This window comes from Misgurnus anguillicaudatus, chromosome 22 (assembly GCF_027580225.2).
Source record: "Misgurnus anguillicaudatus chromosome 22, ASM2758022v2, whole genome shotgun sequence".
In the NCBI taxonomy this organism is placed as follows: Eukaryota; Metazoa; Chordata; class Actinopteri; order Cypriniformes; family Cobitidae; genus Misgurnus; species Misgurnus anguillicaudatus.
In genome coordinates, this window is record NC_073358.2 from 31973177 (window position 1) to 32043506 (window position 70330).

Here is a 70330-nt window from a genome sequence, read left to right on the forward strand (position 1 = left end):
TTTTAAGGTAAGTAGTTGCAATCAATTTATTTAAGCTACATTTAAACAAAAAAGATTAGTAACGTAAAATAAAATATAAAACTTTTGTTTAAATGTAGCTTAAATAAATTGATTGCAACCACTTACCTTAAAAAAATTGATTAAATTCAATGAATAAATTTTTTCAGTGCACAGACATTCCAGCAATACACGGAAAATGCATCCTGGATTTTCCGGGATCGTTTATTTTTTTGTTAATTCACACTGCCAATGATTTGCCAGCATCTGCAAGGTCCCGGAAAGACACGTGACCTGTTTAAAGTCATGCACTATCTTCTACGCAGCGTCTGAAGATTGCATATATTATTTATTTTTTCTCTCTGCACTCACGTGTATTTTTGTTAATGATAAGACTATAAAGGAGCGTATGACGCGCCGTTCTATGCTGTGAATGATCTCAGCTTTAGTGGATATTTGACGAGCTTCCTGATCTCTGCTTTAATCCAGTTTTCAGACATTTCTCATAGTGATTGTTATTATGCATTTAAAACCCCCGTTTTGAGGAGCTGAACGATATATCTTGTTGGGATGACGCGTGGGCATTTTTGTTAATTATAAGCTAAAATGAGCACGTGACGTGATACTCTTTTATGCTGCTAAATGATCTCTGCTTCAGCGCGGTAAGTGACGAGTTTACCTGATATCTGCGTCTGACATTTCTCGTTATGAATGTTGTAAATCCCTCATTTTAACAAGATGACCCAACTTCATGTTGCCATGACACACGCGTCCTCATTACGGCACGCGCGTCATTGTTTATCCGTCTCATTTATCATTTCCTGATAACTGATTCAATCTAATTCGCGAGATTTCTCGTGAATGTTGATCTGCATGTAAATCTCTCGTTTTAAAGAGCGTAACCATAACTTTTGTTGTGATGACGCTAGGGGTGGAACGGTACACAGAAGTCCCGGTTCGGTTCGTACCTCGGTTCAGGCTTCACGGTTCGATTCACTTTCGGTACAATGGAGGAAAAAAGCAAAACAAAAATGAAAAAGGCATTTTTTTTTAGTACTTAAGATAATCTTAAAAACATAGGTGTCCTTATCAGTGTTATTTTGAGATGTCATGAATATGAACTGAAATGCATTTAACATACTATCTCGTATTTCAAAAATGTATACCACTTTAAGTAATCTTGTACTCATCTTTCATACAAATATGGGTTCAAATGTATTACAAGTGTTACCTAAATACATTTTTAAATTACATTTTTGGCCTTATTTCATATGAATGTACTAAAGAACAAAAAATAGGCTTGTAGGATGAATTAATAGGTGTGTACGACTTCAAGAGGCGCTGCAAGAAACGACAAGTGGATGACGTCAGAGTAACGCGAGAGCGATTTGAAATCAGCCTCCGCAAGATTTCTCGCGGTACTCTGACGCTGATGGCGCTGCGTAAAGTTTAGCACACTTAAAAAACTGAAAGCAGCTGAACTCGACAGAACTGCCCTGCGTATGCCTGTTGTATATAGCAGGACAATTTATCTCCTACTTCTCAGCGTGAGAAATACAAAGTGTGGCGTTTGAACTGACTGTGTCAAGGTGAATGCGTGAGACTTGAGAGCCCTGATTAGATGTATTTCCACTCACATACCTAACAACTGCTGAACAACGCCGACGCACAGTCCTCGTCTTTTCCACCACACTCTCGCCTGTATTATTGTAACTGACTGGAAAACTGAAGTTTTGCCAAACTTGCAATCTTAAAGAGGCCGGCGGATCCTCACCACCATTTGCCATACTCGCTGTCGCTGCTATCTCACTCACTGGACCGTCAACCTGACAAAAAACTGCAGAGTGCCAGAGAATGTAGACGGGCTTTGATAGAGCGCATACATAGGCGGAGCTCGGCTGCATCGGCGCCAATCAGAGCTTCAGAGCTAAAGCGGGGCAACAGATTAGCTGTCCATAAAGAACCCGCGGATCTAACAGTAGTTCCGCATTACATTAATTATTTTGCACGCAAGTTTTTTTTATTTTCATACCGTGTATTCTCCGTTTAAATTCATGCACCGAACCGTGACCCCCGTACCGATTCGGTTCGGAACGAATACATGTATTGTTCCACCCCTAGATGACGCGCGTCCTCACTACGACACGCCCATTACGGCATTGTTTCGGCTTCTTGTTCACACAGGGGGTTTTCCGTGTATCTTACTAGGTCCTCTTTACGGAAATGATCCAAGAAGATTCACCCAGAAGCTTGTCTGGCAATTTTATGGGTATTTTCTGGGACCAAAGGTCTGTGTGAATGGGGTTTATGATTCACGGAAACCCCTCATGCAGTGTGAATGAACAAAAGATCAAACGAAAAATCCATGGTGCATTTTCCGTGTATTTTCCGAAATGTCTGTGTGAAAAGGGCTCATGAGACTTTAGTCTGGATTTCACAGACAGGGACAAATATAAATAGTATAATTTCAACACGGCAAGTCATGTTATAGTCATGAAAAATTTTATTCATTTATTTGTGTCCATGGCACGAAATTCAGCTTTTTTCATGCCTTGAGCTGATTTCGTGACTGATCTCACGGAAAACTGTTTATAACAATTTGTGCAAGTGACACGAAAAAGACATTCATCTTTTTCGTGTCACTTGCACAAATTTTTATAAACAGTTTTTTGTGTCCGTGGCATGAATTTCTTTTTTCGTTTCATTTTATGTATTGTTTTCTTATTTTGTTCTTCCTATTTTTAAATCATTGTCGCTTGGGATTGTGGTTAGATTTGGGGTTTGGGTTAGGATGTACTTTATGTATTGGTTTCTACATGTTTTTCTTCCGCTTTTAAAACTATTTAGCCTGCAGTTGGGGTTTGGATGTCAAAAAATGTAACAGAAAGTGATTCTAACCCCAAGCGACAATGGTAAGAAAATAGGAAAAAACTATGAAAAAACAATACATAAAATGAAAAGAAAAGGACATTCGTGCTCAAGGGATGAAAAAAAATGAATCGTGCCATGGACACGAACAAATTATTACAAACAAATTTTTTGTGACTATAACATAACTTTCTGTGAGATCAGTCTGTATAATTTCATGTTTATCCCCCCATAAAAATTTGCACAATAATTTTAACCAAATAATTGTTCCAATACAACTGGACATATAACTAAACTAAGTGTGAGACATCAGTAAAAGCTTAAATCTAAATAAGTAATTCAAATAACTAAAAAAGAAGAGAAAGAAGCTTTGTTTGGGATAGATTGGGGCAAAGATGATTTTCCATGTGGTAGCAGCAAAAGCACTGGGGGCGTGGCTTCTGTTGTCAAGGACGACAGCATCAACACACATCGTGGTGACAACACACACACTCACAGAGAGAGGCAACGAATCCGCCTGCATGTCTCACTCGGTCAGTGGATCAATTCCTCTTCCAGCAGATCCAGCTAGACAGCACCCGAATCCAAAGTGACTCAAGATCGGATCAGTGCCTGTCATTCCCAGAGAGAACCGCAGCAACTGGATGAAGTACAGAAGGAGCTTTAAGAACGGGAGGAGGGACGCCGGTTAACAGATTAAAGCCCCCCTCTCTCTTTCTCTCTCTCTCTCTCTCTCTCTCTCTCTCTCTCTCTCTCTTTCTCTCAACTCTAGGCACCGCATGCTGTAATCACATTGCTTCTGTGTAATTTTCTCCTCTAAATTACTTGTTCTTCCTTTCGACACTGCTGTGGTTTTGGGAAAAAGGCAGAGCATTCAGAAGGACTTTTGTGTCTCTTGTGTATTCTCTTTCTCTATCAGTCTCTCTGTCTTTCAATGTAAGTGGAAGGTGGGTTTGGGGGGAGTGATTTAGGGAGTGGGGATAAACGTTGTGGCCAGCTGGAGAGATGGGAAAATCCAACAGCAAACTAAAGCCGGAGGTAGTGGAAGAGCTGTGCAGAAAGACCTACTGTGAGTATTGCAGTTGCTTTTTAGCTGGTTAATTGCATGTTAAGTATCACTGTATTTCTTCTTTCACTGTGTTGAAACTGAATCAGACATGTTACTGTATATACATATATTTCATAAAGTCAGCATTATAGTTACAGCTCAATGGATAGTGCACTGTTCAGTGTGTGTGTGTGTGTGTGTGTGTGTGTGTGTGCGTGTGTGTGCGTGTGTGTGCGTGTGTGTGCGTGTGTGTGTGTGTGTGTGTGTGTGTGTGTGTGTGTGTGTGTGTGTGTGTGTGTGTGTGTGTGTGTGTGTGTGTGAGTGTGTGCATGTCTCAACAAACAATGTGCTACATGCATGTCATCAAGAGCTTTGTTGTTTGTTTTTCTGGTTCCATCTCATTAAATCGATTGGAACCAATCAGCATTTTTTGTCTGGCTTTATTGATTGTTCTTCATTGCAAATCATATAATCGTTTGTTTTGACTAGCTTGTTTCTCCAAGTGCCTACTTGAACACCTGCCAGCTGTTTATGTTGAGTAAACAAGGTGCAAGTTTAACTGCTAATTGTGTTGCAACAGACCTTCCCTAAGGTGTATAACAGATATTTTGATTATCATTAACACATCAATAGGCTTTGAATAAATTAGATTACTGAAATGAGAAATGGTTTTAAAACCTTGCTAATTTGAATCAGGTATGAAATACTGTAGGTGGAGTTCATTTAAGAGGGGAAATTGTATTTGTTTTGTTTTGTATTAGCACTGGTATCTATAGATGATAGATTATTCAATTATTGTAGCAAAGCTATTATTCGGTGTATATTTGTATTTGCTTGTGCACATAAAGATATAAATAACACTTTTGACATATAGCGTTCCTGAAACTCACCTGGTATAGCATTCCATTAGCAATGCAAAAGTTATAGTTTTGATTCCCAGGAAACACACACAGTTCTGTTTTGAATTAATGCATAATTTACATTTTATTTTTCAAAGCCGCTGTGCAAGTTCTCTATGGTTTGCCTGTTACAAATGTGAACCGTGGTTACAATTCAACCAAGTTCTCCACTAAACATAAATGAAATCTAAGCACACCCACAGCGGCAGTCGACCGTTCAGGTTTAATGAGCATCTTCGGAGGTTGGGCTTTGTGCGCAACGGGGGGTAAAGCAGGCCTGTCAGGAAATAATTTCAAGCTTCTTCTGGGTTAGCTCAAAGAATGTTGTACATGTAAGAGGCCTTCACAGACAATGGTTGCTGTCAAGCTGATGCAAGCCAAACATCAAAGGCGCGTGCCGGTCAGTATCCAGTTTTTTTTTTTATTTGACTATGGTCCCAAAAGCGACCTGCAGAATATGTGTTTTTTATGGGCTACTTCAGAGAGTATTTTTTATTTTATTTAAATGTGACATTTCACAAGACTTTTTTAAGATGTCAAATAAATCATTGGTGTCCCCAGAGTACGTATGTAAAGTTTTAGCTCAAAATACCCCATAGATAGTTTATTACAACACGTTAAAACTGCCACTCTGCAGGCGCGAGCAACAATGTGCCGCCCCGGGTGTGCCCTTCAACATGCAAACGAGCCGATCTCTGCACCAAATGGCAGTGCTGCGGCTGGACAGCGCAGATTAACTCCTTCCCCGCCAGCGTTTTTTAAAAAAGTTGCCAGCCAGCGCCAGCATTTTTCATTATTTTCACAAAAGTTTAATGCCTTCCAGAAAATGTTCTTCTTTAAATATATAAACAAACAATATATCAGATGAAACAACAGACCCTCTGATTTCAAACAAAAAAAACCTGTTTCATCCTACCTTCATTGTAATCTTCTCTCAAACATAGGGTAGGTTTCTTCAAAATCACCCAATTTTAAGCAAAAAGCTGAGATAATTCCATTTTTGCGAAAGACTTTTGATAGAGATCAGATGCAGAGCTATCTTTAAAACGTCTCGGTTACGGATGTAACCCTCGTTCCCTGAAGGAGGGAACGGAGACGTCACGTCGTGACCGACGAATTGGGAGCTCGCTTAGAGAGACCAATCTGCTTCGAATACTACTAAAACGCCAATGAACTTGGCATTGAGATATTTGCATAATGCTGGCGCCGCCCCGCCAGGTGCGTATATAAGACACACGTGCAAATAGGGAAATCAGCTTCTGTTCGCTGAGAAAGCCGGAAGGTGACCGGCCTAAACAGCAGGTGGCAGCACCTGTGGCGACGGGACGTGACGTCTCCGTTCCCTCCTTCAGGGAACGAGGGTTACATCCGTAACCGAGACGTTCCCTTTCAGTCGGTCACTACGACGTCACGTCGTGACCGACGAATTGGGAAACCCTACTAAAACGCCACTAGGGGCTGACCTCTTCCAGTGTCTGCTTAAAGCCCTCCGGTTCCATTTAAGGATAGGAGAATTAGGTTTCAAGGCAGAAGGCCGGGCACTAGATGTTCCTTTAACCCCACAGTAGTGCCAGCGACTGGGAAGCGCCCTATCTGAGCGGTATAGGGACGCTGCGGAAGCCACCGCCCCGTTAAGGGCTAATGGTGGACGAAAGTCAACCGTAGTTGAGGTATAATGACAGCCGTGGCTGTGTAAGCAAAGCAGTGCTCTGCTAAGGGAAACGTGGGCTAGTAGGATTAACCCCACGGAATAATACTCACAAAGGAACCCGTTGGGACACAATGTGGGGCCCTGGCCAAACACGTAGGTTCGTAAGAATACAGCTAGTGAAAGGCTGACAGCCAATGCTCCGCAACAAAGGCTGTCAAGGCAGTGGAGAGAGCAAATCAAACCATTACGCATTTTTGCTCTGTTAGCCTTCCATACTGAAACTCAATTTGGAGCCTCAGTCGGAGGCTGCAAGCCGACTTGCGAGTCTGCCCTCCGTGTCCTCCCTGGTGAGGACAGAACACGAGAGGATACAGGCTCGATACGAACATTGTAGAATCTAATGAACGTATTAGGTGTCGCCCAACCAGCAGCTCTACAAATGTCTGTTAGCGAGGAACCACGAGCTAATGCCCAAGATGAGGCAACACTCCGAGTGGAGTGCGCTCTCAAATTAAAGGGGCAAGGAATGCCCTGCAAATTGTAAGTCAGGGCGATAGTATCAACTATCCAATGAGACATCCTCTGCTTAGTGACAGCTTTCCCTTTCTGCTGGCCACCATAACAAACAAAGAGCTGGTCTGAGGTCCTGAAGCTTTGCGTGCGGTCCACGTAGAATCGCAGTGCGCGTACGGGGCACAACAAAGCCTCGGTTGGGTTTGCCTGCTCCAAAGGCAATGCTTGCAAGCTCACCACTTGATCTCTGAAGGGAGTAGTGGGAACTTTGGGCACGTAGCCTGGTCTGGGTCTCAAGGTCACGCTCGAGACAGAAGGACCAAACTGAAGGCACGAATCGTCAACAGAGAATGCATGTAAATCCCCTATTCTCTTCACCGAGGCCAATGCTAGTAGGGTCAGAGCCTTCATGGATAGAAGCTTCAGACTCGCAGACTGCAAAGGCTCGAACGGAGGACTCTGTAGCGCTTTCAGCACCATGGACAGGTCCCAGGGAGGAATAGAAGGAGGGCGCGAGGGGTTTAGCCTGCGAGCGCCTCTCAGGAATCTAACAACCAAATCATGCTGGCCCACTGATCTGCCGTTAATAAGTGAGTGATGCGCAGATATAGCGGCGATACTTTAATAGTGGACGGTGACAGCCTACCATCTAACCTTTGTTGAAGATATAAAAGCACAATGTTAATAGGGCATTCTCTGGGGTCCTCGCGTTGCGAAGAGCACCAGGTGACGAAAAGGTTCCATTTTAACGCGTAAGCCCGTCTCGTAGACGGAGCTCGTGCCGCGTCAATGGTGTTAGATACCGCTTGGGGTAAATCACTTAAACCTTGCGCGCGCTCAACGACCAAACGTGGAGATCCCACAGGTCGGGGCGCGGGTGCCATAATGTGCCCCCTCCCTGAGAAAGAAGGTCCTTCCTCAGGGGAATCCGCCAGGGAGGGGCTGTCGCGAGGAGCATTAGTTCCGGAAACCAATTCCTGGTCGTCCAATATGGGGCGATCATTAAAAGGCTCTCCTCGTCCTGCCTGACTTTGCACAGTATCTGTGCTATTAAACTCACTGGGGGGAACGCATATTTGCGCAGGCCCCGCGGCCAGCTGTGTGCCAACGCATCCACGCCGAGGCTGTCCTCGGTTAGTGAATAAAACAGGCGACAATGGGTATTGTTCGGTGACGCAAATAGGTCTATCTGCGCTCGACCGAATTTCCTCCAAATCAGCTGGACCGTCTGGGGGTGGAGTCGCCATTCGCCGGGGCGCGCTGCTCGGGAAAGCGCGTCTGCCGCTGTATTGAGCGAGCCCGGTATGTAAATGGCACGAAGGGACCTCAGATGCTTCTGACTCCAAAGGAGGAGATGACGAGCGAGATGCGACAGGTGACGAGAGCGCAAACCGCCTTGACGGTTGATATACGCTACGGTCGCAGTGTTGTCTGAGCGCACTAGTACATCCTTCCCTCGCAGCTCCTGAGCGAAGCGTACGAGTCCCAGATATACTGCCCATAACTCGCGGCAATTGATATGCCAATGCAACTGGGGTGCTGTCCACACCCCCGAAGCCGTGAGCTCGTCGTACGTGGCTCCCCAGCCCGTGTCGGAGGCATCTGTATGCACAACAGCATGCCGGGAGACCTGTCTCATGGACACGCCGGCCCTGAGAAACGCGGGGTCTGACCACGGGGGGAATGTTAGGCGACACGCAGGTGTAATGGTTACACGATGGATGCCAGCGCGCCACGCTCTCCTCGGGACTCGATCGTGAAGCCAACGCTGAAGCGGTCTCATATGGAGCAGCCCGAGCGGTGTCACGGCCGCTGCTGCTGCCATACGCCCCAGGAGTCTCTGAAATTGTTTCAGAGGGACCGCATTCTTCCCTCGGAATGAACCGAGGCAAGTCAGAATTGATTGGACGCGCTCTTCTGTTAAACGCGCCGATAAATCGATCGAGTCCAGTTCCATACCGAGAAAAGAGATCCTCTGCGTGGGGCAAAGTTTGCTCTTTTCCCAGTTGACCCGAAGACCCAAACGGGCGAGATGTTGAAGTGTTAGATCTCTGTGTTCGCACAGCGTCCGCCGAGAATGCGCTATTATAAGCCAATCGTCGAGGTAAGCCAGAATGCGAACACCGCTCTCTCTGAGGGGCTTTAACGCCGCCTCTACCACTTTCGTGAACACACGGGGAGAGAGAGACAGCCCGAACGGTAGTACTTTGTATTGATATGCCCGCCCCTCGAACGCAAACCGGAGAAACGGTCGGTGACGAGGGAGAATGGACACATGAAAGTACGCGTCTTTCAGGTCTATCGCTGCAAACCAATCTTGGGGGCGTATTGCACTGAAAATTTGTTTCGGTGTAATCATCCTGAAAGACCTCTTCTGAAGAGATTTGTTCAGGACACGCAAATCCAAAATCGGTCGTAACCCGCCGCCTTTCTTGGGTACTATGAAATACGGGCTGTAAAAACCCGATCTCATCTCGGTAAGAGGGATCGGCTCGATCGCGTCCTTCGCCAGCAGGACTTCGACCTCTGCACGCAGTACATGTGCAACGGACGCTTTCACCGTGGTGAAACGTATGTCCGCAAATTTGGGAGTGTGCCGATTGAATTGAATTTCGTAACCGAGGCGGATCGTGCGTAAAACCCAACGAGACGGACTGGGAAGCTGAAGCCAAGCCCCCAGGGACCGTACGAGAGGAATTAACGGCACTACCGGTGTACCCGCGGCGGGGCAGCGAGGCGGGACAGGCGGGACTGCCGGTGCGTCTGCCGTGACAGCATAAGCATCTACAGTATGTGTGTGTGTGACACTGACCTGAGCCCGCTGAGGTAAACGGTCGTCCGGTCTCCTCAGCTGAGGACGCAGACTCCGAAGGGGTTGCTGGTGGTCCGGTCTCCGAAGGGGAGAGCTCGAACTCCTCAGAACACCCACTGGCGACAGAGGAGAGGGAGGAAGAGCATCTGACTGCCCGCTCACATCTCTCTCGATCCTCTGGAGACCTGGAGAAGGAATAGGAATGCACTCTTTTTGTGGTTTTGTGGGTGCCGGCTGAGAAGCCGGCGGAACAGAAACAAAACGAAACAAAAGATTTTCCACCCGGCCCTCTACCGGTGGAAGGAGCGGTGCCGTCACCGTCTCCCTTAGAGTGATCCCATCCAACTCCAGGTCGCCCGTCTCAGGGCCGCTTCGATTTCCGTTTGCCACGGGAAGCGGGTGGTGCGGGCGGGGCGGGCTGCCGACGGCTGTTCCCTCTCCGTGGTCTAGAAGACGTTCTAGCGGGGGGGGCGGAGGCAGCCGCCGGAGGGCGCCCTCGGCGAGGAGCAGACGGGGCCGCCGGCGCTGGGGGGCGAGATGCAGGTCGCTTGCGCCGGGGCATGATCTGAGCGATCGCTTCCGTCTGCTTCTGGGCGGCGGAGAACTGCTGGGCAAACGACTCCACCGACTCGCCGAACAGGCCTGCCTGGGACACGGGCGCATCCAAGAACTTGTTCTTCTCTGCATCCGACATGTCGGCCAGACAGAGCCACAGATGGCGTTCCTGGACCACCATCGTGGACATCGCACGACCGATCGCCTGTGCCGTGACCTTCGTAGCACGGAGGGCCAGATCCGTAGCGGCCCGGAGCTCCGAAAGCACAGGCGAGTCGTGTCCTCCCTCGTGCCGATCTCTCAAGGCCTTGGCCTGGTGGACCTGCAGCAACGCCATTGCGTGCAGGGCTGAAGCCGCCTCTCCACATGCATGAGAGGCAGCCCCCGTTAGACCGGAAGCCTGTCTGCAAGCACGGGAGGGGAGGGCGGGGCGATCCTTCCAGGTGGAAGCGGTGGCCGGACACAATTGCATCACAACCGCACGCTCCACGGGGGGGATTCCCGTATAGCCCTTAGCGGCTCCATCGGTGAGGGAGGTGAGGGGGGAGGGCTGAAACGGCCGTAAACGGGTAGAATACGGCGACCTCCAGGTCCTGGTCAGCTCCTCGTGCACCTCGGGGAAGAAAGGTACCGGCGGAGAGGGTTGTGAAACCCGGGCAGCTCCAAAGAACCAATCATCCAGGCGGGACGGTTCGGGCTGTGGGGGGTGAACCCACTCCAACCCGACGGTCTCCGCCGCTCGAGAGAGCACGGCCACCATCTCTGGATCGAAATCCGGCGTCACGACCCTTCCGGAAGGGGGGAGGACATCCAGATCCTCAGAGGTAGAGGGCCCACCCTCGGATGCTGCGGTCTCCGTGGACCCGGAGGGAGGCACGACAGATCCAACAGACATCGTAGAACACGACTCTGAAGTTTCCATCGGCGCATCAACCGGCTGTGGATGAGGAGGCTGAGAGGCAGAGGACGAATCCCCTGCCCGGTTCAGCACAGTGATGCGGAGATCATCCTTCGAGAGCTTCACAGCCGCACCGTGGCGGCGATCAGAGCTCGTCGGACGTGGGTTGCGTTTTTCCCGGAGGAAAGACAACCGTCTCCGCAAATCCACAAGGGACATGTTCTCGCAGTGAGAACACTTACCCCCAGCGAACGCTGCCTCAGCGTGCTCGATGCCCAAGCACGAAAGACAACGCTCGTGACCGTCCTTCGGACCCATATACTTCCCGCATCCAAGATCGCACGGACGAAAAGCCATCCTGAAAAGGACGCTAATGTCCGGATATACGAGAGAGTGGCTGCCTTTAACAAGGCACAAAGCTCTCTCGTATCACTCTTTTAGGGAAATTCACTCAGATGCTCAGTTGATGATGCGCACAGGGAAGGCAACGCACACACTAAACTCAAACAAACAAAAAAGATGCAGAGCCTGTGGAATACTGCGAGGCGTCCGCTGTGGTACTGCCAGTCCAACCAACTTCCGCAATCGATCCCAACAGAGTGAAGTAGCTTCTCAGTAGCAGATACTGCCGGCTTTCGAAGCGATAAAAAGCTGATTTCCCTATTTGCACGTGTGTCTTATATACGCACCTGGCGGGGCGGCGCCAGCATTATGCAAATATCTCAATGCCAAGTTCATTGGCGTTTTAGTAGTATTCGAAGCAGATTGGTCTCTCTAAGCGAGCTCCCAATTCGTCGGTCACGACGTGACGTCGTAGTGACCGACTGAAAGGGAACATACACAGAGTTCTTTCTCTTTCACGTGAGGCGCTACTTCCGGTATGTATAAGTTGCGGAAGTGCGCCACTTGGTGGATAAAAGCGGTATTGTGGAAAATCTCGTCATTGGCGGGGAAGCGTTTTCTCGAGATATCTCGTCAATGGCGGCGAAAGAGTTAAGGGGTGGTATTATCCCCTTCTGACATCACAGGCAGAGCTAAATTTCAATGACCTTTTTTCACATGCTTGCAAAGAATGATTTATCAAAACTAAGTTACTGGGTTGACCTTTTTCATATTTTCTAGATTGACGGAAGTCCATTTCAATCATTATTTCTTTTTATGCCGTAGGCTAGTATGGCTTTCTGTCTTTTAAAAGGTTGTCATGTTTTATACCGAAGAACTTGATAATATATATGTCAAATTAATATTACATTACAGAATTCAATGTATGTATAAGACCCACATAGGAGTGTCTACATAACATTAAAAGAGACATATCATGACAATCTGATTTTTTCCATGTTTAAGTGCTATAATTGGGTCCCGCGTGCTTCCATCAACCTAGAAAATGTAAAAAGAACAACCCAGTAACTTAGTTTTGGTACACCATTCTCTGCAAGCATGTGAAAAAAAGCTAATTAAAATGTAATCCCCCTGTGATGCCAGAAGGGAACAACACCGCCCCCTAATCTGCACCATCCAACCACCGCACCGCCACCCAGCGCAGAGATCAGCCCATCCGCACCCCAAAGGACACACCCAAAACGGCACATTTTTGCTCATACCTACAAAGTGACAATTTTAACGTGCTTTAAAAATGATCTATATGGTATTTTAAGCTAAATATTAACATACACAAGAGATGGTAGCCTGAATGTTCACCTGGATAAAATGAATGGGAAGCAGGTACCCTTTTAAAAACTACACCATTGTTCCTAAAAAGTGCATATTAGGGCCTTTTCAAAGGGTATCGTCCGAGTGACAGCTTTTGATATTTTTAGTTTTCTTTTGTTTAAAGTAACTTTATTAATGTTAATGATACTGCTAGATTATATCTTGTATTTTAAGACAAAAGAAATAAACTTTGGCTTTGTATTGATGACTTGGCCTGTATTGATGTCTTACCTACCGTAAGACACAAACAACTGGGAAAGACTCATCGAGAGATTGTATTATTTTCCATTGCTCATGGCTCTTTCTTTGATTCTTCCATGATGAGTCAGTGAATACGAAGGTCTATAATTAGCTTAAGACAAAAATAGAAGTTCTTCGCTCCCCAGTCATTACAATAAACAGTGTTCATACGCACATACATGCACCTGTACACATACTGTACACGTCTTCCATTCACTTACGACAAACTCAAATACACATGCAGTGAATCAGATACAAATCACATATTTGCATTTCAGTAACAGCTTCATGTACACACACACACACACACACACACACACATCAAGAGACAAGCTATTCAACCAATTTCTCTCTTCTGTTCTACCTTCCCTTTTCATTCATTCCTCCCTCCTTCAAATCGATTTACTTATCGTGGCAGACCAACAAATGTTTTACCTCAGAGGCATGTGTAGTGTAAAGGACATCCAATGTAGCCTTCCATTCTTTATCATCTGGCTTTCGGTGTATTTACGCTCATATGTACCACATATGCACTACAAAGGACTTAAGAAACATAAGCATGGTAAAACTAGACTTATTTGACAATAAACTTTTATGCAGACTCCTATGGACAGCAACTAGATATGATATGGAGTGTTTTTTTCATTCTAACATCATGGATTCCTACGTCCTTGCACTGTTATTGTTGCTTTTGTTATTATTGTTTTCACTGTAATTTATCAGCCATCTATCGGTCACACATCTTCATGTAATACAAATTCAAAGGTTAAAGTTAATCAAAATTAAACGTTGGAAAGCGCTGAAATGCAACATTTTACGCATGAGCCCGTGTTTCCGGTCTGCTGCATTTGTATGCTTATAAATGGAAATCAATGGAACCAAATGTCTAGTGTGACCGTGGCAATACAAATAATCTGCAGTTACCATGGCGATAAGATACTGTATATCTATTGTTCCATTCAAAGAGACCTAGTATATCTTCTTGCTTAGATGAATTTAATCTCCTCACTGGGCCTGGCTGCTCTGCACTTTGCACAATGAATTTGTAAAGTGTATCAGACAGAGATAGTCAGGTAACGTTATAATAACCTCCAGAGCCAGGTTGTAACATCCTGCCAAACACAAATACTATATCTCTTAGGCACTTGTGTTTACACTTGTATTAAGGAATATCCTTTTTAAACAATCACCAGAAACGATTGGTAAAACCAGATATAAACAGAACAATCTGTATGAATTCTTCTATAGCATTTAGGGGTGCACGCCGATGATGCTCGCTATGCTTCTCAATGAATTACGGTGAAATGCTGCTACATCTAAAAGCCAGAGGGCGCTCTCGTGCAGAAACTCAATATGCGCTGCAGACGAAGAACCATACACATGCAGTTATGACATGCAGCTCACGTTCTTTCTGTCCTGCGTTCCAGTTCCTTTTTTATGAACTTCCCTCGCTAACTTCCCTCAGTCTCGTTCACTCGGATGTACGTCATTGCTTACGTTGTACAAGTACCCACTACTGCTGAAACACTTGAAGTAGGTTCAAATGGATCGCCCTAAGCCCTTGATCACATGGAAAGTGGAGACCGCCCCCTCCAAGTGCAAAGCGCGAGTTGCTGAAGTGACGTCACAATCGTGATGCATTGTGGGATATGGAGCTGCCTGAAGTGTACATATGAAGTAGACTCGCTCCCTCTGTCAAAATCGAGGGAGCGAGGGTCTGTCCATATAAACTTCCCTCGTCCACTTGACAAAGTGGAACGCACTTCAAAATGGCAACAGGGATTCCCCTGAGGGGAAGTGTTTAGGGAAGTTCGCTAGTGCGTTTCTAAAACTGGAGTGGAACGCACCCCGGATCCCATTTTTTAAACCCTATAGCGAACAGCCGTTTGGACTACAGCCCTCACAGTTTTTTGACTAACCTCCGCCCACAGGAACACGTCAGTCGCCAGCTAAGTTAACGGCAAGCTAAGCTGCTATCGAATCACAACACACTAAACAAGCTACACAATCAGAACTCGATACGTATTTCTGAAGGAGGGGCTTCATAGAACAAGGAAGACATCAGCCCGTTTTTTGAAAAAAATACCGCGTTTTTTACACATGAAACATTAACACATGCTATATTGCGCACTGTAAAACACAATCAAAGCTTCAAAAACACAGAAAGAACGGGGCCTATAAGGATATATTTATATTGCTGTTGTTCTTCAAACCTTTTCAGGTATTTTCATGATAATAAAGAATTCAGATCGATAAGGACCTACTGATCAAAAGCCGTAGTACATGAAATAGCTGTAAATAATATCGGCTGTGCGATTCAGAATAGTTATCAGCCACGTATTAGTAGTGTATATAGGCATTCAGTGTTGTGCCTGAAAGAGTTCATTGAACAAAAGTTCATGAACTCGTTCATATTTTGGGCGACCATGAACTGAACGTACTATATTACTGCCTGATGAACTTTACTGTGAACTCGTTCATTGGTGTTTGTGAACGGCACGCTCTCTCAGTTTAGCATCGTTCAATAGGGTGCCAGATTTCTATAGAGTCTTGCAGGCGAAAACCAGGCTAAAAAGACCTTAATGTGTAGCGGAAAAAACACCCAATCTGACAACACCAGCCACCAGTTTTTTACATGGCTGCATGCATTTTCAAAACAAAAAGCAGCATGGAGGCGACGCACTGACTCTGGACTCACATAGTTTAACATTAAATAACATCACATTTGCCCAAATTGTTAACAAATAATATAGGCTGCTAACGCATATTCTGGATCTTGAAGTAGACTCTGACTAAGCTCATCCTATTTAACGTGCACATGCAGTGTGTGATACCTGCGAGTTGTCCTGCACACGACCCCGCGCAGCGCTTCTCGCATGGTGTGCGCCCCCTTGAAGCACCCGGCTAGCCTTTCAAGGTATGTGCAAGCGAATACAAAAATTAAAAGACAGTCAATGCTAATGTAAACCCTAGTTGGATAAAGATTTAAAGTTGGATATGAAATCTATGCATTTAGCTTCAGTGTTAAAACTGATAAAATAATTGCTGTATGTGGTTCTATATGGGCTATAATGGCAATAATTAAAAAATAATAATGTGAAAAAAAACCTATAAATTAGTTCATTTTTAAAACTGTGAACTAGATCAAAATTTTGAAATATGAAACATGAACTTAAAGGCAGAATAGGCAGGAATTATCTAAAAAACTTTTTTTTTACAAATTTGTTTAAACTGTCTTTATATACCAATACATAATTAAAATGTAAGTACTCTGAAAAAGACAGTATAAAACTCGAGTGTCTTTAGACCTCTCACGTTTTAAACACAGCTCATTATTTCCATTCAGGACGAAACAAATGATTAGCTTGCGCGACTATCACTCTATCTCACGACCATGGCACCACCCCTGTTGCTATGGGATCTGTCCACACATGCACACACCTAATTGATTTGAACGTGCACGAAGCACTCTAAGAAGAGCAAAAGTACGGCAGAGAAAGAGCATTCAGAACTTACAGTACCTGAATATCCAGTCAGCGAAGGCAAAAAAGGAATAAACGAAGGAATCAAACGAAGGTAAATATCACGTGGCTTTTCCTCGAGTCGACGATGCGGTAGCGGTATTGTCTCCGGAGTGTAGTTCATCACGGAAACTCTTCCATGCAAAACACTGGCTTAATAGTGAGTACTAAAAGCCATTCTATTTGTTTATATTCATAGTGATAAAGGTAGGTGTATTATTACATGTGATTGTGACATGATGTTACTGCATGCACCGCGCTCTTTCCTCTCCGCTTGTCTGAGGTAAATGCTTCTCAGCACGTCGCTCGTTCATGTGTTTTGGGGGCGTGGCTTTAGAAGAAACCCAGAAGGGAGGGGGTGGAGTGAATGGAAAAATGAGTTGTGTTTAAAACAGTGGTGAGAGGTCTACAGACACTCGATTTTTATACTCTCTTTTTCAGAGTACTTACGTTTTACTTATGTATTGATATATAAAGACAGTTTAAACTAATTTGTAAAATAGTTTTTTTAGATAATTCCTGCCTATCCTGCATTTAACTAGTTCATTTAAAAAATTTGTGAACTGAACTTTGAACTAGTTTATGTAAAAAGTGAACTTTCGCAACACTGTCGGCATTTATCGTTGTCTTCTACCTGTCACCCATTCTTCCTTCCTTACATCCACAAATAGTGTTAATCAAATCTCACAGCAGGTGGACCAGAGTAGGGAGGCAATACAACCGGCCTGATGTGGAGGGAGAGATTGATCAAGATTAAGAATGTGGGCAGCCTGGCAGGGGACGTCCACTTATTCAGCCAAACAACAATACACTACAGTTTAATGAGGTGTTTCTATTGATAGATTGAATGAGCACTTTGTTCTTTGATCCTGTTGACTTAATTGAAGTACATTAACTTCCATGTTATTAAAGTCTCATGAGAGTATTCGTCGATTATTAGAAGACTGTTAGGTGTTAGGGTTAGTAAGTTGATATGTACTTGCAAAGTTACTTGTATACGGTTTCAGCAGTAACAACATAAACAAGTGTCTGTCGTGGCCCGCACGTAACTTCCGGTAAACTCGGCTAAGAATAAATAACAACAAAGTTCTTTAAACGTAGTTTATTTATATAACAAGCAAAAAATCAACACATAATTAACATGGAAACCAAAACATTTGTTATTTTCGACAAGGCATTTGTTCAAGAGATCAGTTTAGCAACTAGTTAGACCATTAAAAAAAAAAAAACGGAAGTAAAGTTCAGATCCAGACGTGTATTGCGTCAGCGGACGTGCGTCTGATGAAACCGTCTGTAGTATGCATATTTGCTGACGTTTTGGGCTTAAGGATATGACAGAGGTCTGAACCTGGTTCACTATGAGCCAAATGCTTATAGAATATAATTCATGAGGAGCATTTACATAACGCACAGTTCTAGCAACAAACTAAATGTAATGATCTCTGTGCATAATATTCAATGTTTCTGCTCTGATTTGCTAGAATATTTTCAATTTTATTTCATTGAGGAGTGGGCTGTTATCTGTTCAGCATATCTGCTCTCCTCCCATTTTGCATGTTGTCAATAGCAATTGATGTTTCAATGTATGGGATCTTGAAGGTTAGCCCATTTTATTTCTGTGTGTTCTGTTTCTTTAGTCCCATTGGTGGGTTTGTAGCAGCTTGATAGCTGTTGCAAAAGCTGAAAAATATTTGTTTAATATTTTTGCAGGTGTCAGTAGAAGTCAGTGGAGCAGTTGTCTTGAGGGAACGTAAATGAGGGCTGCCAGCTTGCTGGGGGCGTTTGCTGTGCCGGCAAAATTCAGTGCATAAATGCCCACCACTAGTATCTGAATGAACATTGAAGAATCCAGTTTAGCTTGTTGTCCTTTAATAGGAGTCAACATGCCATTGCATTACATGTTTACTTGATGTTCCTGGGGCACTATGTTAGACAGGGAGGAGACGTAAAGAATTTAAAGTGGAATTCAATGGATTTGTCTTGGGCTACAAATATCAAGTATAAGTAAGGCTTCGCAGTGTGACAACCAACAGAGTTTGATGGTGTTGAAAATGTACAGTATGTTTCCCATCCAAGATTAGTGAGAAAGACTGATACACTCCTGACAGAGATTGAGTGGGTGACTAACTGACAGGACTGGCCTGATGAAGAGCACTTGTTGGTGTGGTGCAAGATGAAGAAACTGGGCGTTTTATATTAATATCTTAGCATATTCATGATCGATGGAATTTAAATCAGGTCGAGCATGATGCAACATAACCACACATGGTGCAAGATTTTGTAATTTTACCACAAGTGGCTTATCACAGAAGAGCTACAGTGTTGCTATTTACTTAATGAAAACAAATTCTGTTTGAAATTATACAACTCAACTAGCACTGGTTGTAAATGTATCGCCCGATTGCTGTTTACAGTTTATACATTAGGAAATAATGTTGCTTATACCAGGCTAGTTTATTGGTGGTAGTCAACAGATTTTTACAATTTATGCTTTTAATATTTCAACATCATGGCTGTCTCTGATTTATACTGTTTTCTTTGTCATTTCCTTAAACTCTAATTTCCTCTAGCCACAGCATCTGTAAATGTGGATGCATTGAAGAATTAAGGAAAGGTGCCCTGTTGGACAGATTAGATGGGGGATTGCTGGGTTCTTGTGGTGTGTGAAGATGGTTGAAGTGTTGTCTTAATTTTCTTTTTTACACAGGAGGGTTTTTTATCTTTCGGTATTAATTCTCTTTTGTTCTTTGTTGTAGCAGATGGAGATTCATGTAGTAGTTGTTTTGGGTCATCAACACTATTGTTGAGGGGGGGGGGCACACTTGTGTTATAGCCTGACCTCTGGATTCACTCTCCCCTCTCTCTTTTAATGCAGACATCTTTATATATTTAACACTTAACTCACTTTTATTTCAAGCTTACATCACTCCAAGATGGCGCCAGTGTACCCGGCCTGCTGTCTCTCTGTCTCTTGTTTGTCTCAGTTTGGTGTACCTGTGCGTCTGCCATCTGTGCTGTTCATTTTATTCATGATTTTGCATTGGTCCATTTATTGGGCACGGGGCTGTCGTCTAGTGGTTAGAGAGCTTGGTTGGAACCCAACGTTTTGAGTCTCACGGCCGACAGGTTGCAACTGTGGTGCACTTGAGCAAGGCACATTAAAGGTGCTCTAAGCGAATTCACGCGTTTTAGACCATAAAACATTTTTTGTTACATAGAGCAAACATCTCCTCACTATCTGCTTGCTGCCTGTTCGCTGATCAAACTGTAAAAAAACGCAATCTCTGTAGACAGCCCAGGCTCTACAAACTTCAATATAAACACAATGGCCAAACCTAGCACCACGAAACAAAACAAAGTGTTCCAGCCAATAAAGGGAGGGGGAGGAGTTAGCTACGCTCTGTTTGTTTGAAAACAGTTCAAACATAAACAAAAAGTGACGTCTCGCAGATTTGCTTAGAGCGCCTTTAACCCCAGATGCTGTAGGGATAGCTGTCCACTGCTTAGGGTTCAAGATGTTTTTAATTAACGTTGGTAGAAATATGGGGAGAAATAACACGTTAAAATTTTAACACATTTAACCTAATCGAGCCAGTGCTGCATAACGTTTCACATGTTTTTAGGACTTGCTAATTTAAATATTTAAGAACAAGACACGAAACAGATCTCAATGAAGCACATACACACGGTTTATAAAGCTTTGTGTGTGCTCATATCTAAAGCTTGTGCCCAGAAAGCCGGATCTCAAGGCTTTATACAGCGCGAATGGTAAAGACTGCACGCAAACGACAATTGCTACCTAGAAGCTTGAACGGACATATTTACACAAAATGATCTTAAAACACACCCTGTCCTAAAATCTGACGCTGTTTCTAATTTTTAATAAAACAACACACAAAGAAAAATATCACTCGTCATTTTTGCCCGATTAACTGTTGTAACTTTAATAATGATAAATCTATATTTAATTTATAGACGGTTTTAGCAGTAACAACATAAACAAGCGGCTGTCGCGGTCCGCATGTAACTTCCGGTAAACTCCGCTAATAATAAATAACAACAAAGTACTTTAATATTTAATTTATAGACGGTTTCAGCAGTAACAACATAAACAAGCGGCTGTCGCGGTCCACACGTAACTTCCGGTAAACTCCGCTAATAATAAATAACAACAAAGTACTTTAAACATAGTTTATTTATATAACAAGCAAAAAAACAACACATAGATTACCTAGGAAACCAAAACATTTATTTTCGACGAGGCATTTGTTCAAGAGATCAGTTTAGCAACTAGTCAGACCATTAAAAAAACGACACCGGAAGTAAAGTTCGGATCCAGACGTGTATCACGTGCGTCCGATGAAACCGTCTATATAGTAAATACTATGCAGTATTTATTATATTATTTTTATATAAAGACTACTTAATTCAATTCCTGTATCTTAATGTGCAGCTATTTCATTGCTATAAAACAACGTTATTTTGTGTATTTGGTATAATACAATGTGTTTGAGTGGTTTATAGTTAAAAAAACCCAATTTTTTCCGCATACCATACATTTTTGTAGCACCAGATATCCCTGTCTTTCTGAAATACACAGATTTTGTACAAAGCTTATTGATGTGAAAAGCGCTGTGTGCCTGATTGGCCAGTTAAACTGTACATTGTGATTGGCATGAATACCTGTGACGTCAGCTGGAAACGCTCTTTACCATGTTTGAAAGATTCGCTCACAATGCAATGCTAACAGGAGTTAACTTACAGGCTAAATCCGAAGCGGGAAGAATTATGATAATGTCGGTCTTTACTACATCAGCAATCCCAGGAAGTAAACTATCGCCTACAAACTCGCATCATCATTTACTTTGGGATATGTACCTTTTGCATATCATTAATTGCATGCCAATATTTATGTTTGATTAAATTAGATTAATTAATTGGCTCATTGTGTAATTAATACGATTAAAAATTATAATCGCTTCCCAGCATTAAAATAAATTTATACCACGGGTCTGTTGAATGCTGCATTCTGATTGGCTGAGAAATGTTCTATGGGTGTTGATTATTTTTCTGTAAACCGCACACCTAATTTTCAAATGTCTTAAAAATAGGCACCAGAGCAATGTTTGTGGTAACCGTGGTATAAGAGGAATAATTGACTCCGGTCCTTTGAATTGTTTGAGGGTGATGCACACCTGCGGTGTAGCGTCACTCCGCTTCGCGTCGTGCCGCATTGCCACCTTGGTGTGCATTATTTTCTTATAATTCAATGGACCGTCGTCAATTATTCCTTACGTATTCAATACACATAATCACACTGATCAACAATTCTATTTCTACTCATCCAAACTCAAAAAAGCTGATCTTTGATTTACAGTAATGTTTCATTTTTCTCTATCCCTAACAATTTATTGTCCTTCTTCATTTTATTTTCTCTGCTCTACCTTTTGCTGGATGCACATGGGTGACCTTGGTAATGAGTACACCACTTTTAGTGAGAGAGAGAGAGAGAGAGAGAGAGAGAGAGAGAGAGAGAGAGAGAGAGAGAGAGAGAGAGAGAGAGAGAGAGAGAGAGAGAGAGAGAGAGAGATAAGAGGTAATGCAGGGTGACACCACAAACATTTGAACAACACTCACTTGCGTATTATTAAGATGTAAACTGTGAATATCATGTCAACAAAAGCTGCAATGGTCAATGCCCATCTTATTTAAGGTGCCCGAGGCAAACAAAGACTAATACATAACGCTTTTAAAGAGTTTTTAAAAAAGGGTTACTTCAGCTTCATCCTCCGCTGTGTCATCTTTTCATCATCTTTTGCATTTATTTTTCATTTAAAACATTGTATGTGGTTTTAGTTGAGGATCTAAGCAAATATGGTACCAATACGAGTTCTCATTATCCAAGTATGTTACAGAACATGAAAGTAAGTCTTCAGTAGTATTTCTTTATTGCTATACTTAAAAAAATAACATTCTGCTTGTTTTTTTACTGTATAGCATTCGTCCACTGTAACAGTGGATATAAAAAAATGTGCCTGCATGTGTATAAATGCTTGTCAAAAAGTTGCCTGTGATGGTTTAAGGGGCTGTCAAATGTAATGACAATGCAGTGACAGGCCTAATGTTAGCTGTGTTGACATGGCTGTTCACCTCTAAGTGGCTACAGCAGCTCTCCTGTCAGCCATCCACGATTTTTCTGTCTCCCCTCAGCTCATTCAGAAGAACAATGACGCTGGTTATCTAAGAGCGGAATTACAATATTCTCATGAGAGTTCAGCTGTTCCCTGTTTCTTCTCATTTTCAAACACTTTCATCTAAAATCTGTAGTTTGTCCAAACTCTAACTGTCTTCTGTATTTTGTCTTGTTCTGCAGTTACGGAGAAGGAAGTTCAGCAGTGGTAAGTTTGCTCTTTTTCTCCCAATCTCACCTTTCCAAAAAATGGACCAAAAAGGCTCTTTGCCTTAAAGGATTAGTTCATTTTCTTAAAAAAAATCCACATAATTTACTCAGCACCATGTCATCCAAAATGTTGATGTCTTTCTTTAGATAGTCGAGAAGAAATTATGTTTTTTGAGGAAAACATTCCAGGATTTTTCTCATTTTAATGGACCCCAACACTTATTAGTTTTAATGCAGTTTAAAATTGCAGTTTTAAAGGACTCTAAACCATCTCAAACGAGGCACAAGGGTCCCATCTAGCGAAACGATTGTCATTTTTGGCAAGAAAAATAAAAAATATGCACATACAACTTTTCGTCTTCCTCCTGTCCTGTGACGCGCCAGCACGACCTCACGTAATACGTCATCATGTCAACAGGTCACGGATGACGTATTTGAAACTACGCCCCAGTGTTTACAAGGGTGGAGAAAGAGGACTGTTCTGACGTTGTTGTATGATAATAATTAATGTCTTTGTGTCAGTTTATTGTTTAAAATGGTCTGCAAATGTGTGTTTCATATATGTAACTCGTGACCTTTCGATGTCATTACGCAATTACGTGAGGTTGCGCTGGCTCGTCACACAGCTGGAGGAAGACGAGAAGTTGTGGTTTAAAAGTGCATATTTTTTATTTTTCTTGGTTTTGCTAGATAAGACCCTTATGCCTCATTTGGGATCGTTTAGAGTCCTTTGAAACTGCAATTTTAAACTGCATTAAAACTAATAAGTGTTGGGGTCCATTAAAGCCGTTCTAAGCAAATTGGTGTGTTGATTTTTGAAATGTGTTTTCAAACAAACTGAGCGTAGTTAACTCCTCCCCCTCCCCCTCCCTTCCGTGCTTTCATGAACGCGCCCAAACCCAACCCCCAAATCCTTCTTGTTATTGGCTGGAACACTTTGTTTTGTTTCTTGGTGCAGGTTTGGCCACTGTGTTTACATTGAAGTTTGTAGAGCCTGGGCTGTCTACAGAGATCGCGTTTTTTTACAGTTTGATCAGCGGACAGGCAGCAAGCAGATAGTGAGGAGATGTTTGCCGTATGTAACAAAAACATTTTTATGGTCTAAAATGCGTGAATTCGCTTAGAGCGCCTTTAAAGTTCATTAAAATGAGAAAAATCCTCGAATGTTTTCCTCAAAAAACATAATTTCTTCTTGACTGAACAAAGAAAGACATTTTGGATGATATGGTGGTGAGTAAATTATCTGGATTTTTCCTTCAATGAAACACTTTCCATATGAATTTCATGTTTATATGTTGAAAACTATGATTTTGGAACATTTTTGTGTGAATCCCAAAGGATCATATGCAAAACATATGTGGTGACATGTTGAAATTTGTTTGGAATATTATATCGGCTTTGTTTTGCATGGCTAAGATGTGAAGCGAAAGCTGTAGTTATTTACATAAAGTGGTGTTTACATAGGCATAAAATAAATTGCTGAAGGTCATTGACTCTTTGCTGTGGGTTGCTATAGTCATTCATAGCCTACTTGACCGCTGCCACCCATGCCACGCCGGTCACCCTCTGCACTCCCATTTTGAGTCACAGCTCATTTGCATACATGTTGGCAACTCTCACTGGAAACAGTTAACTTTAATATTCACTTTGTCACTGCAAATCACTGAATACCCTTTAAAAAACAGCTTTAATATAAAAACATTACTACCAATTTTTTTGCATTGACTGTGGGCTGAACGAATTTAAACCACAGTCCCTGTGCCAACAAACTTGTCTTTAGCGAATCAGTTGGGACTATGGTATGTTACATCACATAATTAATATTCATGAGCCAAACTCACAAGATTTAAAAAGTGTCCCCCACAATTTTCAGATCATTTTTGCCCCACTGCAGAAAATCAATTATCATGTCACAGTAATGTAAAATTCCGACAATAATCTTATTACCAAAATATTTGAAAGACTTGAACAGAACCAAAAATCTGTCATTGCCTTTGTTCTCAGTTTCTATGGACACAGCTGTATTGTGTTCTTAGCCATGCAAGTGTATTGTTCTGGCAGATTATTTGCTTCAGTAGATAAATATGAATACATGTGGTTGTGGTTCGAGTGGTGCAGTTCGTACACTTGCTGGTCTATAACCTGCTTATTTTGCTTGTTATGGGCACTTTGTTAACAGCAAACTATGTCTGTACCACTCAACCACACCAGCTGACGCATTCATGATGTGATGATCATCGTTTTGGAATTTCACTGCTTCTTTAAAGGAAAACATCACCGTTTTTCAATATTTTACAATGTTCTTACCTCAACTTAGATGAATTAATACATCCCTATCTTTTTTCAATGCGTGCACTTTTAATCTTTGTACAGCGCTTTGTGAAGGTGTTAGCATTTAGCCCAGCCCCATTCATTCCTATGGCTCCAAACAAAAGGTTTTTTTTTGTGCCACCATACTTACCTGTGTAACTACTCATGTAACAGTCATTAAATAGGGAAAACATGGAACTGTTTGGTGGCTTATAAATTATAAATTTGGTGGCATAGGAATGAATGGGGATAGGCTAAATGCTAACACATTCACCAGGCACTGTACAAAGATTAGATATGTAGGTATTATTTTGTCTAAGTTGAGGTAAGAACATAGCAAAATATTGAAAAACTGTGCTGTTTTCCTTTAAAGTTTACATTTTGGTTATGTTGAATCATTCTCCCTCGTTCTCATTCTCCCCCAATCTTTATAAATTCTTAACTCCACAAGCCAACAGCTATTCTCCTCCTGGCTGCTCTCTGCCTCCCATGGCAGATGGGAAATGGTTGACTCTAGGCAGGGTGCCCAGTAGGAAAAGAGAGAAGGATGGAGAGATAGAGAAAATAATACAACAACAAAAGGGCAGAAGAAAAAGGCAAGAGAACCACCAAAAAAGAAGACATGAAAATTAGGCACCCAGTAAAGTAATAAAATGATAAGGGAGAAATGAGTCTAGGCAGTGAAATACATGGAAATCTAAATGTATGGAAAGATATGTCGAAACATTTACGCCCATCACTTGTCATTTATGTGACAGTTTAATCCACCTGCATACGTCTAGCACTCATACACTTCTGATTCAAACACTGACAGCTGACATTCTACTTTGTTCAAACCATTCACTGGCATCTCACGAGAGGCTGCATGTGAAATTCAGATTGCTCTGTCATTGGAGACAGGTCTGTTAAAGGCACTACTGTATTGCATTGAAAGCAGGGTCCCTAGAGAACAGCGTTGTGCTGATCCGATCAGTAACCAGCAAGCGTAGACATGCTTGGCACACACACACATACACACACACACACACACACAGTACGCGGCACTTTCATCTTTTGTTTCTCTGATGATAGAAGCCAGATGTAGACGATGATCTATATCAAGCACTCACAATATAAAGACAAATGATGTAAAGAGTAACATAAGAAACAGGAGGAGGAGGTATGTCTCATTTTTTGCTATAAACATGGTGCACAAAGGTTAAAAAGTGATTTTTATTATCAAGATTGGCATATAAATGGTGACCCTGTCAGTATAGGCTATAGTCTCAAACTTTTAATCTGAGATAATGAGCATTAAAGTTTGATTTTAACTATTAATTTCACTATGATTTCAATCTTTGACATGGATATAAAGATATCAGGGTTATATTTTCACAAAATGTTCTTTACATGATTTTATGTAGAAAACAGCAAATCTCAGGCAGGGTCACAATTGTCCTAAAGATCTACAAATTTGTGGCTGCAATGTTAATTTGTTTTAGTTTGTGACCAACTCTTGTCACTAAATAGAATTCCAAAAATGTGACTGTCCAGATCACTACCCCATCTGCCAATGGTTAGACAAACAGACTGGCCCGTTTAAAACCTATAACACTGGAGCCAATGTTGTTGTGTTAGGCTGGTCAGAATGTTCAAACAAATGTTTTGAAGATGCAAAACAGTAGATCCACTTTGTTCACTTAAACTTGTATGGTCTAAACATGGCATGTGATGTCCCCCAAAAATATTTGTGCGCATAAGCAAAACTTTTTTTAACTAACTTTTATCTTTTAAAGTACACATATGACATTTTAAGCTTTAAGGCACACATGGTCATGACAGTATTCTATAATAAAGTATTTATGCATAGTGCGGCCTCTCTCTTACTTTATGAATTTTTTAATTTTAATTATCTAGGCCAGCACAGTTTAATTATATGTACATTGAGTGAAGCCTGCTATCTTCATTTACCATGACAGTATTCTGTCATCAAATTATTGTGAATTTGCGTTTACTTACATTTTGTTCTCCACACACTCTAAAAATGGCTGGGTTATTTTTGACTCATATAATGGGTAAATATTGGACAAAACACGTGCTGGGTTAAAAATTGACCCAATGCTGGGTTATTTTAACCCAGCACGTGTTTTGTCCAATATTTACCCAGCATGGGTCAAAAATAACCAAGCCATTTTTAGAGTGCTGCATGCCCTTCTGGGGGGTAATGAACAATTAGATAATGAACTAACAGCAACATACGCTGAAGAAATTTCGTATGAGGATTCGGATTCATGAACAAAATGGTATTTGTCAGCTAACTGATTATTAGCATAACAAAGCAAAACTACACTCTAAAAATAGCTGGGCTGTTTTTAACCCATGTTGGGTAAATATTGGACTAAACACATGCTGGGTTAAAGGTGCAGTGTGTAATTTTTAGGCAAGGCAGGGCAAGGCAAGGCAAGGCAAGTTTATTTGTATAGCACATTTTATACACAGAGGTAATTCAAAGTGCTTTACATAGAAATGAGAAAACAATATATAAAAGAGAAAAATGAAAATGTAAAAATCTAAATGTAAAAGTTTTTAAGGTGCAGTGTGTAATTTTTAGAAGGATCTTTTGACAGAAATGCAAAATAATATACAAAACTATATTACCAGGGGTGTATAAAGACCTTTCATAATGAACCGTTATGTGTTTATTACTTTAAAACTAGACCTTTTTATCTACATAAACCGAGGGTCCCCTTACATGGAAGTCGCCATTTTGTGCTGCCATTTTTCTACAGAAGCCTACAGGACAATTTTTTTAATAAGTTGTCTCCGACGATGACATGTTTGTCCGGTGGCGGCTACCGTAGCTTCTCTATGTGTTTCAAAAGCGAGGGGTGAGCCGTGGACTAAGCCATTGCTTGCAATTCACAACCTCACCACTAGATGCCACTAAAATTTACACACTGCACCTTTAAAAGGATCTCTTGACAGAAATACAAATTAATATACAAAACAATATTATCAGGGGTGTATAAGACCTTTTTATAATGACCCGTTATGTTTTTATTACCTTAGAATGAGACGTTTTTATCTACATACACGAGGGTCCCCATACGTGGAAGTCTGCATTTTGTGCCGCCATGTTTCTACAGAAGCCCTTAACGGACAAACTTTTTTGCTAAGTTGTCTCCGTTAATGACATGATTTCCGGTGGCAGCTACCGTAGCTTCTCTATGCTTGAAACAAAAGCGAGGGGTGAGCAGTGGACTGAGCTGAGGGTTGCAATTCGCAGCCTCACCACTAGATACCACTAAAATGTACATACTGCACCTTTAAAAATGACCCAAAGTATGACTGTTGTTATGCAACCATGGGTTACAATAACCCAACAGTTAAACAGCACTAGGTAAATTTGTGTCCCATATTTACTCTGCATGGGTTAAAAACAACCGAGACATTTTTAGAGTGTATGATGATTGAGTACAAAAAAATAGTGAACAATTCAGTTTATTCTTAGAAAATTTAAGGTTTATTCTTGAGCTTATAAATGCTGAATAAAAATTTAAACTGACGTGGCTGGAAATTAATTTGCATTTGAGGACCGAGTACCCCTTTAATATCCTGTGCATCCATTTTACTCTTTGTCCCAAATTGCACGGAAATGCTCCACAATGATAGTCATCAGATTTGTCAGGGATCAATTTGCATACAGAATACTAATAGCACCGAAGTCTTGTTTCTGAAAATTGCTAGATAGGGTGACAGAAGTTCAATTTATCTTTGAATACCCAAACCACATGTTCTGTAACACTGATGGCAGTAAATGTGGGTGCAGACTCTTTATCTTTAGAGGGGCTATTTACTGAAAATATTTTTTTCATTGACTTTGTGGTAGATAGTAAGTGGAATAGATTTGTAAGCTATTTAAATTTTAGAAAAGTTTGAAGACAAACTTTATGTTGGCTTGACAAAGCCTGGCCTAAAAGTTTTTTCCTCAAAACTCCATTTGAAAATGTACACATTTCCTCCTTAATGAACTTTCTATAAACTGGATCTGCAATCCTTTCTCAAATTCTCCCATAGTCTTCTCTAACTGCTGTCTTGTTTTACTCTTTCTGTGCCTGTGGCAGGTATAAGGGTTTCATTAAAGACTGCCCCAGTGGTCAGTTGGACTCAGCTGGATTTCAGAAGATCTACAAGCAGTTCTTCCCCTTTGGCGATCCCACCAAATTTGCCACCTTTGTCTTCAACGTCTTTGATGAGAACAAGGTAACAAGAAGTTGAGACGGTTGTGGTGCAGTTTAATGAATTTTTCTATTTGGGATTTTTAAAGTTACAGTCTATTAACAAATATAATCTTTCTCATTTGCCATAGCAGAATAGCAGGACACCAGGTGTATCCAAGCTATCTGAGTTGCAAAGTAATGCATTTTGAAGCTTTGTATACAATATTACACAGAATGATCCAAGAGAGACAGAAAGCTGTGTTTGAGCTTTTGTGTGTATGTGCATGAATCACTGATGCCCTAATAGACTACATTAGATGTTTCTAGATTCTCAGCAGGACTCTCGGATACATCTTTCCACACTATTCACAAGCAATGTCAAAATGACATTTCCAATGCTCTAAACCTTCTGTAAGATGGTGTCAAACACAGCCAAGATAACAGCATTGCCTTCCCCGCTGCTTTCATATGTAATTGCAGGTATTTTGCTGTTTCAGTCTGCAATCTTTGATGTCTCTTTAATGTTAAAGTAAAGCTGAAACATCATAAAATTAAGCCTTTTTATAAAATGCAACTTTTGTCCTTAGCTACCTACAGCGCATTCGTGCTATACGTCTAATGAGTATGTGCATTTTCTTAGCATTGAACCAATGACCCCGGGCTCATTGAACTACAAGAAAGTTTCACCATACTCACTGTTATGTTTCTATCCTATATCTGCAGGATGGACGCATTGAGTTCTCCGAGTTCATTCAAGCTCTGTCTGTCACATCCAGAGGGACATTGGATGAGAAACTTAGATGTAAGGCCTGAATTCTTTCTTAAATTTACACCAGTTGGCTTAAATACACAGTTACCAGTATTATGTTTGAGTAGGTACAAATAGAGAGAATGAAAGATAAAGAGCCTTCTTAATGTGCCTACTTGTTGTTGCTGTCACAGGGGCCTTTAAACTGTATGATCTCGATAATGATGGCTACATAACCCGAGATGAGATGCTGAACATCGTGGATGCCATCTACCAGATGGTGGTGAGTTGTTTGCTTCGTGGTGAAACCTAACTTTCTATTTCTATTGTGTTAATGAAAGTGTTTCTTGGAAGGCAAATGTGGGTTTGATTGCAATGTTTGTTTTATTGTGTCTCTGTCAGGTGTATATGTCTCACTGTATCTATAACCCCATTCACACAGACCTTTGGTCCCAGAAAATACCCGTAAAATTGCCAGACAAGCTTCTGTGTGAACACAAACTTGTCCCGTTAATCTTCTGGGATCGTTGCCGGAAAGAGGACCTAGTCAGATACACGGATAACCCTCTGTGTGAACAAGAAGCCGAAAGAATGCCGTAATGGGCGTGTCGTAGTGAGACGCGCGCATCATCACAACAAAAGTTATGGTTCAGCTCCTTAAAACGAGAGATAACATGCATATAAACATTCACAACGAGAAATGTTGCAAACTATATTGACGCAGTTATCAGGAAATTATAAACGAGACGCATAAACAATGACGCCCGTGCCGTAGTGAGGACACGCGTGTCATGGCAACATGAAGTTGGTTCAAATAAGGGATTTACAACATTCACGACGAGAAATGTTAGCAAACTGGACTGAAGCAGATATCAGGTAAGTTAGCTCGTTACTTACTGCGTTGAAACGGAGATCATTCAGCAGCATAAAAGAATATGGCGTCACGCGCTCATTGAGCTTATAATAAACGAAAATGCCTGCGCGTCATCCCAACAAGATATATCGTTCAGCTCCTCAAAATGTGGGTTTTAAATGCATATAAACAATCACAATGAGAAATGTCTGAAAACTGTATTAAAGCAGAGATCAGGGAGATCGTCAAATATCCACTCTGAAGCTGAGATCATTCACCAGCATTAGAACGGCGCGTCACGCGCTCCTTTATAATCTTATCATAAACAAAAATGCATGCAAGTGGTTCTTGGAGAGAGAAATAATATATAATATGCAAACTTCAGACTCTGCGTAGAAGAGAGGGCGGGACTTTCAACAGGTCACGTGTCTTTCCGGGACCTTTAGATGGCGGGTAATCATGGCAGTGTGAATGAACAAAAAACTAAGGATCCCGGAAAAATCCCGGATGCCTTTCCCGTGTATTTTACGTAATGTCTGTGTGAAAAGGGCTATATGTCTCAGGAATTACATCTTATGTTTTTTTAGGGGAATACAGTGGAACTTCCTGAGGAGGAAAACACGCCAGAGAAAAGAGTCGACCGCATCTTTGCTATGATGGATAAGGTGAGGTGTCCTACTGTATTTATTTTGCATATACATATTTGTTTTGTCTACCACCTCTATGTGTCTTGGTTTTCTTTACTGCAATTTGTAGTTAGGAAGATTTGAACAGCCATTCTAGCTGAGCGTGTGATGAATGTAGATTTTACCCCAGCCACTTACTTACACAAGGGTCTAGTTTTGCTGTCTATTTAAAATAGAAATTGGTGCTGTCACATCCCAGCAAAATATGGATATGATAAGGTCTAGATAAAAGTCTTTTAGACTGTGTTTTGAACCATCGGTTTCTCCTTACCTCTCAGCTTTCCCTTACTTAAAATCAATGTTGGGGAAAGTAATGCATTACAATAATAAGTTACTTCCAAAAAAAGTAACTAATTGCGTTACTTAGTTAATTTTCATGGAAAGTAATGTTTACGTTACTTTTTAGTTACTTTTGCGTTACTTTTTCTTGGCTGAGGCTTGATCTAGAGCCCTGCGCGGGACTGTTTTTTTAAACCCATGCCCGCCCGCACCCGCTGAATTTATGACCAGTCCCGCCCGCTCCCGCAACCTGCGTGTTCCACTCCCGCCCGCGCCCGCAATATTTGTGTCCACTCCTGCCCGCTCCCGCTGATTTTCTCAGAGTTTGTGAAAACTGTACACAAATGCATGTTCATACAAAACACTGGTTCAGATTACCATCCAGAAAAACAGACTTTCAACACTATTGTGTTTAAAATTAGGGATGTGCACGAATGGTCGAATATTTGATCTGCAATAATAATTCTAATGGAAAAGATGCTATTGGAATATTAGTTTGTTTGTTTTTAATGCGCCACCGCAGGGTAAATGCTACTATTCATTTAATGTTTTCACTTCATGTATTGTCTTTTACAGTCTTTAATGTAAATATACATCAAATATAAATTACATATACATGAAAATGTATTTGTTTGTATGTCTGATTGTTTTGGCAATTCAAATCGCAGACTAATTGAAGTATTTCGAGTTTTAACACCGGGTTATCTGTTTTTGTCCACCGGCTCAGGTTTAATTTAGACGTGCTTCTCTGCCGCATCAGCGCGCATCATGAGAGATTTGTTAGCTTCTTGTTATGACTTATTTTATTTTGTTATTACAGCTAAACGAGACAGACATGGAAAACGAAACGGAGAACATTTATTATATGTGGTGCTCTATATGGAAAATGAAGCGGAACTGCAAATGCCTGTTTAAGCAGAGTTTTCTCTGCTGGCATTAAGAACAGGCTTTCACGGAGCACGTAGGCAAAATATATTTGTCTTTCTTCATAAAAACATGTCAAACCAAATAAAGAAGATATTCATATGCCGACCGTGCAGTCTGTTAAGTAGCCTATGTTTATTCGTTCGCTCCGGGCTCTTACTTGTTGTTTAGAGTCTGCTTGATAGCGTACTTTGTCATGTACTCAAACTTTAAACTTTGCTTGCGTTTGGGGTTAGAGTATAATATTTGCTAAACTATAATTTCTATAAGATCAAACAGTACTGAATTCGTACTAACGTAACGACCGCATTGGAACCAAGGATTTGATTCAGCCTTCGCTCCACGTGGGGTTTTACGCAGTTAAAATTACATAATTTTTTAAGCAGTGTTTTGTAACATTAACCGTTAAAACAAAACCCCAGTTTTCAACTGTATACTGCATGATACACACGCACCAAATGATTAATTAAACTAACAAACAAACAGTTTAACTGTTAACAACCTGATTTGTCACTAGTGCTCACCAGTTCTTCCAGATGCGAGGCACATCTATAACAGCATTGGGCATGTGCTCCCCGAAGTTGCCACGGTATGTCCCACATAATGTTTAGCTGCACGGGTCCCCGCAAAAAAATTCTGACCGCCCACTCCCGCCCGCAGCAAAGGTGAACCCGCCCGCACCCGCGAGATTTGCGTTGGGTCCCGCGGGTCCCGCGGGAGTCCAATCCCAATGCAGCCCTCTAGCTTGATCTCTTTCAGGCTTTGCATGTGTTTTTATGACTGAAAAGTCACAAAAATGTCAAACTCTGGCCTGCCATCTCAGTTTCTGACTAAAACTGTTCCCATACAGGCGTGTACACATAGAGAGCATAATGTGACTGTGTTTAGTTTAATTCAGTACATAATTTTTTTAAATTAAATTAATTAAACTAAAAAAGTAACTTGCATTACTTTTTAGTAAAAGTAACTCAAATATTAATGTGTACATTTAAAAAGTAATGCGCTACTTTACTTTATTATTAATGCACGTTACTTGTAATGCCTTACCCCCAACACTGCTTAAAATTAAAAGCACTTAGACCCCCTTCACTTTTTACAATTTTGTTATGTTGCAGCCTGATATAGACGGTTTCATCGGAGGAACGTGCGGTGACGCAATACACATCTGGTCTGAACTTTACTTCCAGTTTAATTTTTTTTTAATGGTGTGACTAGTTTTTTTAATGGTTAAACTGATCTCTTGAACAAATACCTCGTCAAAAATAACAAATGTTTTGGTTTCCTAGGTAATCTAAGTGTTGTTTATTTTGCTTGTTATATAAATAAACTACGTTTAAAGTACTTTGTTGTTACTTATTCTTAGCGGAGTTTACCGGAAGTTTGTGTATATGTTGTTACTGCTGAAACCGTCTATAGGTCGAAGGCTGCAGTTTCCATAGGTTGCATATTCAGGCTGCATACATCATCAAGCCTGGTTTATTTAAGTTAACTGAGCATTACATTTGCAATTCATAAGCATATTACATCAATTTACAATTGACTAAGAATAATAATCAACTTTATAATTGTTAATATTCTGAAATAAGAAAAATTCGACCTCCGGAGGCTGCAGCCATCAGATTGAGAAACAGCCATAGTTTTAATTCATTTTTTATCATTAATCTACACTTAGTACCCCATAATGACAAATTGAAATGAGAATTTTAAAAAATAAACTGAAAAAAAATGAAATTTCATTTAAGGTAGTAAAATAATAACTCATTTTTATTTAGGATTTTATAAACAGCATCTCTCATGACTTCCTGTTTAGTATGACTAAATATTCTTATCTGAATACACTGGTGATTTTCAGAAAGGCTGTGCTTCGACAAGCACTACAAACACAAAACGTCACATCAAAGATGTTAAATTGAAGCTTTTCTGTTGTAGTCTACTGGCCTTCGGTAGGCTTTGATAGAAAGAGCCTTTGAAATGATATACAGCTCTGAAGAAAAACAAGACTAATCTGCACGGGCTCTTGCTTATTCCCCACCACCGTGTGGTCGGAATTTTGTATGAATATCTGTCTTCCTTTATTCTTTCCAGAATGCAGATGGTTTGTTGACCCTCCAGGAGTTTCAGGAGGGCTCAAAGGCAGACCCCTCTATTGTACAGGCACTCTCCCTTTACGATGGCCTGGTTTAAGCGTATCTCAAAGTGGCATTTAGTAAGTAGTGTATTCCATTTTTTCAAATGATAATCCTCTTGTTAAATCATGGCGTAAGCCTCCACTCATTTCAAGAGGATATTATTTAAACAGCTATTTATGAGCACTATTTATTCATATCACACATTTAAACTAAAAGTTTATAACGGGGATTTAGAGCTAATTTAGGGTTTGCTGTTCCCAGTTTAATTTAAATGAGTTTCATCCATGAACAAGTTATGAACATACAGAACTTATTTTATATATTTTTGATTTAAGTCATTTCAGATTTTTTAGCTAATGATCTGGTAAGAATTATAAAATTTAGTAAATGTTATATAATATCAACAAAAGACACAATCCATTTTTTATACTCTGTTCTTGGGTCTGTAAATACTGAAATCTATGCATTAAGCAATGGAAATGTTTACAGGCTATTAGAAACAAATCTGTTTGACACCTCAAAACTGACTGGCTCTATTAATGATATAATGTCTTGATGGAGATATGTAAAGACCTTTTCAGTTTTGTCGGCATCATGTTGGAAAGCTTTTGTGTATACATTACATCATCCGAATAATTATTCATTATTACATAATGTAAAATAAACATTACTGTTTTTTATTCTGTCTTCATCTAGGTAATTACTACAATTCATTTATGTCATTCTGCTGGCACTGTGAGAGCAAAGCTGACCTGTCATGTAGAATCCTACAAACTCTCAGACCTGGACTACAGAAGTGAATTGTTGGCGCTGTCTTGAGAGTGGATCAGCTGTCAATCACTCATCTTCACTGTCATTGGAAAACAGACATCAGATCAAGACAACGTGAACTCGTAAAGAACGCTAATGAGATCTAATTTGAAATGACTAAAATACATTTAAGGACATATACACCAGTGTTATTAAATGTTTAACTGAAATATTCTGCAGTGAACAATTTCCTTATATTGTTGTGGTCTTTGTCATGAGTGATAAGATGGACCTCGCTGGATTTTGGTCTGGCTTTCATTACATGATGAACAAAGATGAAGTATTGCACTTGAAGTACTTTGGCATTGGAGTCGTCATTGAGCAAAATGATATCTGGTTGTATTTATTTATATTACCTTACTACATATACCAACATCAATAAACAAAAAAATTAGGCCTTATAAAACATGCTTATTTAAGAGAATAATATATGACTATAAAAAACGCCTTGGCAGCCATGTCTTTGAAACTGTATTCAAATGAGAGTGAGCCTGTATCTGACATGGCCCTGTTTTTTGGCTGAGCATCTATTGCTGCGCTCTCACTGTACACCATGTGAAATAGAATGCTACTTTACTGAAGTATTGTGCTAAAGTATTGACCGTGCTGTTGTGATTGTGTGGGCCTATGTATAATGCAATCAACACATGCAAACACGTGCTTCTGGCATAGAGCTATTGTGTTGAACATTTGATTTGTGTGAATGAATGAAATCACATCATATGGATAGCAGCTCCATTCAGCAGCATCAAACATGCACACATCAGTTGATGTTTTGATTTCTGGTAAGATTGACAGGGCATGGTTAAAATTACACTACTTTGAATTAAAAAAACTTTTTTAAGTGCTACATTTCATAGATTGTTGTCGCTCAAGATACAATCTATCCTAATTTATGAAATTCACTGCTATGTTTGTTTTATTTTCATACAGATGTTGCAGTAGATAAAATATTGTGCATACAATTCTACAGCACATCATGTAGTAATGTACTGTATTATGTAAATGTTAATGAGTCTTTTTAGATAAATAAAAGCATTTTTAATAAATGTCTTCTGTCGTATTAAGTTATTTCTTCGGTACATATTTCAAAGTAATGAAAATCACAACAGCTAACAACAACACAGCTATTTCAATAGTAGCTTTTTGTATATAGACTGTCAATCAAATACTGTTATGTATATCTCTGATGCAACTTAAGAATATGGGATGCACCGAAAAAAAATGTCTGCTGATACAGATATTCAATTACTTACAATGATGTCTATACCGATACCAATTGATACAGATAGTTACAGAAAGCTTTTTATTCCATGTTTTAAATTTTTATGTTGAAGTCAAGATCATACAAACTGCAATTCTGTTTTCATTTTCACCCACTTCAAAATTCATAATCGGACATCATGAGCTCTGATGCATTTTTTAACCATTCTGATTGCCAGGATATAATCTACACTTCTCATTGCCTTTTTTAAGCAATTAGCCGATGTCTGATAGTACCGATTATATGCCGATATATCGGTGCATCCCTAGAACATACATTTTCTTTTCCTGCAACAACAACATGTTTAAAGTTGCTCTTTTGCATCTCTGAGACTCACTTTCCAAACTAATCAGTTATCTGTTTAATCAAAAAACACTTTAATATCCTGACTATTAAATCCTGACACTCCTTTCCTTTCGACAGAAACTGCTCTAGACATGCAGTATAAAATGCTAAATGGACCAAACATGGAGATGGAAATATTTAGTGATTGCCAGACCTTCACTCACTGCTTGCATTAAACAATTTTGTATTATTCAATTAGTTAAACATGATTTTAATTATGGAAAATATTCTGATAAAAATGTAAAGTGGTACAGAAAATTAAAGAATCTGGCATATGTATTAAAGGGCACCTATTATGCAAAACGCACTTTTACAAGGTGTTCAGACATAATGTGTGTTGACAGTGTGTGAATAAAACATGCTACGAGGAAAAAAATCCCCCCGCTCCTTGTTTTTTAATCTTCATTATAAAACGGCCCGTTGTGGTTCTTCATTCTGATTGGTTGAAACGCGTTCTAAGCCATGATAAAATACCCCGGTAACCCCACGGTTCAGATCACATTAAGTATCACTGCGCCAGTTTTGCTACGTACTGATTTATGAAAATAAACACCACAGTCTTTAATCATTTATTAAATTTATCTACAATTGCGCACTTAATGAATGAACAATTGCATTAATAAATATTGTTGAGTCTTCTCGTCAATAAAGAGAAAACGTGCTCTGAGGAGTTTCTATCTCAAATTCATATCTCCACTATTATTCACTGGGTGGCGATCTTATCCAACTTAAACACTGACGCATTCACTCAACACTTAAAACAGCGTGTAAATTTTGATGGCTCTGAATCTGATCTCTTACAAAAGTTCTTCACAAAAATTTAATTATCTCAGCGTTTAGCTGAAAATTTGAGAGGTGATAAGAGAACAAATGAAGGTAGGATAAAAAGCTGAGCGTCTGTTCTTTCAATTGATATATTTTATGTTTATTTAAAGAAGATTGTTTTTCTGGAAGCCATTAAACTAAAACTGTGTGGCAACTTAAAAAAAAAACTGCTGACAGGGAAAGAGTTAAAGTTAAGCATGCTTCCACGCATATTTGATCATCACTTCAACAGTTGCACGATATAAATGCTACTGTATAAATTAGATTAATGTTGACTTATTAAAATAAACATTACATCTTGGTTGGGAACTGCGATCTGTTGCAGACACACTTGATTCTGAGGAACTACTTTGTTTGGCGGAAGAGTAATATTTGTACTAATATAATTACAACTTATTTGTGTTTTATTTTATGCAATCCTGCTATGCATATGAAGTAACAGTTTTATAAAAGCAATAAGCCCCGCAAAGCAGTGGGGTTACAGTGCATTTTATAACAGCTAAGGGGCGTTGTTAGCCATGACGTGTTGCTTTATTAACTCAAAGCACTCTCATTAGACATGTCATTTTGATTCTAAAGCCCTGCACACTTACAGTCCTGCATTACCATAGTTTACACCCTCAGCAAGTTGTACTCTGTTCACTAGGTACAATGGTCTCAGACTGTATTAATCAGATCTATTTAATTGAGAGCGCTCACTGTCTGTTTGTAAGGAAGTGAGGAGCAGTAGCTCATTTGCATTTAAAGGTACAGACATTAAAACGGTGAGTTTTTGCTCCCACCCAAATAGGGGCATTGGACATGCTAAAAAATGATCTTTGAGGTATTTTGAGATGAAACTTCACAGACACATTCTGTGCACATCTGAGACTGTTACCTCTTGTAAAAAGCCATAATAGGTGCCCTTTAAATCAATAAAACAATCAAGGTTACACTCACTGCTGCTATTACTTGAACATCTTTATCAAGACCACTACCCATTGAGAGCTATGTAGACTTATTTGACCAGTTATCAATACTTTCTTGCTATCTGGGCTTACCCACCAGGTGCCCCGACAATTTTAATGTGCTGCTTGGTTCAAGATAGATACCCCCAAACCCGTAAAAATTAGGCTCCTCTCACTCTTGTCATATCACAACTCGTGGACATTTTCTTAACAGGTGTAGGTATCAGTATGGTTGGATGGGAACAGATTTAGCGTGGCTCTTTTAAAGCATCTTTTAAACCAAAACCATCAGCATATTGGCAATAGCATGAAAAAGGCAAATATAACAAACTGATTGTTTATCAACTGAATAGCACGGAGTGAGTTCTATTATGTGTGTTGCTAAATACAAATTTTTACAATTTTAAAAAGTTTTTCTATTTTGTAAAATAATTGAATACTTGTCAAAACAATATGAAACCTGTCTAGAAAAAAACATAGTAATTAACATGAGTAATATCAGTATTGGTATATATAGTATATTTATCTATGTATGCAATTTATTAGCCGAATTAGCTGGTAAGTGAAAAAGTAACAACTTTGAGTAACAACTGACAAATTTAAGTTGTTGTTCACTGAAAATGTTAAAGTATTGTAGCTTTTCTTGATGCTTTGATAAAAATGGGATTAAGGGAACCAATCATTTGACAACAAGGGAAAAAGTCAAATTTTTTCAATTAGCCAGTTTGCAACGTTTTGGTTGTAAGCAATCCCTTTGCTTCTGAACTCTGGACAGCAACCAGCATGAACTTATTTCTCAGTTAGTTGCCACAGATTGCCCCCTGCTGGTTATGAGAGGATATGCCACACATATGCATTCACTAAAGGGGTCATGTTATGAGATTTTTTAGATGTAAAATAAATCTTTGGTGTCCCCAGAGTGCGTATGTGAGGTTTTAGCTCAAAATACTCCACAGATAATTTATTATAGCATGTTAAAATTGCCACTTTGTAGGCATAAATTGTGCTGTCAATTATTTGTTCCCTCCTTTTCTCTCTGCACTAAATGGCAGTGCCGTGGTTGAATAATGGTTATTAAGGGGCGGTATTATTGTAATTGGCCTTGCTACCTACCTCACAAAACAGGCGAAATCTGAACGACCTAATTTTTCAGATGTTTGCAGAGAATGGCTTACCAAAACAAAGTTACTGGGTTGTTCTTTTTCACGTTTTCTGGGTTGATAGAAGCACTGGGGAGCTATAGCACTTAAACATGGAAAAAGTCAGATTTTCACGCTATTACCCCTTTAAACATTCAGTTTCTGCATCATATTAGGTTAATACTAATATTATTTTGTAAGTGTAAAATATCAATGCATACATGGCTCTTATGACTGAAACACTGAACTATTGTTTCTCAGTAAACCTTCATCTTTAAGCTGTTTACTTTCTGTTCTGATAACCGATGGGAAGTTCCTTATCTCTACTGTTTCATACCAGCTCTCAAGGCTATGTTGACACATAAGTGCTTGTTTGTCTGAAATAAATGAAGAATCAACTGAGATGTACCCTTGTTGTGTGTGTCACTTTGGTTCTCCCGGCGCCATAAAGAGAAGGAGATTGCTGCACTTCGACTCAGTGGTAGAAGACTGTTCAGTGTCCTGAAGTAAATTTAATTGAAAAGTAAGCTATATTTAAGAAATGCAAAATCATGTTTGGTCACATGCTTTAAAAAGTGACAAGCAGCGGACACTCCCCCTGACTTCCTCCCGCTCTTGTCCAGTCGCTCATCCTGCAACTTCCTGTCGCTCTCATTGCTAACGGAGGCTCCTTCTCTTAGCCTATCAAGCTAACCCCATAAACAGAAAAAACAGCAAGTGTCCTTTAGATTCAACGTACAATGTTACGTTCAGGGATAATATAGCAATTAAAATGTAAGCGAATAGAAAGTACGAGAATTTTCCGAGCCAGATCGGTTACCGTTAGGTGTACATGGCAGGTACTGTTATCATGCTAGCTCTGAACTCTGGTGATTTGTTTGAAGCAAGCTAGCATGAGTTTCACGGTTTAGCTTTTTCTTAAAATTATTGTTAACGAACAAAGCCGGATTGTGAGTCAGCTGCAAAAACGAAAGTTTTTTTTGTATATCGATTTGTGTAGACACCTGTAAGCTAGCGCCGTTCATAAGCAGCTAAGTTAGCTAGCGCTTTCCTCACACTGTTTCTACTGGAAATGGTAAGTGTTTTCTAATGGCTTTATTGTGTTTCACTTCAGGCGCAATTTTTCCCAAATGTTAGTGTTAAATCAATCTTAAGAGGTTGGTGAAAGGAGTCTAAGAGAATAGTTTGTATAATGTTCCTTGTTAGCAAGCTTTCAACTTTGTTTTGGGAAGTGTGTTTGGAAAGGAGAGCCTTCTAGGCGCATTCCTGGGACTGACAGCCTGTCACAACCTATGCTGTTTTAGCTTGTCGTACATCAGAAATACACCAGAAATACATCAGAAACATCGACATCTTCACAGTTTGTAGTATTTGGTTTGTAGCATTAGATTAATTTCCCATAAGGTGTAGACAATCTCAGACGCAATAATCCAGTATTTGTTACAAACAAGTCTTAACCGATAAGTTGACCTATTCATGTTATCTGTCAACAGGTAGACGCCCTCATGTGCCCATGGAGAAGGCGGCTTTCGAGGGTTGGCTGGAGTCAGTATCCACCTCCTTCCTGGCGCTAAACGACCAACAGCGCAACCAATCCCTGGACCACCTCATCTCACTGAGCGGGGCTGCCCAGCTGCGACACCTGTCCAATGGGCTGGAAGCACTACTTAAGCGCGATTTCCTGCGTCTGTTGCCGTTAGAGCTGGCCTTTTACCTTCTCCACTGGCTAGACCCACAAACCCTGCTCACCTGCTGTCTGGTGTGCAAACAGTGGAATAAGGTCATCAATGGCTGTACAGAAATTTGGCAGCGTGTGTGTCGAGATCTTGGCTGGCACATTGACGAGTCTATCCAGGATGCTGCACACTGGAAGGGGGTTTATCTGAAAGCCAAACTACGCATGAAGCAGCTAAGGGAGGAAGATGCTTTTGAGACGAGCTCACTTATTGGACACAGTGCTCGTGTATATGCTCTCTACTATCGGGATGGCCTCCTCTGCACAGGTGTTTTTCGACAAACTCATTATTGTTTTTCTTTTATTTTGTGGTTGAATAAAACAGTCATGATATTTAGACTCCGTTTTGTCCATTTGGTTAAATATGACTGACCTTCCTAGCTTTTTATTGTACAGAGTGGAAAAAATCCGTTATTGTGCTCCTCATATATGAATCTGTAATAATTTTTTAACTTTGTTTGATAAATGTTATAAGGTATGCTAAGTTAATCACATAATTGTATTTTAAAGGATTAGTCCATTTTCTTAAAAGAAAAATCCAGATAATTTACTCACCTCCATGTCATCCAAAATGTTGATGTCTTTCTTTGTTCAGTCGGGAGGAAATTATGTTTTTTGGGGAGAACATTGCAGGATTTTTCTGATTTTAATGGACTTTAATAGAGCCCAACATTTAATACTTAACTCAACACTTAACAGTTTTTTTTCGGCGGAGTTTCAAAGGACTATAAACAATCCCAAACGAGGCACAAGGGTCTTATCTCGCAAAACGATTGTCATTTTTGACTATAAAAATATATATACAAATATACACTTTTATAGCACAACTTCTCGTCATGTAGATCCGGTCGTGATGCGCCAGCTGACCCCACGCAATACGCCATGACGTCAAGAGGTCACAGAGGACGAACGCGAAACTCCGCCCCAGTGTTTACAAGTGTGTTGAAAGAGGACTGTACCGACGTTGTTGTATGTCAACTGATACTAATTAATGTCTTTGTGTCAGTTTATTGTTTAAAATGGTCCGCAAATGTCCGTTTCATATATGTAACACGTGACCTCCCTACGTCACTACGCATTTACGTTAGGTCGCGCTGGACCGGACCTAGACGAAAAGTTGTGGTTTAGAGGTGCATGTTTTTTGTTTTTCTTGTCAAAAATGACAATCGTTTTGCTAGATAAGACCTTAATGCCTCGTTTGTGATTGTTGTGGTCCTTTGGAACTCCGTTGAAAAAAACTGTTAAGTGTTGAGTTAAGTATTAAATGTTGGGCTCTATTAAAGTCCATTAAAATTAGAAAAATCCTGCAATGTTTTCCTCAAAAAACATAATTTCTTCTCGACTGAACAAAGAAAGACATCAACATTTTGGATGACATGGAGGTGAGTAAATTATCTGGATTTTTCTTTTAAGAAAATGGACTAATCCTTTAAGTTACTCTATGTAAATGCTAAACCAGCTTTACTCGCTGAACTAGCTGGGTTGTGGTTTGTAGGTCAACCATGGGGTGTTGTATGTTAGATTAACTTTTCTTTTAGAGGGAAAATAATTGGGTAACCAAATTCAGTTACAGACAAATAAATATGATAGGTCACCTAAACGCTGATCGTCTTAAACAAGCTGACTAATCACAAAAATATCTCCCTTTAGGTTCTGATGACCTGTCAGCCAAACTATGGGACGTTCGCACAGGGCAGTGCATCTACGGTATCCAGACACACACTTGTGCCACTGTCAAATTTGATGAGCAGAAACTAGTAACTGGATCTTTTGACAACACCATAGCATGCTGGGAATGGAGCACCGGTGCCAAAATCCAACAGTTCAGAGGACACACAGGTGCAGGTTGGTGGCAAGCTCTGAAAGTTTTGCTAGAAAGTTTTCTAACAAAGAAAAATGTACTTAAATAATTGTTTTGGCTTTCCCCACTTATTTTTTCTTCTGATTTTTGCTTATCATTGCAGTATTTATAGGTGTTAATGTCTTTTTTAGCTTGCTTGCTGCCACAGACGTTATTTTGTGGCATTGCATCAGCAAAAAATGTGCAGAAAATAAAAATGTGTTGTTGTTGCAGTATTCAGTGTAGACTACAATGATGAATTGGACACGCTGGTCAGTGGTTCAGCAGACTTTAGCGTAAAAGTCTGGTCGCTGTCTGCAGGGACCTGTGTCAACACTCTCACAGGACACACGGAGTGGGTCACCAAGGTAAGACTGTAATTTGACTATAGGCAGACCTGCCAACCTGTACGCATTTTGACCTCAAAGTACGCATGGTACGATTTATCACTCTAAACTACTCAAAAACCTGGGGCCTCATGTATAACACTTTGCGTAGATTCCATCCTTAAAGTTTGCGTACACACACAAGGCAGAATTTGCGTACGCACAAAAGTTTTCAGATTTATAAAACCATGCTTACTCCAGAAACTGCGCAAAATTCCATTCATAAATCCCAGTGAGCGGAAGATTGTGCGTACCTGCGTCCCGCCCCATCTCCTCCCCGAAACAACCATATATGGAGTGTAAAACCCTTAGTTTTACTGGCCATAATGTGGTCTGCATATAATTTTAATATGGATTGACGTTACAAAACACAAGGAAAATATCGTAAAAATATATTTTTAAATTCAAAATAATAAAAAAATGCCAAAATATATATTTGCTGAAATATATTATGAAATATGTTTACAAAAATATACTTTTCACAAGTAAATACATTTTAAAGCATTAAAACATATTTAACCCTTCATATATATTCACGTCGCATTGGAAGAAAAACTTTGTTACGAATCTGTAAACCAAACAGTTTTAAAAAGATTACAATTAAATAGTTTCAACTTAAAAAATATACTTTATAAAATTAACTTATTTAGCATATGTTTGAAATATACTTTTGGCCAGAGAAATTATTTTTTGCCTTATGGGTTTTTATGAAATTATAAAAACACTGTTTAAACACTGGCATTGTCAAAGTTGATACTTTATCTCAGACGGCAAGCGCATTAATTATACCATTGAACGCGACTTAATGCATTAAGACTGCAATATTACATAGCCTACCTTATAGAGAATAGGCTGCTATAGGCAAGTAGACGAGCCCAGCATAAAAAGTTTTGCGTTAAGTGTTTCCCATAGTAAAACATAAAGACAATGATGTATTACGCGGCGCAGCCACAAGGTATTAAGATATAAAAAAACAAAAGTTCAGTACAAACTAGGGATGTAACGGTATCAGAAATTCACGGTACGGTAGTATTTCGGTATGATGCCCACGGTACGGTAATTATTGAAACATTTGCAGGAAGAAAAAAAACAAATGAAGACTTGGAAAAACTCCCATAAGGAGTCTGCAGCCTCTATGGGTCGGATTTGGAGGCTGCATACGTAATGAAGACCGTCTTATTTCAAAATATTAACATTTTTCAAGTTGACTATAATTCTTATTTAATCGTATATTATTGTAACATGCTTATGACTTGCGAATGTAATACTCAGTTAACTTAAATACAGGCGTTTAATGACGGATGCAGCCTGCATATGCGACCTAAGGAGGCTGCAACCTTCTAATTGAGAAACAGCATACACACTCTGCTCATTCACGGATTTACTCACTCATTTTTTTAATGTCCATCACATTTTGTCCTTCCTCGTTTCTTGTCACAGCGAACGCGAACTTTTTCGACACATCAGATTTAAAATTCGTGTTTCTTTTGCTTCCGCCATTGCTGCTCCCCTTGTAGAGAGGCGTCAGAGTAGCACGCATGGGATTATGGGAATTGTAGTTCCCGCGTCCCTCCACTCGCTTTACTTGACCGGAAAAAAACTACACGTGTTGCCCGGAAGACCTAACGTTTTACCGATCATGTGACCACGGTGGTACCGGGAAAATCTTCTACCGCAATACCACGAAATTTATAATACCGTTACATCCCTAGTACAAACCTAAAAAAGCATATTTACAGGTAAGCAGATGAAACCAAACCAGAATATAAAAACCAATGAGTTTAAATACGTGTTAGCGTTTTTCTTATATAAACCCCCATTGTAAGAACGTCTCGTTATATTACGCTAAACTTTAAATGGGCTACGTTATTAAATGTCCTAGTACATCACATTATTTTTCGTCATCTTACAGGTTATAAAGTTTATACAAACTTCTTATCATTCCTCAAATACATGAAACATTAGCCTTTAGTGTTTGATGAGTGAAGAAAATACTTATTCATATATTTCTTTTGCGTTTCAAACACGCAGGCGTGTGTGGGACTCCATTCACCATAGAGGCTTCGTCTTTTCAATACTTTTCATCTGTTAAATATTTGCTACGCATAGGCAGGTGCGACTCCTAGATGCAGTTTGAGTGCTGATCTTAATGAATGAAACGGGAATATTAAAACTAAATGTGTATAAAAACAAGAACAGAGTTTGTGTTCTTTCACTCTGCTCAAAAAGAGTGTGTACGCACAGTGGAGAGCATCCGTACGGTGCGCACTTATTTACGACAAGTTTATTTTTTATAAATCTCGATATGTGCGTGGAAAACTGCGTATGCATATTTCTATGCTCATTTTGTGCGTACGCAACGTTTATACATCAGGCCCCTGGTGATGCATCTTCCGTGCGCAGTACTCAAAACAAGCAACAGAAAAATAAAAATATGTTCAATCATAGCACAGGGTTCATCCACCAAATTAGAAGCGTATGCAAATTTTTTAAACAGAGAGTCCAGACGTCTGACCCCCTAATGCAGGGGTGGGGAACCCTGGTCCTGGAGGGCCACTGCAGAGTTTAGTTCCAGCCCTAATTAAACACACCTAAAAATCTAATACAAGTCTTCAGGATTACTTGGAAATGAAATTCAGGTGTTTTTGGTTAGGGTTGGGACTAAACTCTGCAGGACAGTGGCCCTCCAGGACCAGGGTTTCCCTGCCCTAAGGTAAGGTCAGGGTGGATGTGGAATGTTGAAATACAGAATTAGCTTAATCCTATGAAGTTGACTGTCTCGCGGGCTCCTTTCATAACGTGCACTTGACTGCAAGATGCCCTAACATTACTTTTGATTTTCTAAATGAGCATAATTTGTAAAGAAGCGTTTACGAAAAGTTACTATGATTTTACCAACTACCATAGGCGCCGATTTCACTGGTGGATTCTCTCACTCAATAACGTGCACTTATCTGTGAGAGAGCATCCAGTTTTGGTCACATAAAAACAGAAAATTCTCTCTCAGTGAAGGGAACCCGCCTGACATCCAAGCGGAGCGGAATAACACAAATTAAGTTTTATAGATGGAGAATATCTTGCAGTAGAAAAGCGCCATAAGTCGCACTGGACTATACGTCACATTCAGGGCTTGAGATTAACACCCGCCAAATGCTCTGATTTCTGCATAAACAAGTTGACAGTAAAAATGTATGTACATTTCTTAACAGTATTTACTGCTGTTGTTAATAAATATTTAAAGTGGGTGTCGAGGGGTTTTGTGTTTATCTTTTCAGTTAACCTTCTACACCCCTGCTCCACTTTTAATATATTCATTCAAAGTTAATCTATTTATGCCTTACTAGCATGTTTTTCATGCACCTAAATATATGATACCTGGTTTATAAATGTCGTTGTCTTAATTTGGGTGGTCAGACTGCATTTTAAGTTCAATAGGCATCTAATTTAGCTAAACCAAGTAAATTTGCCCGAATTAAAGTCATTTTAGGATGCCAAATTTAAGTTTAATCACATACAATTTATTTTACCAGCAACAAAATTGTGGCCAGTAAAAATGCTGAGTGGCTAGTAACTTTGAAAAACAACTAGCCACTTTGGCTGGTGAGCAAAAAAAGTTAATGTGGTCACGTTTATAAAATCCAAGCCGAAGAACAGACATTTAATCTGGAAAGGCAAGTTATTCAACTAAACAATAGCACAGAACAGCAGGCTGAATAGCTGTCCATACATGTAAAAGTGACATAAACAGTTATTTATACGATACACAATAGCATACAGGACATTCCTGGGCGGCTGAATAGGCTAAATTAACACAATAAGCCAAATCAAGTTAAAAAAGATACCGAAGTGATTCCACATCACTGAATCCATTGAATTACATAAATACAGGAGCAGCATAAACCGGACTCTCGCGGCTGTAGACGGTAATGGTTTCTCTTGGTTCATACATATTAAATAATTTTGACATATAATTCACACCTGACTAAGTTCCAGGACCCGCCAAACTATGAAAAAAAGTGCAACTTATAGTCCGGAAAATATGTATTTTTTTCACACAAGAAAGAAATCTTGAAGGTTAGGATCAATATGAAGGTGAGTAAATGATGACAGAATTTCATTTGTGGGTAAACTATCACCCACTATTTAACAGGAATGTTTGTGCGTGTGTGTGCTTATAGTAGTTTGGTTTTCTTTTCAGTTGTACTGGTCTAACTGTACATGCCTTGGTTTAGGTACACCTTCAAAAAAGCCAAGTGGAGTCCATGATGCACAGTCCTGGTGACTACATACTACTGAGTGCAGATAAATATGAAATCAAGGTAGTAGCAGCAATTGTTTATCCAGTTCTATTTTTACATGTGTGCAAAAATCATATTTTGTAAATGTTCATTTAAAAACATGTTTATGTGTTTATATTTAGGTGTGGCCAATAGGGCGTGAGATCAACTGTACATGTTTAAAGACCCTGTCCGTGTCCGAAAACCGCAGTGTCTGCCTGCAGCCACGATTGCAGTTTGATGGCCGCTACATTGTCTGTAGTTCAGACTTGGGCATCTACCAATGGGACTTCGCGAGTTTTGATGTCGTCAGGTACATCAGTTTAAACCAAAAATTACCTCAAAATGTTATGCTGATAAAATCATTTGTAATAGGAAAAACATTCACTAGACATCTGGAAGCCACTCTATATGTATGCATATGTATTACAAGAGGTCATATGTTTTAAATTAACACACAAATGGTTTTAACATTTACACAGAGTCATCAAACCACAGCAAGACCCCTCCAGCGTCTCTCTGCTTAGTTTTGGTGAGGTCTTTGCTCTCCTCTTTGACAACAAACACCTTTACGTCATGGACTTGAGGACAGAGGCCATCGTGGGTCGCTGGCCACTTCCGGAATACCGCAAATCCAAACGTGGCTCTAGTTTCTTACCAGGCGTCACTTCATGGCTCAATGGACTGAATGGCAAGAACGACGCAGGCCTAGTGTTTGCCACCAGCATGCCCGACCATAGCATTCATTTGGTTCTTTGGAGAGAGAATGGGTAGAAACACAGCGGAGGTACATTAATATACCCAGCGTTTTAAAAGCAGCCGGGAAACAACAAAAAGAAGAAAAGGGTGCTCTTTATTTGAGAAACTTCAACCACTTTAGATAATGCATGGACCAAAGTGTTTTCCTCCTCTTAGCTTTTATTGCCGTTTACGTTGAGGTTGACCAACACGCTTCATTCTCTCTTAGTCGTTTGCAGACTGCACATTTAACGTTTACACACTTTGCAATTCATAGATTCTGAAGGAGACGTCGATTTGTAGAAGAGACCGTAGCTTTTATGATGCGAACAATCTGTGGTTTTTGTTCTTCAGGTTTATGAAATAGTTTCTTCTGAGGTTCAAGGTTTGGCTACTTGCTTCACAGCAAACACGAGCAGTAGACTTAAAGATTCTATAGCACAATCACCAAGATTGACAATGAAGTACTTTTTTTTCCAGCTCATTTGCATTTATTTACAGGTCAGAAAATGTACTGCAGACACAAAGAAATGTTGCCTTAAAGCCTTTATTTTTTCCTTTAAAGAAATAGATTTTGCAGATCTCAGTCGGTAGGCGCTGGGTTGCGCACCAAACATCTGTGGCTGTCATTTTCCTGAGTCTTAAAACGGCTCTGATAAAATGCTGTGCGAATGAATCAAATGGGTTTTGTATGAAAGTCATTTAGAGGTGGCTTCTTGCTGTTACTGACCCTTTTTCATTGTTCATTCAGTTAATTTTTCATGTGCCTTTTCAGTTTTAGCGCTTAGCCAATTCCAATATGTCAAAAATGATGAAATCTAATGTTGCAATCCTCCCTCGATGAGATACGTTTTATTCATTTTTACCTAATGTAATGGACACTGTAAGTAGTCTTACCACTTTTAGCCATACTAGATCACTTGAAAGTGTTTCTTGTGAATCTCACCGAATGTTCATTTTTAATCCTTAATTTTAACGACTGATTAATTTTTCATAATGCTAGGACAAACCAGCCATTGTTGTTTTGCACACGAGTGCTATAGCGGAGTCTGTAGTTCTGTAAATCCTACTGGAACATCAAAACATAATTTTCCTAAACCATAAAACAAGAATAAGCTGAGTTATGACCTTAATACTCAATTTATCACTTTGATTTCATTGCAGTGGATAGGTAATGGGTAAAAGTGTAATTAACTGAACTAACTTCAGCTTTGGGAAGATGTAAAATGTCTGTATTTACTGGTCATGTGTTACAAATCTCAAACTTTACTGCAGCAGTCATTTATGACCCCACAGGCAGCAATGCCATCTATTCATGTTAAGCCGAATTCAGGTCTGTTGTTTGTATAACAAAATAATACGCTGTCTTTCTATTAAATGACAGTAGCTAATGGTGAAAGTTGCCTTTATATGTTGACTTTTTTGTTGAATTTATTGTTTGTAATTACTATCAGTGTTTCTATTCCATACAGTTTTGCATTAATCAAACCATACACACAAACTCAGCCTTCTTCAACTAGTATTTTACCCTTAGACAAAGGGGAACTGAAGTGATGCTGTATCCCTTGTATGGTGCTCTTAGAAGGGTAAATAGTTCATAAAAAATAATTGGAAAAACAAATTCCAAGTCCAGGCACTCAGTAGGATGCAAAAGTTAAGAAGCCTTTATTGATTATCAAGGGATAAAACAATAAAACGCCAACGCGTATCGGCCCATCAGGGTGTTGGTAACAAACAGACAGATTCACGCAACACTTATAGTTTCATTGATTATTACTGTCTGCTTATTTCCAACTCTCTGGTGAAGGCCAGTAAGCATAATGGTATAGACCTTTAAAATATGTATTTCTATACAGTATCTCAATTTAACCCCTTTCTGTTTGGGTTAGAAACAATATTGTGATATTATAGGAATGATAATTTTTAAAGGAATAGTCCACCCAAAATGATAAATTGCCCATATTTTACTCCCTGAGGTCATCCATATAGGACTTCCTTTCTTCAGCCTTATTCAGTTTTATTAAACAATGTCCTGATTCTTTTCAGCTTTATAATGGCATTGAATAGATTTACTTTAAAACTCAACATTGGATTTAGGTTGGATTTACGTCAAAACCCAACGTTGGATTTAGGTGTGATTTACGTCAAAACCCAATGTTGAATTGACATTGGATTTAGGTTGGATTTATGTCAAAACCCAACATTGAATTGACGTTGGATTTAGGTTGGATTTACGTCAAAACCCAACATTTGATTGACGTTGGATTTACGTCAAAACCCAACGTTTGATTGACGTTGGATTTACTTCAAAACCCAACCAAAACGCGTTGGTGTTTTAATGTTTTAGCCCTGGATAATCATTAAATGCTTCTAAAAGGGATAGTTCACCTTAAAATGCTAATTCTGTCATCATTTACTCATCCTCATGTTGTTCTAAACCTGTATGAATTTCTTTTTTCTGATGAACACAAATTAAGATATGTTGAGAAATGTAAACACACAGAAGATAGTGACCATTGACTTCCATAGTAGGAATAAAAACATATGATGGAATTTAATGGGTACCGTCAACTGTGCATCATTTATCAAAATATTTTCTTCATATATTACAATACTTCCAAAATATTTTTTTTCCTACTATGGAAGTCAATGGTCACTTACTGCTGTGTGTTTACCATTCTTTCTCAAAATATCTTCTTTTGTGTTCATTAGAAAAAATAAATTTATACAGGTTCAGAACAACATGAGGATGAGGAAATGATGACAGAATTTTCATTTTAAGGTGAACTATTCCTTTAACTTTTGCATCCTACTGAGTGGCTTAATTTGGATTTTTTTCCAATTCTTTTTAATGTAGTATTTCAACCTTCTTCAGTTGCTTGAATGGTAAAGCATTACATTAGCAATGCAAAGGTCATGGGTTCAATCCTCAGGTAGCATACATCCTGATACAAAAAAAAAAAAAAACACTTGGGCACTTCGGATAAAAGTGCCCCACAAATGCATAAATTTAGTGTTGTACACTTTAAAAAAAAGGTCCCTAGTTGTCTGTCACTGGGTTGATGGTGCCCTTTTAAAAAGTACACCCTTGCACCCAAAGAGTTCATATGGGGTTATTTCCACCCCAGCATTGCGTCTCGCTGGGTTGTTTTAACATTTTTTTACGACTGGGTTGTAATATAAACATTTTTGGGTTAATTTCATCCCACCCACTGGGCTCGTCCCTTTTTGACCCAATGCTGGTTTGAAAATAACCCAGCTTTTTTTTAGAGTGTACACTCTTATCTCTGGGTTATTTTTGACCCATAATGGATAAGTATTGGACAGAACACATGCTGGGTTAAAAATGACCCAATGTTGAGTTGTTGTTATGCAACCATGGGTTGTAACAACCCAGCATTGGGTCAATTTTGTACATGAGTGTACATATTGGTACCCTTATGTATACATATTTGTACCTAAATAATACATATTAGACCCCTACATTTCCAGTGACAGCATTTTTTTCAGAAAGTGTAGGAGCCTTTCTTGCACCAAGATGTTTATCTGATGCATGCTTTTAACCTTTATGCACACTAGAGGGCGGCACATGAATAACCAATTGGGTAGAGGTTTGTTACTTCTATAATGAGAATTATGAAGTGCCATGAAATGGATGAGCTAAATATTGAGATGATCTCAGAGTTAATCAAATCAGAATCAAACTTTGAGAAAAATAATTAACTTCTATTAAGAGCTTAAGTTCTGAAAGGTGTGTGTGTATATATATTATATGTGTGTGTGCGTGCGTGCGTATGTATATATGTATACATACACACACAGTTGTCTTCAAAAAATAGCAGTGTACTAATAAAACTAAAACTATGCCCTCTTGCATGTGTTTGGGGTTGTTGTCTTGTTAAAACACCCATTTTAGGGACATTTCCTCTTCTGCAATGGGCAACATAATCTCTTCAAGCATTCTGATGTATTCAAACTGATCCATGTTCCCTTCTATACGATCAATAGGCCCAATACTTATGAAAAACATCCCAATGACATAATTCTTGCATCACTATGCTTAACTGTCTTTACAGTGTATCGTGGCTTGATTTCAGTATCCGGGGGTTGCCAGAGTTTTTGTCGATAGACCCCAAAAGAGCAATTTTACTCTCATCAGACAACAAAATCTTACACCATTTTTCTTTGGGCCAGTTGATGTGATTCTGCACATGCATTTTTTTAACAATGGTGCTTTACGGGGGCTTCTTGCAAACAGCTTAGCTTCAATCAGATGTCGTCTGACTGTCACAGTACAGATCATTTTAGATCATATTTGATCTTTCTAGAGGTGATGAAAGGCTGAATCTTTGCCATTCAATCGGTTTTAACAGTATTGCTTGTTTTCTTCCATGTGCTTTGGATTTTTGTTTCAATTTTAGCTGAGCATCATAAACTTTGCTGCATTTCTTTATACGTTTTCCCCTCTTAAAGGAATATTCCATTTTCTTAAAAGAAAAATCCAGATAATTTACTCACCACCATGTCATCCAAAATGTTGATGTCTTTCTTTGTTCAGTCGAGAAGAAATTAAGAAATTATGTTTTTTGAGGAAAACATTGCAGGATTTTTCTAATTTAAATGGACTTTAATGGACACCAACAATTAACACTTAACTCAACACGTAACAGTTTTTTTCAATGGAGTTTCAAAGGACCACAAACAATCCCAAACGAGGCACAAGGTTCCCACCAAGCAAAACGACCGTCATTTTTGACAAGAAAAACAACAAATATACACTTCTAAAGCAAATCTTCTCGTATAGATCCGGTCGTGATGAGCTAGAGTGACCCCACGCAATACGTCTTCTAGTCAAGAGGTCACAGAAGACGAACGCGAAACTACGCCCCAGTGTTTACAAGTGTGTTGATAGATGACCGTTCCGACATTGTTGTATGTCAACTGATACTAATTAAAGTCTTTGTGTCAGTTTATTGTTTACAATGGTCCGCAAATGTGCGTTTTATATATGTAACACGTGACCTCCCTACGTCACTACGCATTAACGTTAGGTCACGCTGGACCAGACCTAGACGAAAAGTTGTGTTTTAAAAGAGCATATTTTTTATTTTTCTTGTCAAAAATGACAATCGTTTCGCTAGAAAAGACCCTTATGCCTCGTTTGGGATTGTTTATAGTCCTTTGAAACACCGTTGAAAAAAACTGTTCAGTGTTAAGTGTTAATTGTTGGTGTCTATTAAAGTCCATTAAAATGAGAAAAATCCTGCAATGTTTTCCTCAAAAAACATAATTTCTTCTCGACTGAACAAAGAAAGACATCAACATTTTGGATGACATGGTGGTAAATAAATTATCTGGATTTTTCTTTTAAGAAAATGAAATATACCTTTAAATGAACCTTTTAATCATATTGCATTTTAAAACGGTCCGTTTTACTTAGAAATTTAGCAGCAGATAGATTTATAACAATGGGCGAAACATTTGCTTCCCCTCTTTCTTAATAAAAGACAAAAAGGAGCTGTTTTTTTACAGAATTAACTAATTTTTTAATGAAACTTCACACTGCTATTAGTTTGATCACGCCACTTTCAATAAATTAGTCATTAACACAGAAATAATTACCAATGGGTCTATTGTTGTCTATTACACTACTACATCTGTAAGTAAATCATTTGCAATGCAGAAATAATACTTCTAGTAACAGTAGTTTATCAGGGTAATGATGTTGCACTGCATTTTTTATACATAACTGTATAATCATTTCAAATATCAAAAACTAAAGAACAATGTGGTGTGTCAAAGAAAGAGACATGATGCAGACTGTGTTTGGCAAACTTTACTAGTAATGGGCTACAATTTAGACATTGTATGATTTTAGTCATTCCCAGTTTCACATTTTCCTTCCAATCAATCTGATCTCAGTTTTTCCTTTGGACGATTGTCTCTCGGCTAATTTATATTCACTCTCTATATTCTTTCCTTTCTGCTCCCTCTCATGCTCCTCCCTTCGGCCCCAACAAATCCCATTGGATGGAAGTAAATCCAAAAGAATAACACAGCGTTTTATACCCTCTTTCTTTTCCTCTCAGTCTCAGTGCCAGAGCAGCATTAATGGGCCATTTGGGTTAAGTGTTATGGCACTATCCCAAAACCTCCTTTCACATGATGGTTTACACAAGCAGTCCCAATTACTCCTCCATTTTGCCATACAAAAGAGCTCTTCTGTACAGAAAGCAATGCTTTTTGTAAGTGAGGGAATATGGAAAAGTTGGCTATTGACAAGTTAATATAGAGTAAATGAATAGTATAATTTAATAAATCCATATTAACAATGTTAAAGTTTACTTATGCTTTTAGTGGTGGTATGGCGTTCACAGACCTATGCTTTGTATTTTATTTGAATTCTCTGAATGATTGCACACTAAAGTCTCACCACTGGAATGATCAGGAAATGTGAATTTAGGATAAGGATGAAATTTTTAAAACGCATTGCATGCCGTCAAAGTGGAACGTTTCTTGTTGTTGTTTCAGCGCAGAAGGTCTTTGCTTTCCTAGACCACCCACACAAAAAGATTTATATCGTCATGTGTTGAAACCGCAAGCATTTGCAATGCAAAAGAATCCCTTTGATTAACTCCATATGCTCAGAATCGCACATTTCAATCCCAAGGACAGCATCTTGATGAGAGAAGTTTTGGCTAATTCGTTTAATGATTTGTTCATGTTAAATTATGAGTGTTTTAAACATATTGAAAACGCATGTCATTTATGCAATGTTTCTATTATGAGATGAGAAAACACACACACACACACACACACGCACGCACACACACACACTGCTGTTTATTTTCACCCTGTCCGCAAACCAAACATGATTACAAGTTGTACAGTCAATATTTAGATATTGTGGTTAGGCCCTCAGCCATGTTCTCTATTCTCCTCTGCTCTGTGTATGTGTGTGTGTGAGTGCCTGTTTGGCTTTTAACAGATTCACCCCTTTGATATCATCAGAAATGATATTCTCTTCTTTTACCGCCCTTATCTTAGTACAGTCATGGCAGTCATTATTATCATTATTAGAAATATCAATAATAATGTTTGTTGGAGTTGTCATCTAGTGGTTTGGAGCCCTGTGCTCTGCTGCACATGTGGGCCACACAAGTTTGAGTCTGGCTCAGCGCATTTCGCAGTGTTGTTCGCACTTCTTATTATTTACTGTATTATTTGTTTAATTATTACTTTTTAAATGTCTTTTAATAATTGTCTTTGTCGTTAAGCCTCACCATTGGTTGAATTTGATGTACACATTCAGACGCACTAACCCCTGGAGGCGTCCCCAAAGTGTCACCGCAGTGATGCAGCGTGAGTTCCCTCGAAAGGGAACTGTAACAATGGATCTTAAAGCAACAGAAAATAGTTTTTTTCCTTAAAATAACGTTTCCAAAAAAGTTTCAGTTGTTCATCCACTTGAAACAGGGTGAATGGCACTTTCACATTCGCTTTGCAGCCCTCTATCGGCCAAAACCGCACTAAAGAAGTTTCCAACCGTTGGGTCGCGTCCTGTAGTTCGAATGAAAACTGCAATAACTTGCTTTACTGCAGACCTACAATCCAATCAGAGCCAGCTTTGCTGTAGTTGGTTAAATTATTTACGACAGTGGTAATGGACAATTCCGCTTCCAACCTGTAGGGGGAGCAAAGAGCATAAACTCTTTAGTGTTGCTTTAAATGCTTAAATCTATGCAAATGTTGATTCATACCAAAATGCTTTGTTGCACAGTTGTGTTTTACACATGAAAACGTCTCGGGTTACGTATGTAACTGTTGTTCCCTGAGAAGGGAACGAGACGTTGCGTCTCCCTACTTCCTGCCGTCTTTGGCAATATTCAAGATAGCGATATACTTCCTGGCTCACACGTCACCCTGTCTTTGTCGTTAAGCCTCACCATTGGTTGAATTTGATATACACATTCAGACGCACTTACCCCTGGAGGCGTTCCCTCGAAAGGGAACTGTAACAATGTATCTTAAAAGGTGACACAATGTAACCTTGCTCCAACTTGAAATGTGTCCCCACATTTAGTCCTTGAATTTGAGGGTATTGGACCTTGAAAGTCCTTGAAAGGTCCTTGAATTTGAAGTTAACTAAGGTGTGGAAACCCTGAAATGAGAGATTTTTGTTTGTAAGTGGTAATGTAAGACATACAGTACAGGTGATGGAAGAGTGTCCCTAAACCCTAAAAAGCGTTTTGGTATTGTTCAGTTCTCTTTTATGATCTATAAATATATTTTGACACACAGATAATACTTAATGATTATTTTCTGGCCTGTTTTTTAATTTGTGTCTTTCAAACCCATTCCCTTGCAATTTTTTTGACGTTGCACACAGAAATAAATCGAAATGCTGATATGTGGCCCTTTCTGTGTAATCCAGGCTAAAGTCTCATTCTAATTATATTCATTTATATCAAGGTTATATTTTCACCAAATGTTCTTTGCATTATGTAGGATGATTTTATATAGAATACAGTAAATAAAAACACAAAGAGGACCACATATAACTTCTGTTATCTCTTCAGAAACTCTTCTTCATTTGTGGATGGTGAGCTCAGGGCCCAAACAATTCCCTTTCTCCTCCCCTCTCTCCAGCCCTCAATAGAGTAGACAATGGATCATTCACAGTACCCTGCCTTCATGCCACTGATTGGCCCATAGTAAAAAAACATTCAGGCCTCGTGGGAACTTTCCAGCCGAGATGATAATCAGAAGGGGGAGGGAGAGATACGGGATACAATGGGCAACAGGGAGCTTATTTACATCTCAGATCCTCTCCTATAGAGCAAATCAACAAAAACATGGCCCTAATGAAAGAGACGGGGCTGGTGTCATTACATACTGTGCTGATATAAAGTTGTATTAAGTGACTTGAGCACTGGTCCACGATTTCATTTTGAACCCCTGTTTTCAGGGCTGTTATGGTTATGTTTAAAGTACCTCGTGCTATCTTTATGAGATAAAGGTAAAAAATGTAATCTGTTGCTGGAACTCTGTTTTGGTTTTGTGTAGGTAACCAGCGCAACAGCTGTATCAGGTTCTTTAAAAACGTCACTGTAAGAGTTTATGAATTAAATAAGAATTTAAAATTATTTACAGTAAGAGAGCAATAGTTCTGCTTGGGACCACCATGAATTCACTTAATCATCAAAGGCACAGAGGCTTAATGTGTCAAAGTTTCCTGGGACGCACAACAAGCTATGATGTAGTTTAGCCCACATGGAAAAAATTATCTACTTTGCTATGAAAAACTTTTCTTGTATTGCTTTTCTTGTTGAGAAAAGTATAAGTAAACACTGACATAACGCTAACCAGTCTTTTAAACGCATTGAGCCTTACTGTTTTATATTGATGCAGAGTTTGTTGCACAACACCAATGAATAAAAGGTTGTGTTAGCAAACTGAAAAATAATGAATAAATAATAAAGTTGCTTAAAAAAAGTTGCATGAAGTAATAACAATTATTTGAGAAGATAGGAATTTTGCACTTCTCAGTGCAGCCTGCTCTCACGAAAATTCGTACGTATTTTACGAGTTGGCTAATTCTGATGAATTCGCACATAGTAAATCGCACAAAACCATCTGATTACAATAATTAAACCCCGCCCCCAGCCCCAATGTTACGGTGCGAAAGCAAATACATATGTGGTCTTATAAAATACATACGAATTGCCATGAGATTGCGTTGATCAGTGTGATAGAAATAACGTAAACAGCATTATCACTGTGACCACAGCATGCGCCTAATGGGGTCATCACAAAGTTTAAATATGCCATGTGGTCTTCAGACTGGAGCAAATCAGTTCTGTTCTATTCATCTTAGATGCTTTGTATGACAGTTTAAATATCACCAGACCATTACGTCAAGCTGTCTTCAAACTGAGGACAAGGACTGTTATCCATTTAATGTGTTTGTCATACATATACGACTCCACAATATGATATGATAGCTAAGATGACAACACGTCACAGTCCTCGAATAGTTCAACAGATGGTTCTTATCGAGAACTTCAGAGATGGGATTTCTTAATACAGACCCTACAACACCTCATTCAGAAACATTTGCTTAAGATATGAAAAAGAAACCAGACGGTTAAACAAACACAGACCAGCGAAAGTAATGGAGAGAGCGTCAACAGCTGTTTCCATTAAAGCAGAAAGAAAAGGCAGGACTAGTGGAGCCAGGCTGTTTTGGCAACCGGCTAATATAATAGTGTGCTTTCGATGCGCTTTTGAGAGCTTCTTGTCGAGGGAGGTCCTGATGAATATGTTTTTGGCAGTGAAGCTCGAGTGTGTGTAATCATTTGTGACAGTGGTGGAGACGGGGAGACGGAGACGACTTATAAGAGCTGAAAAAGCCATATGTCCTCTTTCCAAACAAAACCTCAGCATTCCTTTTCAAGAGCTGTTATGACTTATTGTCACTGTGGGCAACTGTATGTACAAAACGGTTGTTTTGATAAAGAAAGAAAATGCTGTGTTAGTTGCTTGCTTCACTTGGATTTTAATGCACAATAGAGGATAATTAGTTAATACATCTTTATAGTTAACTCTGTACCATTTTTACATATAGAATTGGTTATTGCCGTAGAGGACAGGGCTGTCTGTTCACGCGCCAAACTTTAGAGGGAAAATTTGGCCTACTCCAGCGCTGGCGTACACCCAACAGCCAACTGACATGAATCAGCTGCATGCTACGCTCTCATTTTTAAAGAGACATAATGATGCACACAAACATTGAAATCATTTTCTCCGCAAATCTTTTTCATGCTCCCTCAGTTTGTTTTTCTAATACACACAAAGACGCATTTTTGATCAAGGACTTTAAATTTTTCCACCTTTCCGTTTTTCCACAAAGCTATATGCTTTCAACAAATAATGATAAACAGGTCTGACAGCTTAGAAAGAAGGGACAGCCAACTCCTTAGAGAGAAAGAGAAAGAGAAAAGTCTGAATACATTTTACAGCAGTGTTCTCTATGAGAAAAGGAAATGCCAACATCTTGCTGTAATAGCCTCACCAGATTGAACAATTTCATCCTTTGTGAGGAGCAGAGCTCTGAATCCTCTGTGACTTAGTGAAAATGTGCAGGGCTCAAATTCTGTTTTCTCACTGGTTTGCCAGACTACTTTCATCTCTTGGTTGTGTTATACTTTTGTGGATTTAGAAAGAATGGTTGATTTTAACCCTTAAACTCTTAACATATCTTTTGGGTCGCTCAAGCACAGATATGTAGTAATGACTGGTGAAACATTCATGCATTTACGGGGTTAAACTTGATATCTCATGTAAAAATACTGAGAGAATAATCTAGGATTACGTACAAAACTGTAGCATGTTTTGTATTCCCATAATGTCGATTTAAAACAGCTTTCTGAATTCTGAAATCTAGTATGCCCTCTTACTAGTACTTTGTACAACCACTTGGTCCCTTACAAAAATTAACCCTGGTTTTCTTGTGGTAAAAGAATAGTAACAATGTTTTTTTATGTATTGATTACTATAAGCAAAATCATGGTTTTACTACACTAACCATGGTTTAACTATGGTTTTTAATAACCAAGATTGTCAAAACCATGGTTATTTTGTAGTTACTATGGTTTTACTACAGTTACCATAGTTTTTGGTGTATTGATTACTATCAGCAAAACCATGGTTTTACTACACTAACCATGGTTTAACTATGGTTTTTAATAACCAAGATTGTCAAAACCATGGTTATTTTGTAGTTACTATGGTTTTACTACAGTAACCATAGTTTTTGGTGTATTGATTACTATCAGCAAAACCATGGTTTTACTACACTAACCATGGTTTAACTATGGTTTTTAATAACCAAGATTGTCAAAACCATGGTTATTTTGTAGTTACTATGGTTTTACTACAGTAACCATAGTTTTTGGTATATTGATTACTATCAGCAAAACCATGGTTTTACTACACTAACCATGGTTTAACTATGGTTTTTAATAACCAAGATTGTCAAAACCATGGTTATTTTGTAGTTACTATGGTTTTACTACAGTAACCATAGTTTTTGGTGTATTGATTACTATCAGCAAAACCATGGTTTTACTACACTAACCATGGTTTAACTATGGTTTTTAATAACCAAGATTGTCAAAACCATGGTTATTTTGTAGTTACTATGGTTTTACTACAGTTACCATAGTTTTTGGTGTATTGATTACTATCAGCAAAACCATGGTTTTACTACACTAACCATGGTTTAACTATGGTTTTTGAAAACCAAGGTTGTCAAAACATGGTTATTTTGTAGTTACTATGGTTTTACTACAGTAACCATAGTTTTTGGTGTATTGATTACTATCAGCAAAACCATGGTTTTACTACACTAACCGGGGTTTAACTATGGTTTTTAATAACCAAAATTGTCAAAACCATGGTTATTTTGTAGTTACTATGGTTTTACTACAGTAACCATGTTTTTTGGTGTATTGATTACTATCTGCAAAACCATGGTTTTACTACACTAACCATGGTTTAACTATGGTTTTTGAAAACCAAGGTTGTCAAAACATGGTTATTTTGTAGTTACTATGGTTTTACTACAGTAAACATGGTTTAACTATGGTTTTTTGAAAACCAAGGTTGTCACAACATGGTTATTTTGTAGTTACTATGGTTTTACTACAGTAAACATGGTTTAACTATGGTTTTTTGAAAACCAAGGTTGTCACAACATGGTTTTTTTGTAGTTACTATGGTTTTACTACAGTAACCATGTTTTTTGGTGTATTGATTACTATCTGCAAAACCATGGTTTTACTACACTAACCATGGTTTAACTATGGTTTTGAAAACCAAGTCTGTCAAAACCATGGTTATTTAGTTACCATGGTTTTACTACAGTAACCATGGTTTTTGTTGGTTGTATTGACTACTATCAGCAAAACCATGGTTTTACTACAGTAACCATGTTTTTTGGTGTATTGATTACTATCTGCAAAACCATGGTTTTACTACACTAACCATGGTTTAACTATGGTTTTGAAAACCAAGTCTGTCAAAACCATGGTTATTTAGTTACCATGGTTTTACTACAGTAACCATGGTTTTTGTTGGTTGTATTGACTACTATCAGCAAAACCATGGTTTTACTACAGTAACCATGTTTTTTGGTGCATTGATTACTATCTGCAAAACCATGGTTTTACTACACTAACCATGGTTTAGCTATGGTTTTTGAAAACCAAGGTTGTCAAAACATGGTTATTTTGTAGTTACTATGGTTTTACTACAGTAAACATGGTTTAACTATGGTTTTTTGAAAACCAAGGTTGTCAAAACATGGTTATTTTGTAGTTACTATGGTTTTACTACAGTAAACATGGTTTAACTATGGTTTTTTGAAAACCAAGGTTGTCACAACATGGTTATTTTGTAGTTACTATGGTTTTACTACAGTAACCATGTTTTTTGGTGTATTGATTACTATCAACAAAACCATGGTTTTACTACACTAACCATAGTTTAACTATGGTTTTTGAAAACCAAGTTTGTCAAAACCATGGTTATTTAGTTACCATGGTTTTACTACAGTAACCATGGTTTTTGGTGTATTGATTACTATCAGCAAAACCATGGTTTTACTACACTAACCATGGTTAATTTGTAGTTACTATGGTTTTACTACAGTAACCATGTTTTTTGGTGTATTGATTACTATCAACAAAACCATGGTTTTACTACACTAACCATGGTTTTTGGTGTATTGATTACTATCAGCAAAACCATGGTTTTACTACACTAACCATGGTTTAACTATGGTTTTTGAAAACCAAAATTGTCAAACCCATGGTTATTTTGTAGGTACTATGGTTTTATTACAGTAACCATGGTTTTTGTTGTATTGACTACTATCAGCAAAACCATACCATGGTTTAACTATGGTTTTTGAAAACCAAGTTTGTCAAAACCATGGTTATTTTGTAGTTACTATGGTTTTACTACAGTAACCATGGTTTTTGTTGTATTGACTACTATCAGCAAAACCATGGTTTTACTACACTAACCATGGTTTAACTATGGTTTTTGAAAACCAAGGTTGTCAAAACCATGGTTATTTTGTAGTTACTATAGTTTTACTACAGTAACCATGTTTTTTTATTTTATCTATAGTAAAACCATGGTTAATTTTCGTAAGGGCTGACAGGCTAAGCATCACAGTAAGCAGAAGAAACAATTCAATTCAAGCTTTCAGACCTTTGGCCCTAACTTTTATACCTTTTAGTTATATGTTCTTTAATAATGGGAACTTGTGAGTTCAAATCAAACTTGTCCTTTTAAGGTCCCATGACATTTCACATTCCAGTCTTAAAACTATACTGTACTTTCTTTCCTATTTGCATTTGCAATAGGAGGTAACACGAAAACATAAAAATTGAGGCTTACTGAATGTTAGATGTTTTGAGAGTATTCACACGAGACAGTTGGCCCCTTTTCCTCCCAAATGGGTCATCTGATGTCTCTCTCTCTCTCTTCCTCTCTCTCTAATTGGGAAAATGGGAAAACTTTGAAAGTTGGGGGTTGGGTGGAGAGGCATTTTGGCCAGTTGCCAAAGCTTTGTGGTTTGAGTACAGCAGTGTGATAGGGTCATGGAATAACTCAGGCTGATCTGTTCCACCTAAATTGTCCCTTCTTATACTGCGAATTTAAGCCAGGTGATAACCACAATAAGTCACTGAGAGATGAAAAGCGCATGATCTTCCCATAAACAAATGAACATGATTTTGAGCGTGAATGAGACACCATTTGGTGTATAATGGTGTAAGGAGGGGATGTTTTGGGTGAGAAAAGAAGAGGATAGCCACATGTGTTATAACAGCTGTTGTCTTGCTCAATAGGGAGTGAAACCAACCACAGAGGTTCAAAGGATAACTCATGTAATCCTAACCCTTGCCGCACACCAAATGTAATGCATGGGCATGTCAACACAATAAACACCTTAATGGTTTGACTGCACAGAGTTTGTAATTAAGGACCATGAGCCCACAGGGCTCAAACTTTAAACATCTGGCCAAATCAAACTATTTTGTAATGTAATAGTTGGACCTCTGTTTGAGGACAAAATGTTATAACATAGAAAATATTGGATTGCGTGACCAAGCCTCAAAATGTAGAAATGACAAATATAAACATCTTTGTAATCCTGAACAGGCAAATCCAACACATAGGCGATCACTCTGCCAAATCACACAGAAGTGTGGGCAAAATGGCTGTTGCATTTTGTATTAATTTAGAAATTTATTAAAACTTTACGTTATACAATAAACCAACCTTAAAGGGATAGTTCACCCAAAAATGAAAATTCTGTAATTATTTTTTCACTCTCATGTTGTTACAAACCTGTATAAATTGATTTGTTCTGATGAACACAAAAGAAGATATTTTGAGGAATGTTATAGCGCTTTTCCATTGCATAGTACCCCACGGTTTGGGTCAGTTTACTGTTGTGAGCTTTTCCACTGGGTGCAGTATGTAGTACCCAATACTTTTTTAGTACCACCTGGGTCGGCGTTCCAATCGACTCAAGCTAATACCAAAACGTGATGTGAAAACACTGTAGATCACTGTAGATTGGTTTGAAAGAATCGTCACTACCAGCGCCATCGCTTAAATGTAAAAGATTAGCTTTACCTTTGTGCTAGCTTGCGCTGTCTCGAGCAAACATGTTGTCATCTGTGCTCTGCTATAATAGCCTGGTCCAACCAGACTCTCGTACATTCATTTCATTTGTACAGAGATTCTGGCCAGGCTCCATTGCAAAGCGGTACTTCCGTTAAGGAGGGTCCTCTGTTGAAGTTTAAAACTATTGGATCTGCCCAGAGTCACTCAGGATCTGCCATAGGCGATCGCTAACGTGTGGTCGTGAGGTATATCATGCGCCGAAACCGGCCGGAAACAACAAGTCCGAATAATCAGACCAACAAAACTTAGCAAACCTGGTTCTTGTCCGGCTTTAACTTCTGTATATTCGGCATTTTGCAACAACGGACCGAATAGCTTTTCTCACGTCTTTCTCCGCTGTCATTACTGAACTACAACTCAAACTGACACTCGACCTCAATAGCCACCCCCCTCTGTTCGCTGATTGGACCTGCAGATTTTTGCAGGAGAAAACAAAACTCTACACAGCAGTCCCAGACGTAGAACTGAATCGAAATAAAAATTAAGCGGAAGCACTTAGGAGGGCAGAGCCAGGCTACTGCTATAAGTTCCCAAACTCCCTTTTAGCGATAAAAAACATCAACAGCTTGAGAATCAGGAACACCATACCAATTTTTTCCAGACTTGCAGTTTGTGGCGGCACATTTGCGACGCGCACGTTCGCATATATGCTTAAATGCAACTTAAATGAGGCTCAGCGGAGCGCGTCGAATGACGCCATGGGTGTTTGTACACAAATTGTCATGTGAGACAGAGGTAGTGATAAATGCGATGTGCAAACATCTATCTGTGGTGGTCATTTTTAATTTTGTGGCGGACTGAGAAATAAATAAATGTATGTGAATTTACAACAACGTTTTTATTATTTCACAACAGTAGGCAGCGCAAATATAACGACACGCCTATAATCCCTCCCACACCGAAGTGTTACTAAACTCAGTGGAAAAGCTAACCAAGCCAAAGTAAGGGGTGAGCTGACCCGACCTGACCCAAACCAAACCGTGGGGTATGCGATGGAAAAGCGCCAATGTAACCATACCGACCATGGACCCTATTTACTTCAATAAAAAAGAAAACTATGGAAGTGAATGGGGCTCACAAACGGTTTGGTTGCAAACATTCCTCAAAATATTTTCCTTCATGTTAAGGTTTGTGACAACATGAGAGTGAGTAAGTGATGACAGAATTTTCATTTTAGGGTGAACTATCCCTTTAAACCATGTCCACTAAAATTTGCTAACTGGTACGCAATGTAAAACTTTACATGATAAACTAGCCTAAAGAAAAATATGTATACGTTTAAAGTTGTAAATGTGCTTATTCATTAGAAGCAAAGTTATCTGAATGGTTGGTTACTAAGTAGGGCAGAAAGCATTGGATGAGATCATCCACTTTATAGCCAAAATGTTGTGCCACTTCCACTGTGGGGTTGATGCTTCATCAAGTCAAATTTGAGCTTGCGCCCTTTCCACATTCTGGACCTTTGTCAAGTTCGGCCCTCCTCCTTCACCGTGACGTCAGAAATCACAACAACTAATCGGACCAATAGTAAACTACATGCATACTCAAGGGATCCGTGCAACTGAGCAGATACACGGAGAATTCTCATTGAAACCAGTGCTGTCGGAGAGTTACTTTGAATTCTTTCTGTTTTGTTTGTGAGTTGTTTCTTTATGATTTAGAAACGGCTGATTCATAAGACGGGATATCTGCGGCTGTAACCCAGAAGTGCGGAATAAACACGCGAGGCGCATCAAGAGTTTGCGGCACGTTTCGCTCTCGCGGCAGTGAGCAAATGCGATGCATTCATTTAACAGGGAATGAAATATTGCAAAGCAGAATTTTGTGTTGGTCAACTGAGTGATTTCGATGCGGATATTCAAGGAACTAATATGCCCACACAAAATTACTTAAAGTGGACAACAAACCGCTAACTTAGACAGGAGCCCCAAAGTCTCTCAGGGGAATAACAAGACGTGCACGTAATCGTACAGACTAACAAATGGAAACAATTTACCTTAAAAGTTAACTTTTAATCTGTTCCACGTGGGCACATCGAGGAATGGCAAACTCTCCGGTCACTCAGTGGCTGCGTATGTTCATGTTGTGCATAGGCTGTGCGTCTACATGGTTTAGTCGTGCATCTCCAACACACAACCAGCGTTTGATATGTTGGCAGGCCATCATGAAGTGCCAAGCAGAGATGGAGTGCCACTTCGCATATAATCAATACGTGCACGCGTGCGCTCCGGTGCTAAACGGCAACAAGAAGAAATGTCCCAGTCACTGCATTTCGTCCATAATTCAGCTCAACCTCACGGTGAATGGCCCGGCACTGGAAGACTGCGAGTGCAACTCGGACACCATTTGCGAGAAGACCAAACGAGCCATCGAGCCATGCATGCCCAGAACCAGCCACATGGGTTGCACCGAAGCCCGCAAGCAGTGCGAGAAGGATGCGGAGTGCAGCACCGCCATGCGGGACTATTTGTATCACTGCAGGAAACTTTTCGGGGAAGAGCGGTGCTCCGATGACTGTCGGCGGGTTATCACTAACATGCGCGCGATCCCTAAAGCCCAGATGCTGGATACTTGCGTTTGCGACGGCATGGAGAGGACTATATGCGAGTATATCAAATTCAGCATGAAAAACTTTTGTTTTAGCGACAGCAATGCCGGCAGTGGCTTTTCAGATATAGAGGGAGACTCAGAGGATGAGTATGGGACTGATTATGATAAAGATGAAAATGATGCATCGGAATTAAGGCCACGATATATATTTACAGTGGCGTTTACTATTTGGACCTTTATGATATTAAAGTAAGACAAGTTTTTCGGATTAAGCAACTATTAGCAACACCCGTTCCCCGTGACTTTTGATCAGGAGGACTATGTAACTTTTTGTTGTGCAAGACCATTACATTGGCCTGGAAAGTCTTTCTTTTAACATTTGTTTAGACGCTTACATTATACGTGTGAGATAAAAAATATAGCCTAATGGATACAAATATTATATAATTAAAATTATATAAGACGTTATAGTGAGTGAGTTGCCAAAATCTGCACATTCACAGAAAATTTAGGTTTGTTTCAACCCATGGTTGGGTAAAATATGGACAAACCCAGAAACTGGGTTAAATGAATCCATAAAATGTCAATATTTGACCCAACAATGGGTTTAAACAACCCAACATTTTTAGATCACATAAAAAGAAGTAGGCTATGTGTGTTTGATGTAAAAAGGTTGAAATATGTTTTTACTCTATTTTAAGTTATTATGAAACTGGTGAAGTGCTATTCAAAGAGAAATACATACTGGAAGTTTATTTTTGTATAAAATATTGGTTAAATAACAATACGATTTGCCTATTGGAGATTATTGTATGTTGTTTACAACACGTTTATTGTCCAGGTGTTGTGTCTCTGTGTCTTAATGTGAATGATATGCATAAAACAAAAACTACAGTGTAATACTGTTTATAATGTGGTCATAAAATGGCTTAAAATGATAATCTGACTTGTTTCTTTATATAGTATAAACAAAAGGTCTGTCATTTGTTTAAAAATATATTTTAAGTATGTAACTTGCAACTAAATAACATTTTAATGGTATGTTTTCACTTTCTATTCCCAAAAGAAAATTTATATTTGAGTACCTTTTATTAAAGTTTTAGGTACAAGTTTTTGTACTAACGCAGAGACATCAAAAGCTATAAAGCCAAAAAGTCCAGTTATTATGAAGGTTCAATTCAATTTCATGTTACATATTTCATATTTAGAATTTAAATACTATAGAAAATATAAATGTTGACAGTATCTTTAGTATTTGTATTATTGGCCATTTTTCAGGCCACTATTGATCTAGATTCGATGTACAATGTTTCAGTTTCTACCTATGACAGCAGCACTACAGATTATAATGTTACCCAAATCATTATTGTGATTATCGCTCAATTAATTCAACAATTTCAGGTCATTGTGTGCCTGCACTTGACGTTGTAAACATAAATGTTTACAGAGGGAGTAAGTTTAGGGTCTTATAGACACTCAACATCTAAGGTAACAAATGAGGTTGGATTAGAGTTAAGTAACGTGAGCCAAGCAAGGCCTTGACTGGTTTATTTGTTCAAAGCTGAAGTGTTTATTTAAAGTCTTCACTCACGCTGACAAGAAAAAAAGCAATGTTTCTTGAATGAAGGCTCTAGTAGCCTTCACAAATTTACTCAATCTGCTACTGTGTGTGTGTGTGTGATTAAGTGGGCTTGTCGGGAGTTTGCTTCTCAGTCTAAGCACTTGAGGACTACAAATCTGCTTTTGGAATTCATGTAACAATACCAGTGAACAGTTAGCATTCACAATACAAAAAAAGGTAGAAGAAAGGAATTATTATATAAAATATAATACACTAAGCCTCCACACCCTAAAAAATAATGTTCAGCATTTATGAAATGCTTGAATATTTGTGCTTTCCACAGGAGCTCTATAAATCCAAGATGGCAGACACAGCGTTTGGTTCATTTCAAGGTAGAAGCGGGACAAGGGTCCTCGGTCTTTAATGAATGAAGGAGAAGTCGAGTGGCAATTCAGTCATGCTAATACTAAACACACAATAGAGGCACCACACAATGACCAGGCACTTCATTCTGTCTTCTAGCTGACACCTCTAGAAAGAGAAGAGTGAAAGTTTTTGAGAGCTGCGATGGAGGAGATAGTACAATGTAAATTATGTTAATCTGGCTTAAATGAGTGCAAACAATGTTAGAAAAATGCAGTTTGTGGCCAAACAGATATTTTGTTTGAATATGAAAATGGAGAGTTTTTATTATCTTTGAAAACTCTCCAACACACTTGTATTCCAAAATCCACACATGCAATGCACTGTTCGTATTTCTTGGTATTTCCTTTTCATTTTGAAAGGAACTGTAGGGATTTATATGTCTTTTTATGTGTGTGATTTATTAAGCCCTTACCAAAAATCCAGTTTTAAGTTATACCCAAATTATTATAAATGTTAATATTTAATTCCTACAAAAGAAA

The 70330-nt window shown here is 39.2% G+C and overlaps 3 protein-coding genes across 4 annotated transcripts; all 3 read left to right on the forward strand.

Moving 5' to 3' along the window:
* The first annotated feature begins 3278 nt into the window (after nt 1-3278).
* Nucleotides 3279-37102, forward strand: ncs1a (neuronal calcium sensor 1a). 2 transcript variants are annotated; one of them, XM_055199520.2, is made up of 9 exons: nt 3279-3668; nt 3785-3934; nt 23089-23113; nt 29529-29667; nt 30348-30426; nt 30567-30655; nt 31813-31890; nt 35200-35320; nt 35940-37102. In XM_055199520.2, the coding sequence occupies exons 2-8, from the start codon at nt 3871-3873 to the stop codon at nt 35296-35298; spliced, it is 573 nt and encodes a 190-aa protein (XP_055055495.1). In that variant the 5' UTR covers nt 3279-3668; nt 3785-3870; the 3' UTR covers nt 35299-35320; nt 35940-37102. The 2 variants fall into 2 exon arrangements, with proteins under 2 accessions (XP_055055495.1, XP_055055494.1); XM_055199519.2 differs by having other exon boundaries at nt 3279-3934.
* A 4057-nt stretch (nt 37103-41159) lies between these two features.
* fbxw2 (F-box and WD repeat domain containing 2) lies at nt 41160-50948 on the forward strand. Its single transcript, XM_055199517.2, has 7 exons — nt 41160-41648; nt 42067-42576; nt 43959-44153; nt 44383-44516; nt 48767-48853; nt 48955-49124; nt 49294-50948. Exons 2-7 carry the CDS (start codon nt 42087-42089, stop codon nt 49583-49585), a joined length of 1368 nt encoding a protein of 455 aa, XP_055055492.1. The 5' UTR covers nt 41160-41648; nt 42067-42086; the 3' UTR covers nt 49586-50948.
* Nucleotides 50949-66837: 15889 nt separating this feature from the next.
* gas1b (growth arrest-specific 1b) lies at nt 66838-68805 on the forward strand. Its single transcript, XM_055199516.2, has one exon. It carries the CDS (start codon nt 67356-67358, stop codon nt 68115-68117), a length of 762 nt encoding a protein of 253 aa, XP_055055491.1. The 5' UTR covers nt 66838-67355; the 3' UTR covers nt 68118-68805.
* Nucleotides 68806-70330: the final 1525 nt, after the last annotated feature.

Bases quoted from the DNA above. Each gene is read 5' to 3' on its own strand.
- gas1b (XM_055199516.2), top strand. From the start codon at position 67,356: ATGGCAAACTCTCCGGTCACTCAGTGGCTGCGTATGTTCATGTTGTGC.
- fbxw2 (XM_055199517.2), top strand. From the start codon at position 42,087: ATGGAGAAGGCGGCTTTCGAGGGTTGGCTGGAGTCAGTATCCACCTCC. The intron at 42,577-43,958 runs GTGTTTTTCGAC...ATCTCCCTTTAG, and splicing joins GGATGGCCTCCTCTGCACAG to GTTCTGATGACCTGTCAGCC. The intron at 44,517-48,766 runs GTAAGACTGTAA...GCCTTGGTTTAG, and splicing joins ACACGGAGTGGGTCACCAAG to GTACACCTTCAAAAAAGCCA.
- ncs1a (XM_055199519.2), top strand. From the start codon at position 3,871: ATGGGAAAATCCAACAGCAAACTAAAGCCGGAGGTAGTGGAAGAGCTG. The intron at 3,935-23,088 runs GTGAGTATTGCA...CTTGTTCTGCAG, and splicing joins GCTGTGCAGAAAGACCTACT to TTACGGAGAAGGAAGTTCAG. The intron at 31,891-35,199 runs GTGAGGTGTCCT...TATTCTTTCCAG, and splicing joins TCTTTGCTATGATGGATAAG to AATGCAGATGGTTTGTTGAC.